Source organism: Urocitellus parryii, chromosome 4 (assembly GCF_045843805.1).
Source record: "Urocitellus parryii isolate mUroPar1 chromosome 4, mUroPar1.hap1, whole genome shotgun sequence".
Lineage (NCBI taxonomy): Eukaryota > Metazoa > Chordata > Mammalia > Rodentia > Sciuridae > Urocitellus > Urocitellus parryii.
In genome coordinates this window covers 61,637,750-61,709,838 of record NC_135534.1, presented here as the reverse complement: position 1 = coordinate 61,709,838, position 72,089 = coordinate 61,637,750, and the positions used below count along the sequence as shown (strand labels likewise).

The 72,089-nt window shown below is 36.0% G+C and overlaps 3 protein-coding genes and 1 pseudogene across 3 annotated transcripts; 3 read left to right on the top strand and 1 right to left on the bottom strand.

The window, feature by feature from the left end:
• Window positions 1-10,397: 10,397 nt before the first annotated feature.
• LOC144254282 (olfactory receptor 52D1-like) lies at window positions 10,398-20,934 on the bottom strand. Its single transcript, XM_077797290.1, has 3 exons — window positions 20,925-20,934; window positions 17,650-18,595; window positions 10,398-10,449 (listed from the first exon to the last, which is right to left on the bottom strand). The coding sequence occupies exons 1-3, from the start codon at window positions 20,932-20,934 to the stop codon at window positions 10,398-10,400; spliced, it is 1,008 nt and encodes a 335-aa protein (XP_077653416.1).
• A 10,731-nt stretch (window positions 20,935-31,665) lies between these two features.
• Window positions 31,666-32,649, top strand: LOC113191265 (olfactory receptor 52D1-like). Its single transcript, XM_026400938.2, has one exon. It carries the CDS (start codon window positions 31,666-31,668, stop codon window positions 32,647-32,649), a length of 984 nt encoding a protein of 327 aa, XP_026256723.1.
• A 12,512-nt stretch (window positions 32,650-45,161) lies between these two features.
• LOC144254281 (olfactory receptor 52D1-like) lies at window positions 45,162-48,427 on the top strand. The gene is made up of 2 exons (XM_077797289.1): window positions 45,162-45,171; window positions 47,469-48,427. The coding sequence occupies exons 1-2, from the start codon at window positions 45,162-45,164 to the stop codon at window positions 48,425-48,427; spliced, it is 969 nt and encodes a 322-aa protein (XP_077653415.1).
• Window positions 48,428-57,484: 9,057 nt separating this feature from the next.
• Window positions 57,485-71,825, top strand: LOC113191236 (olfactory receptor 52E2-like; annotated as a pseudogene).
• Window positions 71,826-72,089: the final 264 nt, after the last annotated feature.

The following is a 72,089-nucleotide window of genomic DNA, read 5'->3' as shown; positions in this document are numbered from 1 at the left end:
CTTTAACAAATGGTTCTGGGAAACCTGGAAATCCATATGCAACAAAATGAAATTGAACCCCTATCTCTCACCATGCACAAAATTTATCTCAAAATGGATCAAGGACCTAGGAATTAAACAAGAGACTCTGTGTCTAATAGAAGAAAAAGTAGGCCCTAATCTTCATCATGTGGGATTAGGCTCCAACTTCCTTAATAAGACTCCTATAGCACAAGAATTAAAACCAAGAATCAATGAATGGGATGGAACCAAACTAAATTTTTTTTTCTCAGCAAAAAAAAAAATAATCTGTGAGGTGAACAGAGAGCCTACATCCTGGGAGCAAATTTTTACCCCTCACACATATCAGATAGAGCACTAATCTCTAGGGTATATAAAGAATTCAAAAAGATAAACACTGAAAAAACAAATAACCCAATCAACAAATAGACCAAGGACCTGAACAGACACTTCTCAGAAGAGGATATACAATCAATCAACAAATATATGAAAAAAATGTTCATCATCTCTAGCAATCAGAGCAAATAAAAACTACTCTAAGATAACATCTCACTCAAGTCAGAATGACAGCTATTATGAAGACAAACAACAATAAGTGTTGGCAAGGATGTGGGGAAAAAAGGTACATTCATTCATTGCTGGTGGAACTGCAAATTGGTGCAGCCAGTATGGAAAGCAGTATGAAGATTCCTTGGAGATCTGGGAATGGAACCACCATTTGACCCAGCTATTCCTCTCCTCAGACTATACCCAAGGAACTTAAAAACAGCATACTACAGGGACACAGCCACATCAATGTTTATAACAGCACAATTCACAATAGCTAAACTGTGGAGCCAACCTAGATGCCCTTCAGTGGATGAATGGATTAAAATAATGTGGCATATATGCACAATGGAATTTTACTCAGCATTAAAAAAGAACAAAATCATGGCATTTTCAGGTGAATGGATGACATTGGAGAAGATAATGCTAAGTGAAGTTAGCCAATCCCCCCCAAAACAAATGCCAAATGTTTTCTCTGATATAAGGGGGATGACTCATAGTGGGGTAGGAAGGGAGCGCATGGTAGGATTAGATTGATTCTAGATAGGTTGAGGACTGAGATGTGTTGTACCCAGGAATATAATAACTAGACCTATTTCCACAATTACACTGTGTGTCAGAATAGTTGAGTGTCTTAATAGGTTAAAAATGTCTATGTAATGATCAAAAGCCATGGCCAGGAAGAACCAGACTCCACGTTGGAACAAGAGTGAATCAGAAACATTTGAGTGAGACTGGTTTCAAAGGGAATCTTTCCATCATGGAACCAAAAGAGTCTGAGAAGTTTAGGGACAACTGTAGTGCACACAACAAGGTAATTAATTTACAGCCAGCATGCAGAGGAAGAGGTACATTGGCTCATGGAGGCTGGGATCTGTCTTGATGATAAACAGAAGTGAAGAGTTTCCCAGTAGATCCTAAAGTAAATCAAACAAGAAAAAATGGAGATCCAGATGTGAGTGGCCTCCAACCCAGGAATGCCAATGAGAATGAAGTTTGATGGATGGACATCAGTCTTATTGTATGGTGACATCATAAGGTTCAGATATTTCAGTTTACTCTTCATGGATGTTTCCTCTAAACTGACAAAATAATAATATATATAAATTTACAGACTGTCAAAGAAGCCAAATTGTAAGACAATGTGAGTCACAGAGTAATTACAATACCTGTGAATTTTAAATAGAAATTTTTTCATTAGAATCAGATATTATTACCACTTAAATATAGATAAAAATGGGGTATGTGTGTGTGTGTGTGTGTTTGTGTGTGTGTAGTCAGATCTTCTAGAAGTATTTCTTTTTTCTTACTAAGGTATACTTACTTCATTATTCTTACCAAGAATACTGTGAATCTCCTAAAGCATGCATGGAATAGTTTTAATAATTTCACCAATACATTGACATTGATATAAGAATTTTTAATGTGTAATATGAGTGATGTATGGATAATAAATGAGGAAAAGTTATAAAGATGAAAATTCAAATTTAAATATGTCAAAATCATATCATGTGGCTTACAATGGAGAATTAAAGAATGTTTTAGAGTTTGTGATTGGAGGAATAAGAAATAGGGCAGTTATAAATGTGAGCAGAAGGAAGGTTTTAAAAAGATAAATCTTTTTTTTTTTTTTAGTATTTAGCCATAGTAATTTATACATATGCCAAGCAACAGAGATTGGCTTTGAAATAGTGCTGAAAAACCAGCATACAACAGATGTGCCATTTATGGAATGATGACAAAGAGGTTTACTCACACCTGCATGAGATGAAAACAGGAGAAGGCTGACACAGTGTGTTGGGAAATGAACAAATGATTGTACTTTCATGACTCTCCTCAGGCCACATAGCTGTGGCTGTGTGTTACTCTTCACCTTAGCAGAATATTATTAACAACATGATTATAACCTGAAGTCTGAGTTTTCATGACTTACTTTTATTTCTGTAAATAGTCAAAGAACTTGCTCTTGGGTGAGTTCATTCTCCATGCATCTGCTACTCTAAGCCTTAGTTTACAATTTTCCCTTTCCTCTTAATACTTCTATATTTTGTAACCCCGCCTCTAACTCCATACTGCAATTTGCTTATTGTACTTGTTCCTTTTCTCATGAATGATTGTTAGAACAGCATCTTTAAAATGATACAGGTTCCTTAGAAGGCATTCTCTTCTGACTTTCCTTTTTAGAAATATGATTGGCACGATGACAGAATCTCTTTTTTATTATTATAGATATTCATAGTTATGGAGTACTAGTGATTATAAAATGCAATCCTTAAGCCAGTCTTCAAAAATTTCCAACCAAACTTTCTTCTTGCTCTCACTATTTGACCTTCAAATTCTATAGGAATAGAGAATCTCTTTCACCTGTGGAACAGCTGTATATTGCATCAGGGGAGCTTTGGGGAGTCTGGAAATGTTGTTTCTGACCCAGGGTATAAATTGTACAGAACAAGAACATAGGAAACTAGATTATTGGAATGTTGTTTAATAATTCAATATTTATATAAAAAAATCAAATAATAATTTAATCATTCAAATTATTAATAGTAGCCATTCTTCATAAACATAATAGTTGAATTGAAAAATTTGTGACACATTTAAATTATGGTATACTCAATATCCTGAAAATAAAAAGGCATATTGCTATGGGTTGATATTAAATATTTTCAAATAAAATGAATATTGATTTGCTATTTTCCACTATTATTTGGAATATACATATAAAACATATATATATGTATGGATATAATATAAATCCACTTAAGTTGAAATAATTTTAGACACAGAAAGAAACCTAAGTGAATGCACACCCAACTTAGAAGTAGTCTAAAGGAAGCTAAATGAATGCACACCCAATTTAGGAGTAGTCTAAAGTGTGTGATGAACACAATGGAGCACAGACAGAAAATAATTTACCTTTGTCACTATGGTGTGATTTTTTTTTAAAGAATTTAACCTTTATTTTATTTATTTATTTTTGTGTGGTCCTGAGAATTGAATATAAGGCCTTACCTGTGCTAGGCAAGTGCTTTACCCCTGAGCTACAATCCCAGCCCAAATATAGTGTGCTTTTTTTATAATAACCACAATGTATTCAACATATTTGTGGTCCCCTGTAGTGTTAAAGGTAATAAAATAAATAATGCAGAGCTGAAATTATATTAATTGCATAAAAATGCAAACCAGGGACATACATAAGATATGTCTTGTATTACTGATTTTTCTTACCATTGAAATACATTTTGCCACATTTATCTCCATTGGAAACTCATCACTTTCTCCATCAATAATAGCAATTGTGCTGTGTTATTATTCAATGTGGTTTTTTTTCAAAGATAAAAACCATTTAATAGCTTCTGACTAAAAGTAAAGCCTCTATTCACATAGCAACTGCTCTAAGGTAATTTTTCTAGACACTTGAACAATCATGAACAACTTCCTTTGTGTCCCTATGGTGTGCACTTGACTCTTAATCATATTTTTTCATATTAAATTTTATATTGCAGATGCTTGCTAGGTAGAAATGATATATTTTCATATATTTTCTTTTCACTCTATTGAGTTAATATAGAATAAAAGGGGTTGGTGGGTAGTAGTTTCATTTTTCTGGAAAGTAATTTCAGTATAATTTTAAGATAAGCAATAATAAATCACTATAAATTCATCAGCATTAATATAGTATAGTCTATAAAAATCCTCAAACCCTGAGCTACACTAACAATATCTTGATTATAATATTAAATTTCGAGACATATTCAGAGATAAATTTCAAGCAATATAAATCTAGTCAACATTTTTTTTCCTGACTACATGATAATGAAATCGGGAGGGAATGTAAGAGAAAAAAAGCATATGCATACTTTTGGAGAAGAATAAATGTATGTCTGTAATGACTTTTGGGGAACTCCTGTGCCCCATATCCATCTCTTCACAAAAATAAAATAGTATAAACTGACATTAATTGAGCATCTGTTAGATACCATATTAGTTGTACTGTTGGCTTTTCCCCATTTTGTACTCAAGGGAGTTTTAGGGTAGGTGATTCTACTATGACATGGATAAGAAAAGCAGCTAAGACCAAACAATTGGTTTCCTAGAGATATTCTACTGTCACTAATGTATCTGACATTTGAACCCCAATTATTATGACATTTTTATGCTTCCATTAAATACTGAAACATATGTACCCATTTTACATTTATAAATGTAAAATGGCACGATGCATTTCTGACTACTTTGAGTAGGATGAAGCATTGCTAAAAATGCATAGATTTCAAGATTTGCTCAGCATTTCCTCTGATACATATCCCCAAATCATTTCATTAATCAGTCTTACACTGATGTACTGAATTATATAGTAAAACACACATACACATGTATTTTTAAGGAAAGTTGCAGCCCAGTCCCAAGATATAAAAGAGTAGAGATGGCATTGATGCACAACAAATGCAGCCTGTTCAGGGTACCTCCCCAACCAATGGCATCTGTTTTCCCTAGAAATATTACACACATCACTTTTTCAGTGCATGGCTATTCTCAGTAGAGCCCTGGAAACTACCTATTGTCCAACTAGTTTGGGATGTAGTGAGAGTAACTGTTATTGTAGTAGGGCTCTGTGTGGATCAAAAAGAGCAACCAGCTGGCTTGAGCACATCTTGGGTTCTCCCTTTCTGAATGAGCTCGGTCATAGACAGATTCCAGGTTCCTAAGTTCCCATGAACAGGGAGGTGGATGTTTTCCCACTGTGTCGAGGAAAGAAGCCATTGGGAGTTGCAGATTTGAGTTCAGAATGAAGTTTCTATATGTTTCAAGTCAACATCTAGTGAATGGATAATCCAAGAAGTGGGAGGAAGGGAGTCTTCACCATCTGCCTAGGGAGCTTTCATCTCAGCATCTCAGCTTGATTCTGGAAACTCAGCATTGTGTGTGTGTGTGTGTGTGTGTGTGTGTGTGTGTGTGTGTGTGTATGATATATATAAGATGCAGGTATAAAATAAGAAAATTCTGACTCATAGTTTTGTTTAAAAAGTCTTGATACACCGCCACTCTCCTTCAGAGTGCGACATCAAAACAGGTCGGTGTCATTCAGCTCACCCCCCAGACAGCGGGAATTCGCATAAAATCTCTCCTAGGCTTGCCGGGAGAGGGAGTATCAAGCTGAGCCTCCATACAGGCTAGGGGGAAACCAGAAGACACCTGACCTCCAACCCCTCCTCCCAGTAGCAGCCAAAAGGAAACCTGGCTAGCCAGCGCTGGGGGAGGGGCAAGCAGAAAAAATCAAAGTGATAGAGTGCCAGGGATCCCAGCAGCCTGCAGCAGGGCTCCGGAGATCCAGGCCAACTGATTCGCGTGGCCTGCCCTGCGGCTACAGAAGGCGTGGCGCCTCAGTGAAGCCATTAATTGGCAAGCAGGGAGGTTAGGGAAGGCCATTAGGTGGAATCCCACCAGCCAAGCCCACACGGACCCTTGGGCCGAGCACGGGTTCTCAGAAGGGGAAGGAAGCGGTACAGTCCCATCCCCCACAGCGGACACTCCGCCGAGGCAGTCAGCGGCCACCATCCGGGAAAGCTGAAGGATACACCGCCACTCTCCTTCAGAGTGCAACATCAAAACAGGTCGGTGTCATTCAGCTGACCCCCCAGACAGTGGGAATTCGCATAAAATCTCTCCTAGGCTTGCCGGGAGAGGGAGTATCAAGCTGAGCCTCCATACAGGCTAGGGGGAAACCAGAGACACCTGACCTCCAACCCCTCCTCCCAGTAGCAGCCAAAAGGAAACCTGGCTAGCCAGCGCTGGGGGAGGGGCAAGCAGAAAAAATCAAAGTGATAGAGTGCCAGGGATCCCAGCAGCCTGCAGCAGGGCCCGGAGATCCAGGCCAACTGATTCCCGTGGCCTGCCCTGCGGCTACAGAAGGCGTGGCGCCTCAGTGAAGCCATTAATTGGCAAGCAGGGAGGTTAGGGAAGGCCATTAGGTGGAATCCCACCAGCCAAGCCCACACGGACCCTTGGGCCGAGCACGGGTTCTCAGAAGGGGAAGGAAGCGGTACAGTCCCATCCCCCACAGCGGACACTCCGCCGAGGCAGTCAGCGGCCACCATCTGGGAAAGCTGAAGGATACACCGCCACTCTCCTTCAGAGTGCGACATCAAAACAGGTCGGTGTCATTCAGCTCACCCCCCAGACAGCGGGAATTCGCATAAAATCTCTCCTAGGCTTGCCGGGAGAGGGAGTATCAAGCTGAGCCTCCATACAGGCTAGGGGGAAACCAGAGACACCTGACCTCCAACCCCTCCTCCCAGTAGCAGCCAAAAGGAAACCTGGCTAGCCAGCGCTGGGGGAGGGGCAAGCAGAAAAAATCAAAGTGATAGAGTGCCAGGGATCCCAGCAGCCTGCAGCAGGGCTCCGGAGATCCAGGCCAACTGATTCGCGTGGCCTGCCCTGCGGCTACAGAAGGCGTGGCGCCTCAGTGAAGCCATTAATTGGCAAGCAGGGAGGTTAGGGAAGGCCATTAGGTGGAATCCCACCAGCCAAGCCCACACGGACCCTTGGGCCGAGCACGGGTTCTCAGAAGGGGAAGGAAGCGGTACAGTCCCATCCCCCACAGCGGACACTCCACCGAGGCAGTCAGCGGCCACCATCCGGGAAAGCTGAAGGATACACCGCCACTCTCCTTCAGAGTGCAACATCAAAACAGCGGACACTCCATCCAGGCAGTCAGTGGCCACCATCCGGGAAAGCTGAAGAATACACCACCACTCTCCAACAGCTTGCAACATCAAAACAGCCAGCAGCAGGACCCCGGAGATCCAGGCCAACTGATTCGCGCGGCCTGCCCCGCAGCTACAGAAGGCGTGGCGCCTCAGAGAAGCCATTAATTAGCAAGCAGGGAGGTTAGGGACTGCCATTAGGTGGAATCCCTCCAGCCAAGCCCACCGCCCACGCCCGGAACAGGCCCAGCGATCTGCCAGCATTGTAGTCACGACACCCCAATTGGAATAGGGACAGAGCAGAGCCGCCTTCCACTCCCGGAACAGGCCCAGAGAGCCGCCAGCGTGGTAGACACGTCACCCCAATTGGAGTAGGGGCACAGCCGCCGCCCACACCTGCAAGGGAGACTTTTCCAGTATACAAGAGCAACATAAATAAATAGGGGGTAAATTTCAAAACACAACAGTTGCACCAAGCAGAAAGAAATGCGAGCAGTATGAAAAGACAAGGAAAGAAAGGACCACAAGCAATGCAGGTCAACTCAACTTTAGAAGAGGTAATAGCTGCAACAGATGGAATATCAGATAAAGAGTTCAGGATATATATGCTTCAGATGATCTGGAGTCTCAAGGAAGACATGAGACAGCAAAATCAGACAATGAAAGATCACATTGACAAACAAATCCAGGAAGTAAAAGATCAATTTCACAGGGAGATAGAGGTAATAAAAAACAAACAAATTGAAATTCTAGAAATGCAGGAAACAATAAACCAACTTAAAAACTCAATTGAGAATACTACCAGCAGAGTAGATCACTTAGAAGAGAGAACATCAGACAATGAAGACAAAGTATTTCAACTGGAAAAGAACATAGACAGCTCAGCAAGTCTGCTAAGAAACCATGAGCAGAACATCCAAGAATTATGGGACAATATCAAAAGACCAAATTTAAGAGTCATTGGGATACAGGAAGGCACAGAGCTCCATTCCAAAGGAATAAACAGTCTATTCAGTGAAATAATACGAGAAAACTTCCCAGAATTGAAGATTGAGACAGAATCCCAAATCCTAGAAGCCTACAGGACGCCGAATGTGCAAAATCATAAGAGATCCACACCTAGACACATTATAATGAAGATGTCCAACATACAGAATAAGGAGAGAATTTTAAAAGCTGCAAGAGAAAGAAAGCAGATTACATTTAGGGGTAAACCAATCAGGATAACAGCTGATCTCTCAACACAGACTCTGAAAGCTAGAAGATCCTGGAATAACATATTTCAAACACTGAAAGACAATGGGCTCCAACCAAGAATCGTGTATCCGGCGAAATTAAGCTTCAGGTTAGAAGATGAAATTAAAACTTTCCACAATAAACAAAAGTTAAAAGAATTCGCAGCTAGAAAACCATCTCTTCAAAAAATCCTTGGCAAAACATTACAGGAAGAGGAAATGGAAAACAACATTGAAAACCAACAATGGGAGGTAGGACAGTAAAGGGGGGAAAGTAGTCAAAGAGGATAACAAATCAGGTTTAGTAACATCAATAAACAAATATGGATAGAAGAACAAACCATATCTCAATAATAACCCTAAATGTTAATGGCTTAAACTCACCAATTAAGAGACACAGGCTAGTAGAATGGATCAAAAAACAAGACCCAACAATATGCTGTCTACAGGAGACGCATTTGATAGGAAAAGATATACATAGACTGAAGGTGAAAGGTTGGGAAAAATCATATCACTCATATGGACCGCGGAAACAAGCAGGAGTGTCCATACTCATATCTAATAAAATAGATTTCAAGCCAAAGCTAATCAAAAGGGATATAGAAGGACACTTCATACTGCTCAAGGGAACCATACACCAACAAGACATAACAATCATAAATATATATGCCCCAAATAATGGTGCAGCTGTATTCATCAAGCAAACTCTTCTCAAGTTCAAGAGTCTAATAGACCAACATACAATAATCATGGGAGACTTCAACACACCTCTCTCACCACTAGACAGATCTTCCAAACAAAAGTTAAATAAGGAAACTATAGAACTCAATAACACAATTAACAACCTAGACTTAATTGACATATATAGACTATACCACCCAACATCAAGTAGCTACACTTTTTTCTCAGCAGCACATGGAACCTTCTCAAAAATAGACCATATACTATGTCACAGGGCAACTCTTAGACAATACAAAGGGGTAGAGATAATACCATGCATCTTATCTGATCATAATGGAATGAAACTGAAAATCAATGATAAAAGAAGAAAGGAAAAAGCAAGCATCACCTGGAGAATGAACAATAGGTTGCTGAGTGATCAATGGGTTTTAGAAGACATCAAGGAGGAAATTAAAAAATTCCTAGAGTTAAATGAAAACACAGACACAACATATCGGAATCTATGGGACACATTGAAAGCAGTTCTAAGAGGAAAATTCATTGCTTGGAGTTCATTCCTCAAAAAAAGAAAAAACCAACAAATAAATGATCTCATACTTCATCTCAAAATCCTAGAAAAAGAAGAGCAAAACAACAGCAAAAGAAGTAGAAGGCAAGAAATAATTAAAATCAGAGCTGAAATTAATGAAATTGAAACAAAAGAAACAATTGAAAAAATTGACAAAACTAAAAGCTGGTTCTTTGAAAAAATAAATAAAATTGACAGACCCTTAGCCATGCTAACGAAGAGAAGAAGAGAGAGAACCCAAATTACTAGCATACGGGATGAAAAAGGCAATATCACAACAGACACTTCAGAAATACAGAAGATAATCAGAAATTACTTTGAATCCTTATACTCCAATAAAATAGAAGATAGTGAAGGCATAGATAAATTCCTTGAGTCCTATGATCTGCCCAGATTGAGCCAGGAGGATATAGACAACCTAAACAGACCAATAACAATAGAGGAAATAGAAGAAACCATCAAAAGACTACCAACTAAGAAAAGCCCAGGACCGGATGGGTATACAGCAGAGTTTTACAAAACCTTTAAAGAGGAACTAACACCAATACTTTTCAAGCTATTTCAGGAAATAGAAAAAGAGGGAGAACTTCCAAATTCATTCTACGAGGCCAACATCACCCTGATTCCGAAACCAGACAAAGACACATCAAAGAAGGAAAACTACAGACCAATATCTCTAATGAACCTTGACGCAAAAATCCTCAATAAAATTCTGGCGAATCGGATTCAAATACATATCAAAAAAATTATACATCATGATCAAGTAGGATTCATCCCTGGGATGCAAGGCTGGTTTAATATACGGAAATCAATAAATGTTATTCACCACATCAATAGACTTAAAAATAAGAACCATATGATCATCTCAATAGATGCAGAAAAAGCATTCGACAAAGTACAGCATCCCTTTATGTTCAAAACGCTAGAAAAATTAGGGATAACAAGATCATACCTCAACATTGTAAAAGCAATCTATGATAAGCCACAGGCCAGCATCATTCTGAACGGAGAAAAATTGAAGGCATTCCCTCTAAGATCTGGTACAAGACAGGGATGCCCTCTCTCACCACTTCTGTTCAACATAGTCCTCGAAACACTGGCCAGAGCAATTAGACAGTCAAAAGAAATTAAAGGCATAAAAATAGGAAAAGAAGAACTTAAATTATCACTATTTGCAGATGATATGATTCTATACCTAGCAGACCCAAAAGGGTCTACAAAGAAGCTATTAGAGCTAATAAATGAATTCAGCAAAGTGGCAGGATATAAGATCAACACGCATAAATCAAAGGCATTCCTGTATATGAGCGACAAATCCTCTGAAACGGAAATGAGGACAACTACTCCATTCACAATATCCCCCCAAAAAATAAAATACTTGGGAATCAACCTAACAAAAGAGGTGAAAGATTTATACAATGAAAATTACAGAACCCTAAAGAAAGACATAGAAGAAGACCTTAGAAGATGGAAAAACATACCCTGCTCATGGATAGGCAGAACTAACATCATCAAAATGGCGATATTACCAAAAGTTCTCTATAAGTTCAATGCAATGCCAATCAAAATCCCAACAGCATATCTTGTAGAAATAGATAAAAGAATCATGAAATTCATATGGAATAATAAAAGACCCAGAATAGCAAAAACAATACTAAGCAGGAAGTGTGAATCAGGAGGTATAGCGATACCAGACTTCAAACTATACTACAGAGCAATAGTAACAAAAACAGCATGGTACTGGTACCAAAACAGGCGGGTGGACCAATGGTACAGAATAGAGGACACAGTAACCAATCCACAAAACTACAACTATCTTATTTTTGATAAAGGGGCTAAAAGCATGCAATGGAGGAAGGATAGCATCTTCAACAAATGGTGCTGGGAAAACTGGAAATCCATTTGCACCAAAATGAATCTGAATCCCTATCTCTCGCCGTGCACAAAAGTTAACTCAAAATGGATCAAGGAGCTTGATATTAAATCAGAGACACGGCATCTGATAGAAGAAAAAGTTGGTTATGATCTACACGCTGTGGGATCGGGCTCCAAATTCCTCAATAGGACACCCATAGCGCTAGAGTTAACAAGTAGAATCAACAAATGGGACTTACTCAAACTAAAAAGTTTTTTCTCAGCAAAAGAAACAATAAGAGAGATAAATAGGGAGCCTACATCCTGGGAACAAATCTTTACTCCACACACTTCAGATAGAGCCCTAATAACCAGAATATACAAAGAACTCAAAAAATTAGACAATAAGATAACAAATAACCCAATCAATAAATGGGCCAAGGACCTGAACAGACACTTCTCAGAGGAGGACATACAATCAATCAACAAGTACATGAAAAAATGCTCACCATCGCTAGCAGTCAGAGAAATGCAAATCAAAACTACCCTAAGATACCATCTCACTCCAGTAAGACTGGCAGCCATTAGGAAGTCAAGCAACAGTAAGTGCTGGAGAGGATGCGGGGAAAAGGGCACTCTTGTTCATTGCTGGTGGGACTGCAAATTGGTGCAGCCAATTTGGAAAGCAGTATGGAGATTTCTCGGAAAGCTGGGAATGGAACCACCATTTGACCCAGCTATTCCCCTTCTCGGTCTATTCCCTAAAGCCCTAACAAGAGCATGCTACAGGGACACTGCTACATCGATGTTCATAGCAGCTCAATTCACGATAGCAAGACTGTGGAACCAGCCTAGATGCCCTTCAATAGATGAATGGATAAAAAAAATGTGGCATTTATACACTATGGAGTATTACTCTGCATTAAAAAATGACAAAATTATAGAATTTGGAGGGAAATGGATGGCATTAGAGCAGATTATGCTAAGTGAAGCTAGTCAATCTTTAAAAAACAAATACCAAATGACTCCTTTGATATAAGGGGTGTAAACAAGGACAGGGTAGGGACGAAGAGCTTGAGAAGGATATTTACAGTAAACAGGGATGAGAGGTGGGAGGGAAAGGGAGTGAGAAGGGAAATTGCATGGAAATGGAAGGCGATCCTCAGGGTTATACAAAATGTCATATAAGAGGTAAGGAGGGGTAAGTCAAGAGAATACAAATGGAAGACATGATTTACAGTAGAAGGGGTAGAGAGAGAAAAGGGGAGGGGAGGGGAGAGGAGGGGAGGGGGGATAGTAGACAATAGGACAGACAGCAGAATACATCAGACACTAGAAAGGCAATATGTCAATCAATGGAAGGGTAACTGATGTGATACAGCAATTTGTATACGGGGTAAAAGCGGGAGTTCATAATCCACTTGAATCAAACCGTGTAATATGATGTATTAAGAACTATGTAATGTTATGAACGACCAATAAAAAAAAAAATAAAAAAAAAAATAAAAAGTCTTTATTTTTAGTAGGAAGGTATAAAAAAATACTAATATAGTCTATGCAATCTGGCAATCAGGGATAATTTTATATCATAGCTTTCTGTTTATGTAATTTTGAATATTTGTATCACATTAGATTTCATAACTTTTATATCATACTCCAAGTTCTGTGTTGTGATATTAAACATATTGATTTCATAAACAATCAGAATAAATCTCATGTAAAATAATTTAATCATTTTAAATAACAAAATGATGAGAATTAAATTTTACCTAAACATTAATATGGAAAATTTGACCCCAATTTTGTTAATTGTAAAACTTGAGATTTTTGTCATTTTATATTGATTCTTTTTATTCTTCATGTACATCTTAAGCATGTATTTAATATAAATTACAGATATATATTGAGACTGAGAATTAAAAATTTGTCTAGTCCTTAAATGCATTTGAAATTCTAAGTAAATGTTGATGGCCAAAGTCATTTTCAACATGCAAATATCTGTCATACTTTCAATTCCAGACATGGATGGTCCAAGCTGAGGATGACCAAGGATTTGAGATTTAGTTTAGCTCATAATATGAATGAATGTCATTTATGCTATCTGTCATAATCATACATTCAATATCTTTTTCCTATTTTTTTAAGAATTTTAATCTTTAAAGTAGGCTGCAAGTACAGTGCTGAAGTTCTATGCATTGGTCCTAGGTGCCAGAAATTTCTCATGTGCCTTATGGAGAAAATAAGTTTGTTAGATAATTTTCATCCTGAAATGGGTTACAGTTCTTTAGAATATAATTTCAAAGGTAATCCAATTTGTTATCCCAGAAAAGAAAGGAGGAGTTCACTTACTTGTATATGAGGCCTATCTGGGACATATTAAAGCAACATTTATCATGTGTGATAGAGATATGGGAAAGCTATGTTACATAAAATTTGCTGGAGGTCATTGTTTCAGACTGAGGCCTTGCACAAGGCAAGAGTCTCCCAGAAAAAATAGCAAGGTGTCACTTGTGCTAAGTGTAGTATAATTAAGTGAAATGCTAATAGGAAATCTTCAAGCAGGTCAGTTTCTCCCACAAATTAGACATTCATAGCAACCAATAAGAAAAGGACCAGTTGACCTGACCCATCAGCATAAAGAAGTCCCTTTCTTTGGACCCTTACAAGGAAAGTAAAATGATCTTAACCAACTCAGTTCTTTGTCTTATTCCGTATTCTTGTTCCTGCTCAATCTGCTCTACAAACCCAACAGTTCCATTCTGCCCAACAGAGTTCCTTCTGTTTTGAGACAGGATGATGCCCAATTATTGGATCACTAATGAAAGTCAATTATATTTAAACTAAATTTGTTGAAATTTGCATTCCTATTGGATGAATAATATGGCACATTTGTGTATTCTTGAGATATCAACCACTAAAAATCGGTGTAGAGTACCGCTTTGTTGTGAGGTCGGAAGACAAAGTCATTTATATTCAAGTTAACCAGGGTTGTAATGTGGCTAATTATTATTATTATTATTATTTTGGCTGATGTATGTGACTGCAGGTTTGAAGAGGTCATAAGGCATGAAAAATGACAACGTTCTAACAGAGGCAGCTTCTGCCTATAAGAACACAGCAGAAGGATTTATAAAATGACTGCTAATTTTTTCACAGGCTAATTCTTCCACTTTTGTGGAAGAGCAAGTTTTCAATAACGAGAAGATTGGTGGATCATACCAGAATGTTAGCTAAGTTCGTATAGAATACAAGTGCTCCCTTGAGTGCCTGGCAAAAAATCAGATTGTGTGATTTGTTTGTAAGAATAATATACTAAATGAGATATTCTTCATAAAACATACACCTAATATAAAGTTATACTTTGATCACTAGCGAAAATACTATGATCGGAGGCTCATATGAATCGAAAACTGTAATGAATAGTTCCATATATTTGCTAATGAAGGATTCAAGTGATTTTATAGAGCATAATTACTATAAGCAATGAGAATCGACTTTGAAATTGTAAATATACAAGTAGGTATATGTCTATGGGCAGAATTGCTCATACTTTTAATTTCTAAGAAAAATTGTGCATAGTTACAGGGTACAATATGATGTGTTGACCTGTGTATACATTTTAGAATAGCCAATTCAAGCTATTTAATATGTAAATTGCATTGTACTTATTACTTTTGGAAGTTGAAACACTTCTGATCAGTTCCCTTAACTATATTCTAGTATCAATATATTGTGGCTAACGATCCTCCTCATGGGGTACACAGGATTTCTTCAGTTCATTCCTCCCACTTAAATATTGCATTTATTTCATCATGTAGGCTTGGCCCCAGGTCTCTAGTCTCTTGTTATCCTATTTTCCTGTTTCTATGATCTATGCTTCTCCAGATTTGTTATATGAGAACAAGCACTATAGTCTTTCTGTGCCTTGATTAATTAACATAATATCCTTTAGGTTTATGCATGTTTTTGTAATGACAGTATTTATTTATTTTAGTCTGCTTATAAAAATTGCATGGAGAACCTTAAAGCATGAGTGACAGGACACTATTCCCACTGCAGTTTTGTCTTTTCTTTAGTTCCATTTGAACACATTCATGTAGCATGTGGTTTTTATGTGTCTGAGTTTCATCACTTAACATAATGCCTGTGAGATTTATCCATGTGAAACAACAGAAAACAAAGAAATGCACAAGACTTAATAGAAATCAGTGAGAAAGAATAGTTATCTATTAATTAATGACAATTTGGCCAATAGATATTTTACAGTAATAACATTTAAAGAGGAGTAGGGTAGTGAATTTAATAGATTAACAGAATATTATAACTGGAAAAACAAATTGGGAAGCTACAAAAGCATAGTTCAAGAAGGAGGGTGAAATAATGAAATCTTTAGAGGAACTGATAAAAGAAAAGATCATCTTTATTTAGTAACAGTATATGTTGAATATCAAATTACATACTGAAGAAAGGAGGTTAGTTAAAAGGTGAAGAAAAAGAAGTGTGTAAATATGGCAGTATGTCACAAAGGTCTAACAATGACCTACTGTCCTGTGTGATGTTGATTTAGTTCTAATCCTTCCTATCTCTCTCTCTCTCTCTCTCTCTCTCTCTCTCTCTCTCTCTCTCTCTCTCTCTCGTTTCTGATATTTCCCACACAATTTTTTTGTTTAGTTTTGTTTTTGAGAAAAGAACAGTTTGATAAAGAGTTGTACTTGGAATACACCTGTCTCAGCACAATGTTTGCTACAACTTTCATGCACATTAGCTAAAGAGGAACTTGAAGTAAAAATGACCTGCAAAAATCCTAAAGAGAATAGCAGACAACATATCAAAATACTTTCTTTGTTTTAGTAATTTTTGATATATCACTCCCCAGAATGCTGAATAGATTTCAAAAAGTTTAGGTATCCAGGAAAACCATGAGAATATAAAATATTCAGAGTCATATAATTAAAATAGTCAAATATCATTCCATATATGCTCCTATTAAATAATTTACATTGCAGAAAAATAAATATGATCATCTCAAAATTTAAAATTTCAGAGAGAGACACTGAAATTTTATTATCACTGAAGAATTTAGCATATTTTCCTGGACATATGAAACATAAATGGGTCAATTGCAATTGGTCTTCAAATATAGAACAAAATTGATGACTAAGTAAGATCTCTAAAAATAGTTAGAGAAGAATAACATAGGAATAAGCAGAAATCTAAACATAACATCCTAGTAAGTACTAAGAGGATTGTCAGAATGGTTCACGAGCTAAGAATGGTGATATATACCAGCAGCGTCAATTACTGGGGAGGATTGCAGACCAGGCTAGGCATCATAGGGAGACCATATCTTCAAAAAATAAAACAAAATTAAATTAAAATTTAAAAACATTGAGAAAAAGACAATGATATATTCTGGCAGACTCCTGTTTTTAATTTTTCTGAACTTAATCCCTAAATATGTTCAGACAATGATTTCTATAATTAGAGTAAATAAGTATTAATGTTAATTCATAATATCATATACACTGCATGTCAGCCAAAGTTATTATATTAAAATAATTATTATTGAGAAGAATGATGTGATTCTCATTTTAGATTAAGGCCACGATTTACTTAAGAACATTACTGGTATGCTTCCATAATTGACACATCTGTGACAAAACACATTGTCTTTGGATAAATCATTTCCTACAGAAAATCCTTAGTCATCTGATAATGAAAAGAGCAGCTTAAGGAATAACCACACATTCTAAGACAGATAACACAGCGTTTTGTTTTTGTTTTTGTTTTGTTTTGGGGTACCAGGGATGGAACTCGGTGACACACAAACACTGAGCCACATCCCCAGCCTATTTTGTATTTTATTTAGAGACAGGGTCTCACTGAGCTGCTTAGTGTCTTATTTTGCTGAGCATGACTTTGTGCTCACAATCCTCCTGTCTCACCTCCCAAGTCACTGGGTTTATAGGCATGCACCACCGCACCCAGCTAACAGTGTTTTATTCAGATATTAATCAAAATTAAAATTCTTCAATACAGAGGCTTTCAAAAACTGAACATTTTAAGAAATCTGTCTCGTATTCTCTTAGTCCTTACTCCATAAATAATGGGGTTCACCATGGGTGGGACAAGAAGATAGATGTTAGCCACAAATATGTGGACATGAGGAGCTACTTGGTGCCCAAATCTGTGGGTGAGAAAAGAGAAGAAGGCTGGGGTATAGAACACCAAGATGACACACACATGGGAGACACAGGTGCCCAGGGTCTTGAGTCTGGCATCCTTGGATGGGAGGCGGAAGACAGTGTGGAGGATGAGCACATAAGAACAAATGATCAGTATGAAGTCCACTCCTCCAGTAAGGAAGGCAACAATGAGGCTGTAGGCTCTGCGGATTCGTGTCTCAGCACAGGCAATCTTGATGAGGGCCATGAACTCACAGTAGGTGTGGGAAATTATGTTGGTTCTGCAGTAGGGAAGCCAACGAAGCAGGAAAGGGTGAGGACTGAGAAGTGTTGTACCCCAGAGGACAATAGCTAGACCTATTCCTCCTATTACACTGTGTCTCAGAATAGCTGAGTGTCTTAATGGATTACAAATGGCTACATAGCGGTCAAAAGCCATGGCCAGGAAGAAGCCAGACTCCATGGTGGAGCAAGAGTGAATCAGGAATACTTGAGTGAGACAGGCTTCAAAGGGAATCTCTCCATCATGGAACCAAAAGAGGCTGAGAAGTTTGGGGACAGCTGTAGTGCACACAACAAGGTCAGCGGCAGCCAACATGCAGAGGAAGAGGTACATTGGCTTATGGAGGCTGGGATCTGTCTTGATGATGAACAGAAGTGAAGAGTTTCCCAGGAGGGTCAAAGGGTAAACCAAACAAAAAGGAATGGAGATCCAGATGTGAGCAGCCTCCAACCCAGGAATGCCAATGAGAACGAAGGTCGATGGATGGATATTGGTTTTATTGTATGCTGACATCACAAGGATCAGACATTCCAGTTCTTCTCATGGATGTTTTCTCTAAACTGAAAAAATAACAATTTATATATTTCTCAATAATTTATAAATTTTACAGACTGTCAAAGAAAGCAAATTGTAAAGCAATGTGGGTCATGGAGTAATTACCATACCTGTGAATATTGAGATAGAAATTGTTCTATTACCTGTAGAGTCAGGTTCAATTACAGTCAATCTGCCTTGAAAAGAAAGTAACAGGAAAGGATGAAAATAGTGCCTGAAGGTGCTGTCTACACTGAGGATGAGGATGGAAGAACCACTTGTTCTTATTGACATGTACCAAATCATGGGAATCTTTTTTACCTTTCCCAGATTAACTTTAATCATTTTTACAAATACATAAATGTTGATATTTTCACTGATATATGAATTTGGAATTTGATATATGAAATTGGGAATTTATAAGTACTGATATACAAATGCTAAACACGGAAAAAATCTTTATGTACCAAAAACTATAGAAAAATACATATATTAGAATTTTACCATGATCCAGGAGAATTAAATTATCATGTTCCATGATACCAATTGAGAATTAAAGAATGTTTAAGAGTCTTACATTTTTAGGAGTAAGAGAGAGTGTAGTTATAATAGTGAGACAGGAGGAAAGTTGCAAATAAAGAATTTATTTTTGGGGGGAGGGCGGGGGTGGTGGTAAAATGGTAGTTTACATACATTCCAAGCAACAGTGTATGGCTTTGAGACAGGACAACCAACACTGAGCAGATGTGTCATTTGTAGAATGATCACCAGGGAGGTTTACTCACAACTGCATGAGACTCATCAGGATGTTAACAGGAGAAGGCTGACACAGTTTTTCAGGAAATAAACAAATCATTGTACATTAATGACTCTCCTCAGGCCACACAGTTGTTGGTTACTCTTGACATGAGTTTCTATCACTTCCTTAATTTATGTAATTAGTTAAAAATCTTGCTCTTGGGTAAGTGCACTCTGCACCTAAGCACCTACTAAACTTAAGCATGTACCTAAGCATCCACCTAAGCTTCAGTTCACAATTTTCCCTTCTCCACACACTTCTGCATTTCGTGACAACATTTCAGCTCCATACTGCAATTTGCTTATTGCACTAGTTCCATTTCTGAGAAATGACTTTTAGAACTACATTTTTTTTTGAATCATGTAGGCCCCTTAGTAGATTGTCTTTTTTTTAACTTTTATTTTCAAGAAATATGATCAGTGCTGTTCCAGACACTCTTTAATTGCTATTATAGATATTTATAATTATGGAGTACTGATGATCATGAAAAGCAACTCTTTTAAGTCATTGTCCAAGGAAGTCAGTGTTGGAATATGTACAGCACACTGGGATGTATTGAATTGCAATGATTTGATAATTTTAGCTACTGTTTTTGAAGTTTCACAAAGAAAGTTTTGGCTTACTCTCACTATTTGAGTGTCAGAGTCTCTTTCACCCATGGAAACAGTGTCCACGGAGCTTTGGAAGTTCTGGGGATGCCGTTACTTATCCAGGGCTATATTAGAGAGAACAAGAATATAAGTAAATCAGATTACTGGAATTTTGTAATGATACAATAATTATGATCAAATAGTATTTTTCAGAGTAAATTTATTCTTTTACTTTTAGTTTTTTCATCAAAGAATTACAGGAATAATTGAAAACTGGAATGATTTTGGAACATTTATAACAACAGCAACAAAATCTCTTCCCTCATGTTTGTTTACTATTTTTTTGGGACAAAGAATTTTAACTCTTAGTTATTAAAATGCTCTTACTTTTATCAAACTATAATTTAATCATTCAAAATGACTAAGAGCCAACATCCTTCATAAAAGTAGCAGTTAAGTTAAAAATTTGTGCTACCTTTATGTTATGGTGCACTAAGTATAACTGAAAATAAAAAGGTATATTTATCTGAACTGATATGAAGGATACTAAATAAAAGTAAAAATTAATTTGGTCTGTTTAATTATCAGAATATACATATAAATATATATTTATGGATAATATAATTACAATTAAACACAAATTTTTAGACACAAAAAGAAATCTAAATGAATACACACACAACATAGGAAAAGTCTAAAATGTGTGATAGGTAGAAAAATCATAGACAACATATAATCAACCTTTATCATGATTAGGCTTTTCTTAATTGTCAGCATGTATTCATGATTACCCCTGGTGTTTAAGATAACAAAATAAATAATGCAGAAATACAATTGGATAAATTAAAAAATGCAAACCAAAGCATTAGGACAAGATGTGGCCTCTCATGCTTTTGTAAAATATTACTAAATTTAAATAAACATTGAAACACATTCCTCCACTTCTCTCCATAGCAAACTGGTCACTTTCTGACTAATTGTATTAGTAACCTTGTGTCTTTGTTCTGCCTGGTACTTTCAAACATAAAAACATATAATAATTATTTACTAGAAATGAAGATTCTATTCACATATCAAATTCCTCTGGATTATTTTCCTAGATACTTTGGATGATCATGGAAACCCTCCTTGATGTCCCTATAGTAGGTGTACTTACCTGTCAATTATTTTTTCTCATATTGTATTTTATATCTCTTCATGTCTATCTCCTTTTTATATTATATATTCTTGCTGAATACAAATGATGTTTTTCCATACTTTTTTTTATTCCAATGAGTTAATAAATAATAAAGGGGAAAATAATAAAACATTTTATCATTGTAAAAAATAATTTTAGAATGAATTTAAGGTAATCATTCTATGATCACTATACAATTTTTGGTATAAATATTATATAGTCTGCAAAAATCCTCAAACACTGTATGTGCTAATAGTTTTCTGATACTAATGTTAAATCTGAGATATATCCGGGATCCTCTCCAACAATATAAAATTCATTTAGCACTTATTTTTTGCTGACTCCATCTTGGAGAAATTAGTAGGGAATGAAGGAGAAGAAACTTACTTATGATTTTGGAGATTAATAAAACAAATTGTCTATAATGTTTTTTATCCATCCTGCATCCCTTACCCATGTCTTTAAGAAAACAAAATAATATAAACCAATATGCATTGAGCATCTATTAGATATTATGTTATTTGTACTGTTGGCTGTTCCCCATTTTGTCTTCAAGAAGATAATCCTACTTATGGCATAGATAAGAAAAGTAGCTAAAATTATCCAGTTGGTTTCCCATAGCTGTTCTACTATCAATTAGTGGCTCTGACATTTAAATCCAAGTAATTATGAAGTTTTAATGCTTTCATTAAACCCTCAAATATATGTACCCCAGAAGGTTTTGTAAATGTAAATGATATAAAGCATTGTTCACTGCTTTCAGAAGAATGAATTTTGAAGAAAATGTATGGATTTTTAAGGTTTGCTCAGCACATTCTCTTATATATCCCCTTCCCATCATTTCCCACATCAGTCTTTCTCTAGTATACTAAAGTATAGAAAAACCCATGTACAAATTTATTCTTAAAGAAAGTTGCAGCCCAGTCTCAACCTATAACAGACACCATTGACTGTATGATAGAGGCAGTCTATTCAGGGTACCCCCAAATCAATGGTATTTTCTATTCCTAGAAATCTTACATATATCTGCTTTTCAGAGCTGGCTGCTTTCCAACTACCTGACTATTGTCCAACTAGCTCAGACTGCAATGAAGAGCACTGTGCCCTGCCTTACCTCACTAGGGATCTTTGTGGATCAAAAGACCTCCCACGTGATTTGAGCAAATCTTATGTTCTCCCAGGACATACAGTTTTTTCTGAATGAGCTCAGTCATAGATAGTTTCCAGGTGCCTAAGGCTCCCAAGGGCCAGGAAGTGAAAGGCTTCCCCAAGGTGTCAGAGAAAACCCCATTGAGAGTTGCAGATCTGAGTTCTGAATGCAGCTTTTATGTTTCAAGTCAACATCTAATAACTAGAGAATCTAGGAAGGGGGAGAGAGTGAGTCTTCCCCATTTGTCTCTGGAATCTTGCCAGGAGGATTGCATAGATTCAGAATTGTTGGTTCTTAAAATTACATATATATATATATATATATATATATATATATATATATATATATATATATAAAGAAAAGTCTGGCTCAAACTTTTGTTTAAATGTCTTTTTATTTTTAATAGAAAAATATAAAGAATTTATTAAAATAATTCATACAATCTTTGTATTCACATACTTTTGAATATTTAAATAACAATTTTTATAACATTATCCAAGGGTTGTATTGTGATCATTTTTAATTTTTTAAAAAAATTTTATTCTAATTTGTTATATGACAGCAGAATGCATTGCAATTCATATTACACATAGAGAGCACAATTTTCCATATCTCTGGTTGTATACAAAATATATTCACATCATTCATGTCTTCATAAATGTACTAGGGTAAAGATGTCCATCTTATTCCACTGTCTTTCTTACACCCATGCAGGCCCTCTCTTCCCCTTCCATCCTTTTGCCATATCTAGAGTTCATCTAATCCTCTCATGCTCCCCCTCCTTATCCCACTATGAATCAGCCTCCTTTATCAAACATTCAGCATTTGGTTTTATGCTATTAGCTAACTTCACCTAGCATTATATTCTCCAACTCCATCCATTTACCTGCAAATGACATGATTTTATTCTCTTTTATTGTTGAGTGATATTCCATTGTGTATATATACCATATTTTCTTTATCCATTCTTCTACTGAAGGGCATCTAGGTTGGCTCCACAGTTTAGCTATTATGAATTGTGTTGCTATAAACTTTGATGTGGCTGTGTCCCTGTAGTATGATGTTTTTAAGTCCTTTGAGTATAGACTGCAGAGTGGGATAGCTGGGTCAAATGGTGGTTCCATTCCCAGTTTTCCAAGGATTCTCCATACTGCTTTCCATATTGGCTGCACCTATTTGCAGTCCCACCAGCAATATATGAGTGTACCTTTTCTCCCATATCCTTGCCAACACTTATTATTGTTTGCATTCATAATAGCTGCCATTCTGGAGAGTTTTAAAGTAATATCTATCATGAGTAATAAAGATGTGGAAAACATGGGTTATATAAAATTTGTTGGAAGTCATTGCTTTGGACTGAGTTTCTACACTAGGCACCAGTATCTCCGAACAAAATAGCCAGGAGTCACTTGTGCAAGTGTCATGGAATCAAATGAAATTATAATTAGAAATCCCCAACAGGTCAGTCAGTTTCTCCCCAAAAAAGGGCATTCATAGCAATCAATAAGAAAGGGACTAGTTGACCTGACCTGCACCACAAAGAATTCCCCTTAGTTTGACCTTTACAAGGAAAGTTGATCTTAATCAACTTATTTTATTTTCTTTCTTTTTTTAAATTTTTTTTTAAAGATAGAGTGAGAGAGGAGAGAGAGAGAGAGAGAGAGAGAATTTTTAATATTTATTTTTTAGTTCTCGGCGGACACAACATCTTTGTTGGTATGTGGTGCTGAGGATCGAACCCAGCTGCAATCATGCCAGGCGAGCGCGCTACCGCTTGAGCCACACCCCCAGCCCCTTATTTTATTTTCTTGCTCCTACTCAATCTGTTGTACAAACCCCACTGTTGAACCCTTCCCAACAGAAATCCTTTTGTTTTGAGATGGGAAGATGTCCCGTTATTGGATCATTAATAAAAAACAATTAGACCTTTAAATTTATTGTCTTGAAAATTTCCTTTCTTAATGGATGAAGATGAGAGCACATTTCTTAACTCTTGATATTTAAGCTATTGAACCCAAGGGTAGAGGACAGTCTTGAGGTTAGAAGACACAACTATTTTCATTCAAGTTAACCAAGGTTGAAAAATATCCAAGTATTCTTGGTGGTGCAGCTGGCTGCAGTATTCAAGAGGTAAGAATGCATCAAAAAATGAATAATGAAAACCTTCCAATAGAGGCAAGTTCTGCCTCTCAGGACACTGCAGAAGAATTTTTAAAAATGTCTGCTAGGATCACAAGTTCAAAGCCAGCTTTAGCAACAGTGAGGCACTAAGCAACTCAGTGAGACCCTGTCTCTAAATAAAGTTCAAAATAGGGCTGGGGATGTGGCTTAGTGGTTGAGTGCCCTGAGTTCAATCCCTAGTAAAGCCCCAAAGAAATGCCTGCTAGGTTTAAAAAAAGAAAAGAGATATGTGGATGAGTATATTTTCAATGTTGATGAAATTGGTTCATGGCATCAGGTTCTTGACATAAGAATTTTTGTAACAGAAGTGATGACCAATGCTGCTGGTATTAAGTCCAAGAGTGTGTGATTCTTTGGTAAGAACTGAATATGAAATGAGATTTCTTGAATAAGAAATACCTATAAAATAAGGTTATATGGTGTATTTTGATCACTTGAGAGAAATATGTCCAGAAGCTTATGTGAACCTAACTCTGTAATGAGTATATGCTAATTAGGTGTTCAAATGAGTTAATAGAACAAACCAACTGAGAGCAATGAGAATTGACTGTGTATGTGTGAATATACAAATAGGTATATGACTTTAGGCAGAATTGCTTACTCCTTTAAAATAAGAATGGTACATATTTATGGTGTTCTACACAATGTTTTGACCTAGGTATACATTTCATGATGTCTATGTCAAGTTATTTAATATGTCACTTATATTAAACTTAACATTTTTTGGAAGTTGAGAAACTTAAAATCTATTCTCTTATCTAGTTTCAAGTATACTAACAATAAAAATAATGATAGCTTAGCATCTTTGAATATTTCAAGACACATTGCCTTAAAGATAAAGCATCTCAGAATAATTGTGTTTAAATTACTGACATATTTTGGGTCATTTGTGCATATTATTTCTATTTTGTTGATGAAAACAAGAGGGGTAGATGTTAAAGTAGTTGTCCTACATCACACAGCTGATAAGTACTGCCTACTAATGTTGTTCCTTCTATAATAATAAAGTGGGGTTTCAGCCCAAGAGTATGGCTGAGAGCTCATGCTTTTAAGCACTGTAAAATAATGTGCTGTAATTAACAAAGGAATGATCAGGGTTCATATTTCATTAGGACTGAAGAAAATGAAATGAATTTAATGATATTAGAGAAGTGTAAATAGTGTTTAATTTGTGCAGACAGGGAAGGAGATTTAGATTTCTGGCTAATCAGTGCACTGAATGACAGTGTCATAAGATAAGACAGATATCCAATTTCACTGTGTTGTATATGCCCTTCTTTATTTCTACTTGGTATTCATATATAATCATGCACTGAATAATTATTTGAGCTAAAATGCACAATTTCCGCCAACATCTTATTTGCAAACACTAAATGTAATTTCATTTTTTCCTTTTACACAATTAAAAGAAACTATGTCATTTTCTTTTTTCTTTAATGATCATATGGTCACATTTTACCTGAAAAATGTCCTCATGTATGGACTATCTGTTGTATATGAATGTGCTGAACAAGGGTGGTACTGAGTGTCATTGGGAAGGAATAGCCTGCTGAGAATCATTAAGTCTTTGGTATTTGTATGCCCATCAGTCTGCAGGGCACTGGAAAAGCTCTGCAGTGTTGAAAAATAAGAGCCTCATGCAATAATATGTACTCCCTTCTGCAATTGATTCCCACAATCACAAAATAAAGAAAAAATTTAAGAAGTAGATACTGAATGAGAAGGATGTGAAAGAAGTGCTACGCTGGACAGTAATAAAAAAAAACCTACAGGATATATTTTTCATCATTATTGCCTTTCTTTCCTATTAATTTGCAATGGTTTCCTCCTTCATATCATGCTCAGCTTTTGCCTAAAACCAACACCATTAATTATGTAATCAGTACTAACACAATTTACTTTCAACCTTCACATACAGAAGGATCTGCCAGACACATATGGTGAGATGTATTGATTTCTTAAGGCTAAACATTAACATAGATGCATAGATGTTTCACCAGGCAAATGTAGGGGGTTTTACTTCCCTTGTATATGCATGGAGTTCTCTGAGATCCTCAGAAATTGCCCTCTGTGAGTACACATATCTGAATGAGAAGTAAGTTAATTTCCAACTCTGGGACTCCTAGCTGCAGATCCTCCCATAGTTGGTGAGACACAGGAGCTACTTCCCTTGTTGTTATGGATTTCCAATCAGCTGTGTGATAACACAAGATATAGGACACAGGACTATCACTGACATCTGTGAGGCAATGTGTGCCTGCTCCCCTCCACATGGGCTTCTTTAAAGTGGCACAGAGTTTGGTGGTTGTCTGCAAGTATGGGACCTATGAAATCTGGTTCTCTGTGTCTATTCTGTGGTGTAGAAACCTCTACCCTGATTGATCTGGGTGCCATCCCTGTGACTGGGGTGGGATATCAGTTGGGCCCCCTGTGTCTGAATTCTTACTGTCGGTGGTTGTGAATTTCCGGGTGCACACGCCCCTCTACTGGGACTTTCACTGATTGATGCTAAGTGCTTGGTGCTGTCAGTAACTGTGGGGCCTGTGAGTACAGGATCTCTATGGGTGCTCTGGGGCACAGAAGCTTCCACCTTGGCATTCTTAGATAATGGCATGATTTCAAGTATTAAATTTCCCACATTAATATTTAATTACAGTGCAGTTCTCATCAAAATTGCATTTTGATTATTTCATATAAATAAATAATTCTCTGTGTCTATTTTGATTAATTATGGAAAGAATAACTTAAATCTTGAATTATGGTATAAATTTTTAAGGCATAATAAAATTTACATATTCAAAGTCACATGAACACAAAAGTTATAAAATAAAATTAACTCTGATCCAGATGACATGAATTATGTAGGTGTTTCTTTATATTTTTCTTTATTATTAAAGATAAAGACCATTTAAAACAAAGGTTGAGTTAACATTTTCCTTTATATAGCTACATGTGATATTTTTAAGAAACATCAATTCTGTATTAGAGAAAGGGGTATAAAGGGAAAGAAGGGGGAATGGAAATAAGAAAGACAGTGGAATGACTCAGACATAACTTTTCTTTGTACATATATGAACACATGACCAGAGAAACTCCACATCTTGTACAACTGCAAGAAGGGGATCCTAATTAGAATAAGGTATACTTCATATATGTACAATATGTCAAAATACACTCTACTGTCATATACGTCTAAAAGGAACAAAAAAAATCCATACAAAATCTGATTTTGTCAAAATAAACCCAACTACTATTGTATGACTATACTGCTCTAAAAACAAAACAAAGAAACAAAAACTTTATTAAAAAAAAGAAACAAGAATTCTGAGATACTGCAATTCTGTTGAGAAGAAGCCTCCAGAGACAGAGAAGACTCCCTCCTTCCCTTTTCTCCTCCCCATTTTCCTCCTGGATTCTTCTTTAATTAGATGTTGACTTGAAACATACAGAAGTTGCATTCTGAACTCAAGTGTCCAGCTCCCAGTAGATTCTTCCCTGACACCTCTGGGAAGCCATCCCACCTCCCTGATCATGGGAACTTTAGGCACCTGGAAGTTGTTTATGACTAAGCTCATTCAGAAAATTTATAAGTCCTGAGAGAACAGAAGCCTTGCTCAAGCCAGGTGGGTGCTCTTTCTGATCTACACAGAGCCATAGTGAAGTAACAGTAATTCTCATTGCATCCTAAGCTTGGTAAAGAGTAGTGAGAGAGTTTTCAGAATTCCACCGTTAGTAGCTGGACTCTAAAAATGAGGTTTATGTAAGATTTCTTGAGACAACAGATATATTTGGGTTTGGGGAACCCTGAAAAGACTCATCTTTCTTCCAAGCAATGGCATCTCTATTTTGTTATGGGTTGGGACATGGCAACTGTCTTTAAGATAAATATGTACATGGGCTTTTCTGCATACGTGAGTACATTAGGGAAAGATTGATAAAGGAAAGAATGAGGAGATATACTAACAGATATTCTGAGCAAACCATAGAAATCAATACTTTTTGAGCAATGTTTTATTCTGCTAAGAGCAGTTCGATGTGGTATGTGATATTACATTTACAAAATCCTATGGGCTACACATTGTTTAAGATTTAATGGAAGCATTAAATTTTGTAACAATTTGGCTTCAAATACCTTATATATTAATCCATAGTAGAATAGCTCTGAGAAACCAACTGGAGGTCTTAGTTACTTTTCTTATCTATTTCATGAGCAGGATCACTTACTCTAAAATTACCGTGAAAATAAAATAGGTTTGAGCCAATAGTATAACTAACATGGTATCTAATAGATGTTCAATGCATGTTGGTTTATATTTTTTTTCTAAAGAAATGGATAATGGATACATGATTGATGTAAAAACATTACAGACCATTTGTTTTATTAATATTCAAAAGTATATACATTTCTTCTCCTCCATTCCCTACCAATTTCTCCATGATGGAGCTAAACAAAAAATAAATGCTGATTGAATTTCCTATTGTCGGAAACTGATCTTTGAATAACATAAGAATCAAGAAACTGTTAGTGCAATAAAGGATTTGAGGATTTGTGCAGATTGTACAATATTTATACTGACAAGTGTGTAGTGATTTATAGTGGCTAAGTTTATACTAAAGTTACTGAAATACTTTCCAGAAAAACAAAACTACCACCTCATCTTCCCCCTTTTAGTTCTTCATTAATTCTTTGGAACAGATAGCAAATAAATGGTAAGACATCATTTCTTTCTAGTAAGATTCTGCAATATAATAAAGGAGAAAGATATGATAAAATATAAAATACAATAGGACAAAAGATGATTGACAGGTAAGTATACATACCATAGGGACACCAGGGAGGGTGTCAATGATTATTCAAGAGATCAAAGAAAATCATCTCAAAAGACTTGATATGTGAATAGAGACTTCACTTCTAGTCAAAGGTATTAAATATTTCTATGTGTGAAGAATACCAGGTAGAAGTAAGACACAGGGTCATTGCTATCACTGATGGAGAATGTGATCAGTTTTTGATGGCAAGAGATATAAAACCATGTATTTCAATGGTTAGAAACATTTGCCAGTTTTTTAGCAAACATAGAAAGCTATATCTTATCATAATACATTGCTTTGTATTTTTTTCAGATTAATAAAATTTCAGCTCTGCATTATTTACTTATCTTAAAAACTACAGGCAAACAATGAATAAATGGAATACATCATCGCTGTTTTAAAAAAGACAAACTATGTGATAAAGGTAAATCATACACTGTCTATGCTCTTTTCCATCTAGCTCACATTTTATACTTCTTGTAAGTTGTGTGTATATTCATTTATATTGCTTTCTGTGTTCATAAAAATGTCAGAATGAATGTATTTACATTATGTGCTATACATGTGTTTGGTATATATATATAATATATATATTATTAATATCTATATAGATATAATATATATTTATTCCAAAATAGTGCAAAAATATTTATTTTATTTGCATGCGCCCAATGTTAGTTTGTACAAAAATTTTTCATTTTCTGAAATTTTTTATGGTACTGAGTGTACCATAGTACAATTTTTTTATCTTGTGACTTTTATTAAGGACAATTATTTTAATCATCTTAAATGATTAAATTTTTATTTGAATACAGACATTACATTATAACATAGTTTTCTAATAATCTGGATTCATGTATTCTCTTTCTGTCCAATGTACATGCAGAATCAGAAATGGCATTCCCAGACTTTCCAAAGCTCTCTTGACACACATACCCAGTTGTATCCATGAGCAAAAGAGAATATCTATCCTTAGATATTCTCAAGTTCAAATAGTGAGAGTAAGAAGAAAATTTGGTTGTGAAACCTCAGAAAGAGTTCAGAGGCTAAAATTACTACATCATAGCAATTGAATATAGAAGCCCAGTCTGCAATACATATTCCAACAACGATTTCTTGGACACTGGCTTTTGGCTTGCTTTTAATGATCACTTTTATTCCATAGGAATATCTATAACAGTAAAGAAAGAGTTTTTGGAACTGTGTCAATCATATTTCTATAAAAGTAAAAGACTACTAAAGTACCTGTATGGCTTTAGAAATGCTGCTCTAACAGTATTCATAAAAAATGGACCAAATATAATAAGCAAATTGTATTATGGGGCTATAGATGGGGTCTCAAAATGCAGAAGTAAACAGAGGAAAGGAAAAAATGTGAACTGAAGCTTAGGTAGAGTAGATGTATGGAGAGTGAACTTACCCAAGAGCAAATTTTTTGATAAATTACATAAATGGAAGGAAGTGATAGAATCTCACTTCAGGTTATAATCAGGTTGCTTTGATGATATTCTGCTAAGGTCAATATTACCAATTGTGTGGACTGAGGAGAGTCATGAAATACAATGATTTGTTAATTTCCTGGAATATTGTGTCAACTTACTCTTTTTATCATTCTTAATAAGTCTCATGAGGTTGCCAGTAAACCTCCTTGTGATCATTCCACAAATGACAAATTTCCTATATGCTGATTGTCTTGTTTCAAAGACACACCCTGTTAATTGGCATGTCCCTAAACTACCATGACTAAAACCTAAACATAATAGTAAGGCATCATCTTTTTCCAATAAGAAAACTTTTAAATCTCTGGTTAAATCTCCTCCCTCACTCTTACATTACAATTGTACTATATCTTATCCTTCCAAATGCAAAACTGTTAAACATTATCTAATTCTCAATTGGAATCATTTTTTAATAGAAATGATAGATTTTTTCATTTATTTAACTGTGAAATTTGGTACTTCAATATTTTACCTCATTTACACTTGTACATCAGTTGTATAACAAATGAAAATTTCATGTATCAATGAAAACATCAATAACAACATATTGGTAAAAACTCTAAAGCTACTTTGTGAATGGTTAGGAAGATTCATAGGATCCAGTTTATCTCATTAAGAAGAATTAAATATTTCTTGCAGTTCTCAGTATAGATATCACATGTATTGTTATTTAGGTGGTATACTTTTCAAGGCAGAGTAACTTTATAATAATGCCTGACTCTGAAGATGATGAAATAATTTATATCTAGAAATTCACAAGTATGGTAGTTACAACATGGCCTAAAGTTATTTGCAATTTGGCTTTCTTTGTGGAGATTGGAAACTTTAAAAATTATTATTTTCCTTGTTTAGAGGAACTAAACCATGAAGAGCAAGCTAAAACGTCCAACCCTTGTGATGTCAATATACAATAAGACTAATGTCCATCCATCAACCTTTGTTCTCATTGGCATTCCTGGGTTGGAGGCTGCTCACATCTGGATCTCCATTCCTTTTTGTTTGGTTTATCTTTTGGCCCTCCTGGGAAACTCTTCACTTCTGTTTATCATCAAGACAGATCCCAGCCTCCATGAGCCAATGTACCTCTTCCTCTGCATGTTGGCTGCCGCTGACCTTGTTGTGTGCACTACAGCTGTCCCCAAACTTCTCAGTCTCTTTTGGTTCCATGATGGAGAGATTCCCTTTGAAGCCTGTCTCACTCAAGTATTCCTGATTCACTCTTGTTCCACCATGGAATCTGGCTTCTTCCTGGCCATGGCTTTTGACCGCTATGTAGCCATTTGTAATCCACTAAGACACTCAGCTATTCTGACACACAGTGTAATAGGAGGAATAGGTCTAGCTATTGTCCTCCGGGGTACAACACTTCTCAGTCCTCACCCTTTCCTGCTTCGTTGGCTTCCCTACTGCAGAACCAACATAATTTCCCACACCTACTGTGAGTTCATGGCCCTCATCAAGATTGCCTGTGCTGAGACACGAATCCGCAGAGCCTACAGCCTCATTGTTGCCTTCCTTACTGGAGGAGTGGACTTCATACTGATCATTTGTTCTTATGTGCTCATCCTCCACACTGTCTTCCGCCTCCCATCCAAGGATGCCAGACTCAAGACCCTGGGCACCTGTGTCTCCCATGTCTGTGTCATCTTAGTATCCTATACTCCAGCCTTCTTCTCTTTTCTCACCCACAGGTTTGGGCACCAGGTGGCTCCACATGTCCACATATTTGTGGCTAATATCTATCTTCTCATCCCACCCATGGTGAACCCCATTATTTATGGAGTAAGGACCAAGAGAATACGAGACAGGTTCCTTAAATTGTTCAGTTTTCGAAAACAACTGAATTGAATCACTTTTGTTGGTGGGAAAAATCTGAATAAAACATATTGTCTAACTTGCAATGTGTGGTTTCTTCATTGAGATCCTATTTTTATGACCAGATGATTTTCTGTGGGAAATAACTTATTCAAAGACAACTAATGTTTAACAAATAAAATTGCTGGTTTATATTCATTGCAGTAAAATTTTTCAAACTATTATTGACTTTACTTTAAATTGAGAAGCTTATTATTCTACTCAAAGTTGTCATTTGAATCTTTTCACTGTGACTGTCTTATATGTACACAATAGTCTTTATTATCATAAATACCTGAATATGGTCATTATGGAAAACATGAATTTTAACATGTTTGAAAATCAGATTTATAAAAAAGCAGGAAGCCATGAGAAAATATCACTTTGAACTGTCTTTTTCTAAGGCATTTAAACAATACTGTGTAGTTCTTTATAGGGTACTATGATTATTTTTCTGTTTATCTACATTATTATCCCCTCCCACTTTAAAAAAATCTTTATGAAATTTTATTGGTATTAATTAGTTATAAATGACAGTGGAATGCATTTATATACTTTGATATACATAAACGGAATAAAATTTCTCATTTTTTTCTGATTGTACATGTTATAGAATCACCTCAGTCATGCAGTCATATATGTTCATAAGGTAATAATGTCTGTTTCATTCTACTATCCTTGCTATCCCCATATTCCCTCCCTTCCTTTCACTCCCCTCTACCAAATCTAACGTAACTCTATTCTTCCCTAGAGTCCCCCCTCTTATTGTGAATTAGCATCCACATATCAGAGCCTCCCACTTTTTTGAGAGAATCTTAATTATCATTTATTCTTTCTGATATATGAAGACAAACCAAATTTGCTTTATTTAGCTTTCATGTGAAAAAGCAAATGTTGTAATTTTTAACTGGTAATAAATAATACAGTATGCATCTCTAAAAACCTCATGTTTGTGAAACATTTGAGGTCATTCAACTTTCCTGTAATGAAAAATATTCAAACGGATCTTATGTCCAATTGTATTTGTCCATTTGAGTCCTGGTGTTTTCTTGAGATTTTCAAAAATGCATGCAGTATTTTGAGTACAGATGAATAAGAGATTATCAAAGTAAGAAATACTTTAACATATCTCCAGTTGTCATTTATGCTGTTCATAATGTTCATTTCAATTTTCACAGCCACTTTAGCTAAGGTGCATAAAAGCTGTTACAATCATTGCATTGAGACAGAAATATTACCAAGCAAAACTCTTTATCAAATGATATTTCCTTAAAAACAAAGTAAACCAAACAAACAAACAGCTTATGGAAAATCACCTGAAACATAAAAAGAAAAAAAATATTCTAAAACAACATGATACGTAGTAGCAGCTCTTTGCTGACCATTTAGAGTGTACCACCATATTTACAAATTTCCTTTTGTTCACCACAGTCCTTCCTTCTTGAGTAAATATCCTTTATCCTCAGGTTTATAATTTATCACTTAATGAGAATTTATAAGTTTAACTTCTCTTTATTAATTCCTCTTAAGTTTTCTTTATTTTATCCTTATCCTTTAACAATAAATTTGTAGCTAAAAAACTCAATTTTCTAGTTATCACATCCCTTTAGATTTTGAAGTCATTATATTCCTTCTCTGTAATATATGATTTCTTTGAAGAAATCTGTTGTTAGGCAAATTGTCATTAATTTTTAGGTGATTTTTTTTCCCCTGCTTTTTATTAAACCCTTTGCTTCTCTCTGGTGTTCTGTTGTGTCAGGTGGATAAACCTCATAGGTATTGTGTTAATGGATGAATGACACACACAAAAATCTACATGCTCCTTGATTTTGTACAAATTTTAACTCTGGAGAAGACACAGTAGTGAAAATAGGCGTCTGTCACTCATGTTGTCAAATTTCCCAGGAGATTATAATAAACAGATATAAATTGAGCTGCAGCTGTGAAAGTTGTGGACATTGTGAAAGCTAAACTAAAAGATTCCAAGCGTCTTAGGGATGGTCACTGTGGAGAGCCCCAAGTCAATGGTGGTCAATATAGTCAGGAAGTAGAACATGGGCTGGTGAAGGCTGCTCTCAGCCCTGATCCCCAACAGGATGGGGAAGTTCTCTATGAGTGCACTCAGTTACACAGCACAGAAAGGAAAGCTGACGCAGATGTGAAGAGCACATAGGACTGAGATCACCAGAAAAAGGAAGGAGGAGTGGGACTGGCTGTCACTGGGAAGGAACAGCCTGCCTGAGAATCATTAAGTCTTTGGTATTTGTATGCCCATCAGTCTGCAGGGCACTGAAAAAGGTCTGCAGTGTTGAAAAATAAGAGCATCATACAATAATATGTACTCCCTTCTGCAGTTGATTCCCACAATCACAACATAAAGAAAAAATTTAAGAAGTAGATACTGAATGAGAAGGATGTGAAAGAAGTGCTACGCTGGACAGTAATAAAAAAACCTACAGGATATATTTTTCATCATTATTGCCTTTCTTCCCTATTAATTTGCAATGGTTTCCTCCTTCATATCATGCTCAGCTTTTGCCTGAACACCAACACCATTAATTATGTAATCAGAACTAACACAATTTACTTTCAACTTTCACATACAGAGGGATCTGCCAGGACACATATGGTGAGATCTATTATTTCTTAAGGCTAAACATTAACATAGATGCATAGATGTTTCACCAAGCAGAAATTAAGTTGCCCAAGACCTCTATTTAGTGAAATATAACCTATAATATGAAAGCAGTATTATAGGACCTAAATTGACTCATTTATTAATAATTCATCATGGTAACTACAAAATAATTTGACAAATGTAGGGAAAAATAGCATCAATGAAAATTGATTTGGGTTCTGCCTACTGATTGAAAAGCTATATCAGAATCTGCAAATCATGTGTAATCTGTATAAACATCTGCTGGAGGACATAGTTAACTTTACAAATTAAATGAAACTCAAGTACTTTCAAAAGCCTCATCAGATTTTTAAAACACATATAGTTATCAACATAAAAACCATGTAGAAAGAAAAGTAATAAAGTATAGAGATAATGCAAATAAGGAAAAGATAATTTATATCTTAATTATAATATGTATACAAGGTCCTCTTCCCAAGCACAATATTCAAATACATAATCTCTTTAAAACTTGCCTCTATATGATTACAAGAATGCACCATCTCTATTTTAATTAAGAGGCAAGTATGTTTTTAAGAGTATAAGAAGCATGGCAAATAAGTTGAAGAAAATATCAGGAAAAAAAAACATTTTGTATGTGCTTAATTCCTAGATGCCAAAAGAAATTGATCATTTGCAAAATCAACACTTCTAATAACATTTCTTGCACCATATTTACAGCATTGTTAAGGGAGAATTTTAAAAGCACTCATTCATTTATTATGCACAGTTGCTTCATGGTAAAAGAGGTCTCTTAATTATGCTGGGTCATTAGAGGATTCATAAGGAGCAACACTAATCATGACTATCTTTTCAGAAAGGCAGTAGGGTGCTATCTTGGCAATAAGCTGAGATAGAAGAAATGTCAAGGAAAGGAGATCCATGGAAAACATGTAGAATCTCCTAGGAGGAAATGGCAAGCACTTAAAAAGAAGCAGAGCCAAGAGCAAGAGAGATTATATATAGAATGTGCACTGTGAATTGCCCATAAGAATACATTTCATCTTATAAAATATCTTTGCTTTATAATGGAACAGTGACTATTTTTAAAAAGTGTCGTGAGATAGGCAACGTAAGAAGTGAAAATATGATTAAATCAGAGATACAAGAATTTTGGGATGTATCAGTGGAAGTGCCAATGGTGAGTTTATTATTAAATAAAATATTATGTGCTTCAGAGTAACACCAGTGAGGTACAGAAACATAGGAAAAATTCTCTGAAAGCCATTGAATATTGTTTATCCTTGTTCAGCACATTCATATACAACAGATAGTCCATACATGAGTACATTTTTCAGGTGAAATATGACCATATGATTGTTAAAGAAAAAAGAAAATAGACATAGTTTCTTTTATTCATGTGAGAAGGAAATATGCATTTATATTTAGTGTTTGCAAATAAGATGTTGCGGGAAATTGTGCATTTTAGCTCAAATAATTATTCAGTGCATGAATAGATATGAATACCAAGTAGAAATAAAGAAGGACATATACCACACAGTGAAACTAGATATGTCTATCTTATGACACTGTCATTCAGTGCACTGAATAGCCAGAAATCTAAATCTCCTTCCCTGTCAGCAGCAATTAAATACTACTTACACTTCTCCAATATCATTAAATTCATTTCATTTTCTTCCATCCAAATGAAATATGAATCCTGATCATTCCTTTGTTAATAACAGCACAATATTAGACAGTACTTAAAAGCATGAGCTCTTCAGTCATACTCATGTGCTGAAACCCCACTTCATTATTACAGGTGGAAAAACATTAGTAGGCAGTACTTATCAGCTGTGTGATGTAGGAAACTACTTTAACATCTACCCCTCTTGTTTTCATCAACAAAATAGAAATAATATGCACAAATGACCCAAAATATGTCAGTAATTTAAACACAATTATTCTGAGATGCTTTATCTTTAAGGCAATGTGTCTTGAAATATTCAAAGATGCTAAGCTATCATTATTTTTAGATGTCAGGAGACTGGGTTTTCTTAAAGATATACAAAATGGTGCAGATTGAATTACAAATGTCTTCAGTATTATCATGTGACCCTTCTGAGATGTGATCCTATTCATTCTCTGAGCTTCAGCCTTAGATTCATTTCTCCATTTTTTTTTGTCTCCTCCTCTCTGTCTACCTTCTATCACTTGGTGCATCACTGTGTTGTGAGGATTCACCTGTGAGCTTGCAGACAGAGAAGACTCATCAGGCTGAGCACCAGGGTAGAATCCTATCTCTGCTTTTCTCAACTTGTCAGTCTTTATGAGGGCACTGCTCTTTGCCTGAAAGGCCCTTGCAGTAGAAAGTGCCCTAAAGATGGCTTAGTAAAGGACATAAAGTCTCTGAGGAATCTCCTTTCTAATACAACCTTCAGGGAAGTAGTCACTAGGGAGCCTTAGATACTAAGAAAAGAACAGCCAAAAAATGATGAGCATCAATGAGATGGCAGAGCAGAAGAATCCAACCTTCCTCTCCCAACAGAAATAATGACTTACCAATGATCCATGGATATCTATTCCTTTAGGAGAGCTCTAGAATCCACGCAATATGGTAGAGAAAGCTGATAAAATTCAGAATGAGGGGTCAGATACATAAAGAAGAAAGAGAAGAAAAAAAATGTTTCATTTATGCCTCAGACCAAAATCGGGCCCAACACATCACCAACAGAGAATAGAAATCCCTCTAATATGAGAAGGAGACAGCAAAGAGCATATGACATATGTTTCAATGAAATAGCATTCAGACTTATAAAATAAATAAATTTTGTCATTTATGATATAATGCTTAACCATAAATAATACAATATTAAATTAATCCAGGCACAGAAAGACAAATATTGTTTGTTCTCATATGTTGAATCTAAAAAACCTCCAGTTACCAAAACAGAGAAAAATAAATCTTCCTCATAAGAGACAAGACACATAGGGCAAGGGGCACATGCTGACTTAGGTTGCAACTAGAGAGATAGAAGGAAAAAGCTCAAGAGTCTCTCATACATCATGAAGACTATTGTTAGTATACTTGAAACTAGATAAGAGAATAGATTTTAAGTTTCTCAACTTCCAAAAAATGTTAAGTTTAATATAAGTGACATATTAAATAACTTGACATAGACATCATGAAATGTATACCTAGGTCAAAACATTGTGTAGAACACCATAAATATGTACCATTCTTATTTTAAAGGAGTAAGCAATTCTGCCTAAAGTCATATACCTATTTGTATATTCACACATACACAGTCAATTCTCATTGCTCTCAGTTGGTTTGTTCTATTAACTCATTTGAACACCTAATTAGCATATACTCATTACAGAGTTAGGTTCATATAAGCTTCTGGACATATTTCTCTCAAGTGATCAAAATATACCATATAACCTTGTTTTATAGGTATTTATTATTTAGGAAATCTCATTTCATATACAGTTCTTACCAAAGAATCACACACTCTTGGACTTAATACCAGGGCATTGGTCACCACTTCTGTTACAAAAGTTCTTTGTCAACAACCTGATGCCATGAACCAATTTCATCAGCATTGAAAATCTACTCATCCACATATCGCTTTTATTTTTTTTAAACTTAGCAGGCATTTCTTTGGGGGGTTACCAGGGATTGAACTCAGGGCACTCAACCACTGAGCCACATCCCCAGCCCTATTTTGAACTTTATTTAGAGACAGGGTCTCACTGAGTTGCTTAGTGCCTCACTGTTGCCAAGGGTGGCTTTGAACTTGGGATCCTAGCAGGCATTTTTAAAAAATTCTTCTGCAGTGTCCTGAGAGGCAGAACTTGCCTCTATTGGAAGGTTTTCATTATTCATTTTTGATGCATTCTTACCTCGTGAAACCTGCAACCAGCTGCACCACCAAGAATAGTTGGATATTTTTCAACCTTGGTTAACTTGAGTGTAAATAGCTGTGTCTTCCAACCTCAAGGCTGTCCTCGACCTTCGGTTTTAATAGTTGAAATCTCAAGAATAAACAAAAGTGCTCTTGTCTTCATCCATTAAGAAAGGAAATTTTCAAGACAATAAATTTAAAGATCTAATTGATTTTTATTAGTGATCCAATAATGGGACGTCTTCTCATCTCAAAACAGGGGGCTCTACTGGGAAGGGCACAGCAGTGGGGTTTGTACAACAGATTGAGTAGGAATAATAACACAGAGCAAGAAAATAAGTTGATTAAGATCAACTTTCCTTGTAAAGGTCAAACTAAAATAGGGGAATTCTGTATGGTTATGGGTCAGGTCAACTGGTCCCTTTTTTGTTGATTGCTATGAATGCCCTATTTTGGGGATAAACTGACCCGTTGGGGATTTCTGTTGGGGATTTCAAATCATTTCATTTGATTACATGACACTTGCACAAGTGACTCCTGGCTATTTTGTTCTGGGATAGTGGTGCCTAGTGTAGAACATCAGTCCAAAGCAATGACTTCCCACATTTTTTATATAACCCATGTTTTCCACATCTTTATCACTCATGATAGTTGTTACTTTAAAACTTTCCAGATAGGCCTCATATACAAAGAGGTGAGTTTCTTCCTCTCTTTTCTGGGACAAAATATTTACTCCTTACCTCTGAGTTCATAATTGAAAGCAATATAACTCACTTCTTGATGAAGCTTACTAATAAGGTTCTTTCCTTCATAAGGTACCGGAAAAACTTCTGGCACTTCGGAACAATTCATAGAACCTCAGCAATCTACTTGTCAATCATTTGAATCATTGGGATCAATAACCAAAGAATAGAAAAGAGAGAGAGAACATGTGTCACTGAACAGATAGCATAAATAACACTCATTTACATTGTGAGCACTGAAACTAAGATTCTTTTTTTCAGTCTCGAGTGGGAATATGCATGTCAGGAAGTCATGTTTGGGGCAGTTTTCCATATGTTAAATGGCTATCAGAATTGACTGGGGGCTACAAATACCTTTTAGGGACTAGACAAATATGAAATATTGACTCCCTGAATACTGAGTCTCAATGGCATATTTGTATTTATATTAAATACATACTTAATAAACACATAAAAATATAGAGATATAAAATGATATAACCCAAAATATTGCAATTAACAAAATTGGTGTCAAATTTTACACAGTAATGTTGACATACCACTCAATTCTCATTAAAATCTCATTTTTAATTTTTTTAGTAAAATTAAATAAATTTGTATGAAACTTATTCAGACAAAATATGAAAATATTAAGGTTAAGATCACAATACAAATCTTGGATAATGCTATAAAATTTGTGATTTAAATATTCAAACTTATGTGAATACAAAAATGATATGAATTATTTTAATACAATAGTCTCAAAAAAAAATCCTTGGGAATCAACCTAACAAGAGAGGTGAAAAACCTCTACAATGAAACCACAGAATGCTAAAGATATAAATCAAAGAAGACCTTAGAAGATGGAAAGATATACCTTGTTCTTGGATAGGCAGAATTAATATTGTCAAAATGACCATATTACCAAAAATATTATACATATTTAATGCAATTCCAATCAAAATTCCAATGTTCTTTCTCATAGAAATAGAAAAAGCAATCATAAAATTCATCTGGAAAAATAAGAGACATAAAAAAGCTGAAACAATAATTAACAAGAAGAGTGAAGCAGGTGGTATCATTATACCAGAATTTAATCTATACTACAGAGCAGTAGTTACAAAAAACAGCATGGTATTGGCATCAAAATAGACTTGTAGACCAGTGGTACAGAATAGAGGACACAGAGACTAACACATAGAATTACAGTTCACTTATACTAGACAAAAGTGCCAAAAAATATATTTGAGAAAAGATAGCTTCTTCAATAAATGGTGCTGGGAAAATTGGAAATCCATAAGCAACAAAATGAAATTAAACCCCTATCTCTCACCATGCACAAAACTAAACTCAAAATGGATCAAGGACCTAGGAATTAAACCAGAGACCCTGCATCTAATAGATAAGAATAGTAATGCATTCTGCTGCCGTGTATTTAAAAAATTAAAATCAATTAAATAAAAAAAAAAGAAAAAGTAGGTCCAAATCTTCATCATGTGGGATTAGGCACCAACTTCCTCAATAAGATTCCTATAGTAAAAGAATTAATATGAAGAATCAACAAATGGGATGGACTCAAACTAAAAAGCTTTTTCTCAGCAAAAGAAATAATCGATGAGGTGAATAGGGAGCTTGCATTTTGGTAGAAAATCTTTACCCCTCACACATAAGATAGAGCACTAATCTCTAGGGTATATGAAGATCTCAAAAAGCTAAACAACAACAACAACAACAAAATTACCAAATCAATAAATGGGCCAAGGACCTGAATAGACATTTCTCAGAAGAAGACACACAATCAATCTATAAATATATGAAAAAATGTTCAACATCTTTAGCAATAAGAGAAATATAAATTAAAACCACTCTAAGATTTCATCTCACTCCAGTCAGCATGGCAGCTATTAAGAATATAAACAAAAATAATTGTTGGAAAGGATGTGGAGGAAAAGGTACACTCATACATTGCTGGTGAGATTGCAAATTGTTGAAGACAATATGGAAAGCAGTATGGAGAATTTCTATTTCTCATAGAAATAGAAAACTTGGAAAACTGGGAATGGAACCACCATTTGACCCAGCTATCCCACTCTGCAGTCTATACTCAAAGGACATAAAAACAGCCTACTACAGGGACAAGCCACATCAATGTTTATAACAATACAATTCATAATAGCTAAACTGTGGAACCAACCTAGATGCCCTTCAGTAGAAGAATGGATAAAGAAAATATGGTATATATACACAATGGAATATCACTCAACAATAAAGAGAATAAAATCATGGCATTTGCAGGTAAATGGATGGAGTTGGAGAATATACTGCTAGGTGAAGTTAGTCAATCACATAAAACCAAATGCCGAATGTTTTCTCTGATATAAGGAGTCTGATTCATGTGTAGGGTTGGGAGGGGGAGCATGGGAGGATTCGATGAACTCTAGATAGGGCAAAGGGGTAGGAGGGGAAGAGAGGGCGCATGGGTGTAAGAAAGACAGTGGAATGAGATGGACATTTTACCCTAGGTTCATGTATGAAGACATGAATGGTGTGAATATATTTTCTATACAATTAGAGATATGGGAAATTGTGCTCTCTATGTATAATATGAATTATAATGCATTCTGCTGTCATATATAACAAATTAGAATAAAAAATTTAAAAAAAAATTTGAAAATATCACAATACAACCCTTGGATAATGCTGTAAAATTGTGATTTAAATATTCAAAAATATCTGAATACAAAGATGATATGAATTATTTTATTTTATTTTTTTAATTTTTTTTAATGTTGGTTGTTCAAAACATTACATAGTTCTTGATATATCATATTTCACATTTTGATTCAAGCGGGTTATGAACTCCCATTTTACCCCTTATACAGCTTGCAGAATCACATCAGTTACACTTCATTGCTTTACATATTGATATACTCATGTCTGTTGTATTCTGCTGCCTTTCCTATCCTCTACTATCCCCCCTCCCCTCCCCTCCCCTCCCCTCTTCTCTCTCTACCCCCACTACTGTAATTCATTCCTCCCCCTTGTACTGTTTTTCCCTTTCCCCTCACTTCCTCTTGTGTGTAATTTTGTATAACCCTGAGGGTCTCCTTCCATTTCCATGCAATTTCCCTTCTCTCTCCCTTTCCCTCCCATCTCTCATCCTTGTTTAATGTTGGTCTTCTTCTCGTGCTCTTCTTCCCTAGTCTGTTCTTAGTTACTCTCCTTATATCAAAGAAGACATTTGGCATTTGTTTTTTAGGGCTTGGCTAGCTTCGCTTAGCATAATCTGCTCTAATGCCATCCATTTCCCACCAAATTCTATGATTTTGTCATTTTTTACTGCAGAGTAATACTCCATTGTGTATAAATGCCACATTTTTTTTATCCATTCGTCTATTGAAGGGCATCTAGGTTGATTCCACAGTCTTGCTATTGTGAATTATTTAATATTTAATATTATGAATTATTTTAATAAATTTTTTATATTTTTCCTATTAAAAATAAAAAGACATTTTAAGAAAAATTTTGCGTCAGACTTTTCTTTTTTTATACCTATAAGTAATATTTTTAAGAACTAACAATTCTGAGTCTATGCAATTCTGCTGACAGTAAGTTTTCAGAGACAAATGGGGAAAACTCACTCTCTCCCCCTTCCTGTATTCTCCAGTTATTAGATGTTGACTTGAAACATAAAAGCTGCATTCAGAACTCAGATCTGCAACTCTCAATGGGGTTTTCTCTGACACCTTGGGGAAGCCTTTCACTTCCTGGCCCATGGGAGCCTTAGACACCTGGAAACTGTCCATGACTGAGCTCATTCAGAAAAAACTGTATGTCCTGGGAGAACATAAGATTTGCTCAAATCACGTGGGTTCTCTTTTGATCCACAAAGATCCCTAGTGACGTGAGGCAGGGCACAGTGCTCTTCATTGCAGTCTGAGCTAGTTGGACAATAGTCAGGTAGTTGGAAAGCAGCCAGCTCTGAAAAACAGATATATGTAAGATTTATAGGAATAACAAATACCATTGGTTTGGGGGTACCCTGAATAGGCTGCCTGTATTATACGTCAATGGTGTCTGTTATAGGTTGGGACTGGACTGCACCTTTTTTTAAGAATAAATTTGTACATGGATTTTCTAAATATTTGAGTATACTAGAGAAAGACTGATGAGAGAAATGATGGGAAGGGGATGGATCAGAGAATATGCTGAGCAATCCATAGAAATTCAGGCTTTTTCTTCAATATTTCATTCTGCTGAAAGCAGTGAGCAATGCTTTATATCATTTTACATTTACAAAACCTTATGGGGTACATATATTTGAGGGTTTAATAAAAACATTAAAACTTCATAATTACTTGGATTTAAATGTCAGAGCCACTAGTTGATAGTAGAACAGCTATGGGAAACCAACTGGATAATCTTAGCTACTTTTCTTATCTATGCCATAAGTAGGATTATCTACTCTAAAACTCCTTGAAGACAAAAATGGGTTACAGCCAACAGTACAAATAGCTTAGTATTTAATCGATGCTCAATGCATATTGGTTTATATTATTTTGTTTTCTTAAAGACATGGATAATGGATGCAGGATGGATATAAAAACATTATAGACAATTTGTTTTATTAATCTCCAAAAACATTGGTAAGTTTCTTCTCCTCCATTCCCTACCAATTTCTTCAGGATGGAGTCAGCAAAAAATAAGTGCTAAATGAATTTTATATTGTTGGAGAGGATTCCAGATATATCTCAGATTTTAACATTAGCATCAGGAAACTATTAGTGCATACAGGGTTTGAGGATTTTTGCAGAGTATACAATATTTATACTAAAAGTTGTATAGTGATCATAGAATGATTACCTTAAATTTATTCTAAAATTATTTTTTACAATAATAAAATATTTTAGTATGTTCTCTATTATTTATTAACTCATTGGAATGAAAAACAAGTGTATGGAAAAAACATCATTTGTATTCAGAAGGAATAAACAATATAAAAAGAGATAGACATGAAGAGATATAAAATATAATATGAGAAAAAATGAAAGACAGGTAAGTACACCTACTACAGGGATATCAAGGAGGGTTTCCATGATCATCCAAAGTATCTAGGAAAATGATCCAGAGGAATTTGATATGTGAATAGAATCTTCATTTCTAGTAAACAATTATTATATGTTTTTACGTTTGGAAGTACCAGGGGGAACAAAGACACAAAGTTACTGATACAATTAGTCAGAAAGTGACCAGTTTGCTATGGAGAGAAGTGGAGAAAAGCGTTTCAATGTTTATTTAAATTTAGTAATATTTTATGAAAGCATGAGAGGCCACATCTTATCCTAATGCTTTGGTTTGCATTTTTTAATTTATACAATTGTATTTCTGCATTATTTATTTTGTTATCTTAAACACCACGGGTAATCATGAATACATGTTGACAATTAAGAAAAGCCTAATAATGGTAAAGGTAAATTATATGTTGTCTATGATCTTTTCTACCTATCACATATTTTAGACTTTTTCTTTGTTGGGTGTGTATTCATTTATATTTCTTTTTGTGTCTAAAAAAATTCAGTTTAACTGTATTTATATTTTCCTAAATATACATTTTTATGTTTTATATGTATATTCTGAGAATGAAAAATATCAAATTAATATTTACTTTTATTTTGCTATCTTCCATATCAGTTCAGATAAATATGCCGTTTATTTTCAGTATACTTAGTGTACCATAACATAAAGGTAGCACAAATTTTTAGCTTAACTACTACTTTTATGAAGGATGGTATCTCTTAATCATTTTGAATGATTAAATTATGGTTTGATAAAAGTAAGAGCATTTTAATAACTAAGAGTTAAAATTCTTTGTCCCTTAAAAAAATAGTAAACAAACATGAGGGAAGAGATTTTGTTGTTGTTGTTATGAATGTTCCAAAAACATTGCCCTTTTCAATTTTTCCTGTAATTCTTTGATGAAAAAACTAAAAGAATAAATTTACTCTGAAAAATACTATTTGATTATAATTATTGTATCATTACAAATTCCAGTAATCTGATTTCCCTGTATTCTTGTTCTCTCTAATATAGCCCTGGATCAGAAATGACATCCCCAGACTTTCTGAAGCTCCATGGACACTGTTTCCATGGGAGAAAGAGCCTCTGAAGTTCAAACAGTGAGAGTAAGCCAAAACTTTGTTTGTGAAACTTTAAAAACAGTAGCTAAAATTATCAAATCATTGCAATTCAATACATCCCAGTGTGCTGTACATATTCCAACACTGACTTCCTTGGACACTGACTTAAAAGAGTTATTTTTCATGATCATCAGTACTCCAAAACTATAAATATCTATAATAGTAATGAAAGAGTTTGTGGAACAGTACTGATCATACTTCTCAAAAATAAAAGTTAAAAATAAAAAGACTATCTACTAAGGGGCCTACATGATTTAAAAAATGTAGTTCTAAAATTCATTTCTGAGAAATGGAATTAGTGCAATAAGCAAATTGCAGTATGGGGCTGAAGTGTTGTCACGAAATGCGGAAATGTGTGGAGGAGAGAAAATTGTGAACTGAAGCTTAAGTGGATGCTTAAGTACATGCTTAAGCTTAGAAGGTGCATAGGTGCAGAGTGCACTTACCCAAGAGCAAGATTTTTAACCAACTACATAAATTAAGGAAGTGATAGAAACTCATGTCAAGAGTAACAGACAACTGTGTGGCCTGAGGAGAGTCATTAAAGTACAATCATTTGTTTATTTCCTGAAAAACTGTGTCAGACTTCTCCTGTTATCATCCTGATGAGTCTCATGCAGTTATGAGTAAACGTCCTGGTGATCATTCTATAAATGACACTTCTGCTCAGTGTTGGTTGTCCTGTCTCAAAGCCACACACTGTTGCTTGGAATGTGTATAAACTATCATTTTACCCCCCTCCAAAAAATAAATAAATAAATAAATTCTTTATTTTCAACTTTCCTCCTGTCTTACTATTTTAAACTGCACTCTCTCTTACTCCTCCAAATGTAAGATTCTTAAACAGTCTTTAATTCTCAATTGGTATCATGGAACATGATAATTTAATTCTCCTGGAACATGGTAAAATTTTTGTATATGTATTTATCTCTGTTTTTTGGTACTTAAAGATTTTTCTGCATTTTGCATTTGTATATCAGTGCTTATAAATTCCAAATTCATATATCAGTGAAAATATCAACATTGATGTATTTGTAAAAAATGATTAAAGTTAATCTGGGAAAGGTTAAAAAGATTCCCATGATTTGGTACATGTCAATAAGAATGAGTGGTTCTTCCATCCTCATCCTCAGTGTAGAAGGCACCTTCAGGCACTATTTTCATCCTTTCAAGGCAGATTGACTGTAATTGAACCTGACTCTACAGGTGATAGAACAATTTCTATCTCAATATTCACAGGTATGGTAATTACTCCATGACCCACATTGCTTTACAATTTGCGTTCTTTGACAGTCTGTAAAATTTATAAATTATTGAAAAATGTATAAATTGTTATTTTTTTCAGTTTAGAGGAAACATCCATGCAAAGAACTGGAATATCTGACCCTTGTTATGATAGCATACAATAAAACCAATGTCCATCCATCGACCTTCGTTCTCATTGGCATTCCTGGGTTGGAGGCTGCTCATGTCTGGACCTCTATTCCTTTTTGTTTGGTTTACCTTTTGGATCTACTGGGAAACTCTTCACTTCTGTTTATCATCAAGACAGATCCCAGCCTCCATGAGCCAATGTACCTCTTCCTCTGCATGTTGGCTGCCGCTGACCTTGTTGTGTGCACTACAGTTGTCCCCAAACTTCTCAGCCTCTTTTGGTTCCATGATGGAGGGATTCCCTTTGAAGCCTGTCTCACTCAAATGTTTCTGATTCACTCTTGCTCCACTATGGAGTCTGGCTTCCTCCTGGCCATGGCTTTTGACCGCTATGTAGCCATTTGTAATCCACTAAGACACTCAGCTATTCTGACACACAGTGTAATAGGAGGAATAGGTCTAGCTATTGTCCTCCGGGGTACAACACTTCTCAGTCCTCACCCTTTCCTGCTTCGTTGGCTTCCCTACTGCAGAACCAACATAATTTCCCACACCTACTGTGAGTTCATGGCCCTCATCAAGATTGCCTGTGCTGAGACACGAATCCGCAGAGCCTACAGCCTCATTGTTGCCTTCCTTACTGGAGGAGTGGACTTCATACTGATCATTTGTTCTTATGTGCTCATCCTCCACACTGTCTTCCGCCTCCCATCCAAGGATGCCAGACTCAAGACCCTGGGCACCTGTGTCTCCCATGTCTGTGTCATCTTGGTGTTCTATACCCCAGCCTTCTTCTCTTTTCTCACCCACAGATTTGGGCACCAAGTAGCTCCTCATGTCCACATATTTGTGGCTAACATCTATCTTCTTGTCCCACCCATGGTGAACCCCATTATTTATGGAGTAAGGACTAAGAGAATACGAGACAGATTTCTTAAATTGTTCAGTTTTTGAAAGCCTCTCTATTGAAGAATTTTAATTTTGATCAATATCTGAATAAAACACTCTGTTAGCTGGGCATGGTGGTGCCCACCTATAATCCCAGTGCCTTGGGAGCTGAGACAGGAGGAATGTGAGCTAAAAGTCATGATCAGTAAAATAAGACCTAAGCAGCTCAGTCAGACCCTGTCTCTAAATAAAATATAAAATAGGAATTGGGATGTGGCTCAGTGGTCAATTGCCCCCAAGTTCAATCTCTGGTATCCAAAAACAAACAAAAACAAAAAAAGAAACTCTGTGCTATCTGTCTTAGAATATGTGGTTATTCCTTAAGCTGCTCTTTTCATGTTCAGATGACTATGAATTTACTGTGGGAAATGATTTATCCAAAGACAATGTGTTTTGTCACAGATGTGTCAATTATGGAAGCATACCAGTAATGTTCTCCAATTAAATTGTGGCCTTACTCTAAAATGAGAATTGCATCATTCTCCTCAATCATAATTATTTTAATATAATGACTATGGCTGGCATGCAGTGTTTATGATATTATCAATTAAAATTAATAGCTATGTACTCTAATTGTAGAAACCATTGTCTGAACATATTTAGGGATCAAGTTTTTAGGAAAAAAAAACAGGAGACTGCAAGCATATATCATTGTCTTTTTCTCAGTGTTTTTAAATTTTAATTTAATTTTGTTTTATTTTTTGAAGATATGGTCTCATTATGTTGCCTAGTCTTGTCTGCAATCCTCCCCAGTAATTGACACTGCTGGTGTATATATCACCATTCTTAGCTCCTGAACCATTATGAAAACCCTCTTAGTACTTTCTAGGATGTTATGTTTAGATTTCTACTTATTCCTGTGTTATTTTTCCCTAACTATTTTGAGAGATCTTACTTAATCAATAATTTTTTTCTATATCTGAAGACCAATTGAATTTGACCCATTTTTGTTTCATATATCCAGGAAAATATGCTAATTGCTTCAATGATAATAAAATTCTGGTGTCTCTATCTCTGAAATTTTAAATTTTGAGATGATTATATTTATTTTTCTGTAATGTAAATTATTTAATAGGAACATATGTATAATGATATTTGACTATTTTGAATCATATGACTCTGAATATTTTATATTCTCATGGTTTTCCTGTATATCTAAACTTTTTAAAATCTCTTCAACATTCTGGGGAGTGATATATCAAAAATTACTAAAACAAAGAAAATATTTTGATATGTTGTCTGCTATTCTTTTTAGGATTCTTGCAGGTCATTTTTATTTTAAATTCCTCTTTAGCTAATGTGCATGAAATTTGTAGCAAACATTGTGCTGAGACAGGTGTATTCCAAGTACAACTCATTATAAAACTACTCTTTTCTCAAAAACAAAACTAAACAAAAAAATTGTGTGGGAAATAATCAGAAACGACAAAGAGAGAGAGAAAGAGAGAGAGAGAGAGAGAGAGAGAGAGAGAGAGAGAGAGAGAGAGATTGAGAGAGAAGGGGGAAAGATTAGAACTAAATCAACATCACACAGGACAGTAGGTCATTGTTAGACCTTTGTGACATACTGCCATATTTACAGACTTCTTTTTCTTCACCTTTTAACTAACCTCCTTTCTTCAGTATGTAATTTGACATTCAACATACACTGTTACTAAATAAAGATTACCTTCTCTTTTATCAGCTCCTCTAAAGATATCATTATTCACCCTCCTTCTTGAACTATGCTTTTGTAGCTTCCCAATTTGTTTTTCCAGTTATAACATTCTGTTAATCTTTTCAAGTCACTACCCTACTCCTCTTTAAAATGTTATTAGTGCAAATCATCTATTGGCCAAATTGTCATTAATTAATAGATAATTATTCTTTCTCACTGACTTCTATTAAGTCCTCCATTTCTTTGTTTTCTGTTGTTTCACATGGATAAATCTCACAGGCATTATGTTAAGTGATGAAACTCAGACACATAAAAACCACATGCTACATGAATGTGTTCAAATGGAACTAAAGAAAAGACAAAACTGCAGTGGGAATAGTGTCCTGTCACTCATGCTTTAAGGTTCTCCATGCAATTTTTATAAGCAGACTAAAATAAATAAATACTGTCATTACAAAAACATGCATAAACCTAAAGGATATTATGTTAATTAATCAAGGCACAGAAAGACTATAGTGCTTGTTCTCATATAACAAATCTGGAGAAGCATAGCTCATAGAAACAGGAAAATAGGATAACAAGAGACTAGAGACCTGGGGTCAGGCCTACATGATGAAATAAATGCAATATTTAAGTGGGAGGAATGAGCTGAAGAAATCCTGTGTACCCCATGAGGAGGATCGTTAGCCACAATATATTGATACTAGAATATAGTTAAGGGAACTGATCAGAAGTGTTTCAACTTCCAAAAGTAATAAGTACAATGCAATTTACATATTAAATAGCTTGAATTGGCTATTCTAAAATGTATACACAGGTCAACACATCATATTGTACCCTGTAACTATGCACAATTTTTCTTAGAAATTAAAAGTATGAGCAATTCTGCCCATAGACATATACCTACTTGTATATTTACAATTTCAAAGTCGATTCTCATTGCTTATAGTAATTATGCTCTATAAAATCACTTGAATTCTTCATTAGCAAATATATGGAACTATTCATTACAGTTTTCGGTTCATATGAGCCTCCGATCATAGTATTTTCGCTAGTGATCAAAGTATAACTTTATATTAGGTGTATGTTTTATGAAGAATATCTCATTTAGTATATTATTCTTACAAACAAATCACACAATCTGATTTTTTGCCAGGCACTCAAGGGAGCACTTGTATTCTATACGAACTTAGCTAATATTCTGGTATGATCCACCAATCTTCTCGTTATTGAAAACTTGCTCTTCCACAAAAGTGGAAGAATTAGCCTGTGAAAAAATTAGCAGTCATTTTATAAATCCTTCTGCTGTGTTCTTATAGGCAGAAGCTGCCTCTGTTAGAACGTTGTCATTTTTCATGCCTTATGACCTCTTCAAACCTGCAGTCACATACATCAGCCAAAATAATAATAATAATAATAATTAGCCACATTACAACCCTGGTTAACTTGAATATAAATGACTTTGTCTTCCGACCTCACAACAAAGCTGTACTCTACACCGATTTTTAGTGGTTGATATCTCAAGAATACACAAATGTGCCATATTCTTCATCCACTAGGAATGCAAATTTCACAAATGTAGTTTAAATATAACTGACTTTTATTAGTGATCCAATAATTGGGCATCATCCTGTCTCAAAACAGAAGGAGTTCTGTTGGGCAGAACTGAACTGTTGGGTTTGTAAAGCAGATTGAGCAGGAACAAGAATACAGAATAAGACACAGAACTGAGTTGGTTAAGATCATTTTACTTTCCTTGTAAGGGTCCAAAGAAAGGGACTTCTTTATGCTGATGGGCCAGGTCAACTGGTCCCTTTCTCACTGGTTTCTATGAATGTCCCATTTGTGGGAGAAACTGATCTGCTTGGGGATTTCCTATTAGCATTTCATTTAATTATATTACACTTAACACAATTGATGCCTTGCTATTTTTTTCTGCCTCGTGCTGGGTCTCAGTCCAAAATAATGACTGCCAGAAAATTTTATGTAACATACCTTTCCCACAACTCTACCACACATGATAGATGTTGCTTTAATATGTCCCAGATAGGCCTGATATACAAGTAAGTGAACTCCTTTTTTTTCTGGGATAACAATTTGGATTCATAATTATTTGAATTAATAATATAAAGAACTGTAACCCATTTAAGGATGAAAAATTATCTAACAAAGTTATTTTCTCCATAAGGCACATGAGAAATTTCTGGCACCTAGGAACAATGCATAGAACTTCAGCACTATACTTACAGGCTACTTTAAAGATTAGAATTCATAAAAAAAAAGAAAAGAGAGAGAGAATGTATGATTATGACAGATAGCATAAAGGATATTCATTTATATTATGAGCTGAAACTAGATCTCAGATCCTTGGTCAACTTCAGCTTGGACCATCCATGTCAGCAATTGAAAGTTTGACAGATATTTGTATGTTGAAAATTACTTTGGCCATCAAAGTTTACTTAGAGTTTCAAGTGCATTTTAAGGACTAGACAAATTTTCAATTCTCAGTCTCAATAATATATATGTAATTTATATTAAACACATGCTTAAGATGTACATGAAGAATAAAAATGATCAATATAAAATGACAAAATCTCAAGTTTTACAATTAACAAAATTGGGGTCAAATTTTCCATATTAATGTTTAGATAAAATTTAATTCTCATAATTTTGCTTATTTACTTTAATCAAATTATTTTATATGAGATTTATTCTGATTGTTTATGAAATCAATATGGTTAATATTACAACACACAAATTGGAGTATGGTATAAATTTTTGAAATCTAATGTGATGTAAATATTCAAAATTACATAAACAGAAAGCTATGAAATAAAATTATCCCTGATAGCCAGATTGTATAGCCTATGTATATTTTATACTTTCTTATTAAAAATAAAAAGACATTTTAAACAAAACTTTGAGTCAGAATTTTCTTATTTTATACTTAAATATCAAAATCAATAATGCTGATTTTCTGCTATCCTGCTGAGATGCTGAGATAAAGGCTTCCTAGACAGATGGTGAAGACTCCCTCCCTCCCACTTCTTAGATTATCCATTCTCTAGATGTTGACTTGAAACATATAGAAGCTGCATTCTGAACTCAAATATGCAACTCCCAATGGCTTCTTTCCCTGACACAGTGTGGAAGCCATCCACCTCCCTGTTCATGGGAGTTAGGAACCTGGAAACTGTATTTATGACTGAGCTCGTTCAGAAAGAGAGAACACAAGATGTGCTCAAGCCAGGTGGTTGCTCTTTTTGATCCACACAGAGCCCTACTAAGGTAACAGTTAATCTCACTACATCCCAAACTAGTTGGACAATAGGTAGTTTCCAGGGCTCTACTGAGAATAGGCATGCACTGAAAAAGTGATGTGTGTAATATTTCTAGGGAGAACAGATGCCATTGGTTTGGGGCCACCCCGAACAGGCTGCACCTGTTGTGAATCAATGCCATCTCTACTCTTTTATATCTTGGGACTGGGCTGTAACTTTCTTTAAAAATACATGTGTATGTGGGTTTTACTGTGTAATTCAGTACATCAGTGTAAGAATGATTAATGAAATGATTGGGAGGATATGTATCAGAAGATATGCTGAGAAAATCTTTGAAATCTATGCATTTTCAGCAATGCTTCATCCTACTCAAAGTAGTCAGAAATGCATCATGCCATTTTCCATTTATAAAGACTTATGGGGTACATATATTTGAGTATTTAATGGAAGGATAAAAACTTTATAATACCTGAAGTTCAAATGACAGTAGAATAGCTCTAGGAAACCAATTGGTCAGTCTCAGCTACTTTTCTATGTCATAATAGTATCATGTACCATAAAACACCCTTGAGGACAAAATGGGAAAAAGTCAACAGTACAACTAACATAGTATCTAATAGATGCTCAATTAATGTTATTTTGTATTATTTTATTCCGTGAAGAGATGGATATGGGCCACAGGATTTCCCCAAAAGTCATTATAAATCATTCATTTATTCTTCTCCAAAAGTATCATATGCTTTTTTTTTTCTTACATTCCCTCTCAATTTCCTTATCATGTAGTCAGAAACAAATATATGTTGACTAGATTTAATATTGCTTGAAATTTATCCCTGGATATGTCTCAATATTTAATATTATAATCAGGAGATTGTTAGTACAGCACAGGGTTTGAGGATTTTTATTGACTATACTATGTTAATATTGATAAATTTATAGTGATTTATTATTGCTTATCTTAAAATTATACTGAAATTACTTTCCAGAAAAAGATAAAAATACCACCTCACCTTCCCCCTTTTATTCTGCATTAACTCAATAGAGTGCAAAGAAAATATATAGAAAAATACAATTTCTATCTAGTAATAATCTGCAATATAATAAAAAGAAAGACATGATAAAATTTAAAATGCAATATGAAAAAAATATGATTAAGTGTCAAGTGTTCATACCATAGGGACAAAAAGGAAGTTGTGATTGTTCAAATGTCTAGAAAAATAATCTTAGAGCAGTTGATATGTGAATAGAGACTTCACCTCTAGACAAATCTATTAAATGGTTTTTATCTCTGAAAAAAAAAACACATTGAAGAATGACACAGCAGGATTGCTATAATTGGTGGAGAGAGTTATCCGTTTCCATTGGAGATAGGTGTGGAGAAATGTATTTCAATGGTTATAAAAATCAGTAATACAAGACGTTGGAGAGAACACATCTTATTTTTATGTCCCTAGTTTTTATTTTTATGCAATTAATATAATTTCAGCTTTGAATTATTTATTTTATTACCTTAAACACTAGAGGGGACCATAAATATGTTGAATACATTGTGACTATTAAAAAAAGCACACCATGCTTGGGCTGGTTGTAGTTTAGGGCTAAAGTGCTTGTCTAGCACAGGTGAGGCCCTAGGTTCAATTCTCAGGACCATATAAAAACAAATAAATAACAGAAAAGTTAAATTCTTTTAAAAAAAAGCACACCATAGTGACAAAGGTAAATCATACTCTGTCTGTGCTCCATTTTATTCATCACACATTTGAGACTACTCCTAAGTTGGGTATGCATTCATTTAGGTTTCTTTCTTTGTCTAAAAATTTCAGCTTATGTGGATTTACATTATATCCATGCATATATGTTTTTATGTATATTCCAAATAATAGTGGAAAATATCACATCAATATACATTCTATTTGAAAATCTTTGATATCCATCCATAGCAATATGCCTTTTGGTTTTCAGGATACTGAGTAAACCATAATCTAAATGTGTCGCAAATTTTTTAATTTAACTATTACTTTTATGAAGGATGGCTACTATTAATAATTTGAATTGTGAAATTACTATTGGATTTTAGATATTGTCTTAGTAAATAACTTTCCAATAATCTGGTTTCCTTCATTCTTGTTCTGTCCAATATATACCCTGGGTCAGAAATGGCATTTCCAGGCTTTCCAAAGTGCCCTTGATTCGATATACAGCTGTGATTTTGGGGAAAAGAGAATATCTATTCCTACAGAGTTTGAAGTTCAAAAAGTGAAAGCAAGCAGAAGCTTTGGTAGGAACTTTTTGAAGACTGGCTGAAGGGTTGCATTTTACAATCACTAGTATTCCATAACTGTGAATATCTCTAATAACATAAAAAGAGTTTCTGCCACAGTGACAATCACATTTCTAAAAAGGAAAATAAGAAAATAATGTCTACTAAGGGACTTCTGTGGTTTTCAGAATGCTGTTCTAACAATCATTTATGAGAAAAGGAACAAGCGCAATAAATCAATTGCAGTATGATGTTATAGGCGGGGGTTCCAAAATGCAGAAGTGTGAAGAAGAAAGGGAAAATCATAAACTGAGGCTTAGAGAAAATGCATGGGGAATGAACTTACCCAAGAGCAAGTTTTTCTGTTGTTGTTGTTTGTTGTTGTTGTTTTGTTTGTACTAATTACAGAAATAAAAGTAAGTCATGAAACCTCAGATTTCAGGTTATAATCAAGTTGTTTCAGTGATATTCTGCTAAGGTGAAGAGAAATAACACACAGCTGTGTGGCCTGAAGAGAGTCATGAAAGTACAATGATTTGTTCATTTCCTAACACACTGTGGCAACCTCCTGTTTTCATCTTAATGAGTCTCATGCAGGTGTGAGTAAAACTCCTTGTGATCATTCCATAAATGACACATCTGCTATATTCTGGTTTTTCAGCATTATATCAAAGCTGATCGTTGTTGCTTGGCATATGTATAAACTACCATGACTGTGGAGAGCAGTAACAGAGATTGGGAAAGCAGTGTCTAAAATCGGGGTCCCTGATGACTTCATGGCTGTGGCCTGCTTGGTGTCTGGGAAAGTTTCTGTGCAGAGGTGCAGGAAGCCTAGTTGCTACGGTAATGCCCTCAATAAGGAGGCTCTGTGCTAGAGTCTTATCATCCTGGACCTTGATCTCAAGCACACAGCTCCTGGGAATAAAGAAACTCTTTTGCTAGATAACCACAATGTTTCCCCAGCTTTGCTGCTCCTGAACCTGCTGGCATAATAGTAACTTTGAACAATGGACTTTGTTGAGAGCTACACAAAGCTCCTAACATTGCACATTGCAACTGAAGGAAGTAACTAAGGAATAAACTGCATAATGTTGCTAACTCTATAACTTTCATGAATACAAAGAATAATGCTTGCATAGCCTTTAATCTTATTAAATGAGACATATATAATAAAGATTTCTGGAGTAATTCTTTAGACCTACTTCTCCATCAGAAAGCAGCATGCCACCCAATATCGCTGTTATCTTCAACAATCTGCATAAATGAGTCTTTATTTTTCTAATCTCCCATCACCTCTCACCATAACCTGCTAGTTTGCCTGTGCTGGTCGAGGCATATGCTAGATCCTTTTAAAAAAAAATATTTCTCTATTTAAAACTTTCCTTCTGTCTCACACTTATACTGTCCTATTTCTTACTCCTCCAAATACAAACTTTAAAACATTCTTTAATTCTCAATTGTTAGCCACATGATAGGATTGTGACATATTTAACTCTGAATTTTTACATTTATTTTTCCTCATTTATTATCCATACATCACTCATATTACAAATTAAAATTCATAAATCAATGTCAATATATTGGTAGAATTATTAAAATCATTCCATGCCTGCTTTAGAAGATTCACAGTATTCAATATATCTTAGAAAAATGAAATACTTCTTGAAGATCTCAGTGTACACACACATACACACACACACATACACATACACCACCTGACTCTGTAGATAATGAAAAAATTTCTATCTAAAACTTCAAAGGTATGGTAATTACTCAATGACCCACACAGTTTCTTACAATGTGGCTTTCTTTGTCAGTCTGTAAAATATACAAATTATTATTTTGTCAGTTTAGAGAAAACATCCATGAAGAGTAAACTGGAATAACTGACCCTTGTGATGTCAGCATACAATTGGACTGATGTCCATCCATCAGCCTTCATTCTCTGGGTTGGAGGTTGCTCACATTTGGATCTCCATTGTGTGGTCTACCCTTTGACCCTCCTGGGAAACTCTTTATCATCAAGTCAGATCCCAGCCTCCGTGAGCCAATGTACTTCTTCCTCTTCATGTTGGCTGCCGCTGACCTTGTTGTGTGCACTATAGTTATCCCCAAACTTCTTCCATGATTTGCTTTGAAGCCTGCCTCACTCAAGTATTCCTGATTCATTTTTGCTCTATTGTGGAGTCTAGCTTCCTCCTGGCCATGGTTTTTGACCATTATGTAACACATTGGTAATCCACTGAGACACTCAGCTATTCTGACACACAGTGTAAAAATAGATCTAGCTATTGCACTCTGGAGCACAGTACTTCTCATTTCTCACCCTTCCCTGCTATGTTGGCTTCCCTACTGCAGAACCAACATAATTTTCCACACCTACTGTGAGTTCCTGACCCTCATCAAGATTGCCTGTGCTGAGCATGAATCCGCAGAGCCTACAGCCTCATTGTTGCCTTCCTTACTGGAGGAGTGGACTTTGTACTGATCATTTGTTCTTTTTTTATTTTATTTTGATTTGTTATATACGACAATAGAATGCATTACAATTCATATTACACATATAGAGCACAATTTGTCATATCTCTGGTTGTAAACAAAGTAGAGTAACTTTGTTCATGTCTTTTCACATGAACTTAGAATAATGATGACCATCACATTCCACCAAGTTTCCTACCCTTATGCCCCCTCCCTTCCTTTTTCCCCTTTGCCCTATCTAGAGTTCATTTAATCTTCCCATCCCACCCCCCACAGCATATTATGTATCAGCATCCTTAAATCAGAACAATTATTTGGCATTTGTTTCCTGGGATTGGCTAATTTCACTTAGCATTATATTCTCCAGCTTCACCCTTTTACCTGCAAATGTTATGATTTTATTCTCTTTTAATGCTGAATAATATCCCAGTGTGTGTGTGTGTGTGTGTGTGTCCCACATTTTTTTTTAGATTCAATTCTCTTTATTCTCAGAGCACGTGTGCACACACACACAGTTTAAAACTTATAGTACCATCATATATTATGGCAATGTATTGATTTATATGCCTTTCTGTCTTCCCATTCTTTCAATTCTGTAAGGGCCATGACATATTTATCTCACCAAACTAGGGCCTAACAATGCCTAAGAGAGAATAAATGCTCAGTACCTCATTAATAAATCTTTAACATGAATGAATGTCATAGAAGGGAAATATTCAGCAGTACAACTCAATGAAAGTTAATATAAATGTTGTATTACAATAAGTTTTGGAGTCAGGGCTGAGAGAAAACATGGGTTTGATTAAACAGTGATTGCTAATGGTTTGGGATTTGTAAATATGGTGTTTGATTATACCAGTATTTAGCAGGATGTTTTTGCTATTTGGGAGACACTTTGTTTCAAGTTGGCTTAAATAACAAGAGAATTTGTTATCCTACCCCAAGAAATTATAGAGAAACAGCAGTCTTCATGTAGTAAAATGGGGCCTTCACCTTTTTTAAAAATTGTTTTTATTTTTTAAATACATGACAGTGGAATGCATCACAATTCTTATTACACATATAGAACAATTTTTCATACCTCTGTTTGTATATAAAGTATGTTCACACCAATTCATGTCTTCATACATGTACTTTGGATAATGATGTCTACCACATTCCACCATCCTTGCTAATCCCCTGCCCCCTTGTCTTCCCTCCCACCCCTCTTCCCTATTTAGAATTCATCTATTACTCCTATGCTCCCCCTCCCTACCCCACTATGAGTCAGCCTCCTTATATCAGAAAAAATTTTTGGCATTTGTTTTCTTGGGGGGATTGGCTAACTTCACTTAGCATTATCTTCTCCAATGCCATCCATTTACCTGCAAATGCCATGATTTTATTCTCTTTTATTGCTGAGTAAAATTCCATTGTGTATATATGCCACTTTTTTATCCATTCATTCATTGAAGGACGTATAGGTTGGCTTCACAGTTTAGTTACTGTGAATTGTGCTGCTATAAACATTGATGTGGCTGTGTCCCTATAGTATGCTGTTTTTAAGTCCTTTGGATATAGACAAAGGAGGGGGATAGCTGGGTCAAATGGTGGTTCCATTCCCAGATTTCCAAGGAATCTCCATACTGCTTTCCATATTGACTGTGCCAATTTGCAGTCCCACCAGCAATGTATGAGTGTGCCTTTTTCCTTACATCCTCACCAACACTTATTGTTGTTTGTATTCTTAATAGCTGCCATTTTGACTGGAGATGAAATCTTGGAGTAGTTTGGATTTGCATTTCTCTAATTGCTAGAAATGATGAACATTTTTATATGTTTGTTGATTAATTGTATATTCTCTTCTGAGAAGTGTCTGTTCAGGTCCTTGTCCCATTTATTAATTGGGTTATTTGTTTTTTAGGTGTTAAGATTTTTTTTAGTTCTTTATATATTCTAGAGATTAGTGCTCCATCTGACATACATGCAGAAGAATTTGTTCACAATTAGTAAGCTCTCTATTCACCTCACTGATTGTTTATTTTGCTGAGAAGAAGCTATTTAGTTTGAATCCATTCCATTTATTGATTCTTCGTATCAATTCTTGTGCTATAGGAGTCTTATTAAGGGAGTTGGGGCCAAATCCAACATGATGGAGATTTGGGCCTATTTTTCTTCTATTGGACGCAGATTCTTTGGTTTAATTCCTCAGTCCTTGGTCCATTTTGAGTTGAGTTTTTGCATGGAGAGAAATAGGGGTTTAATTTAATTTTGTTGCATCTGAATTTCCAATTTTCCAGCACCATTTGTTGAAGAGGCTATCTTTTCTCCAATGTAGGTTTTTGGCACCTTTGTCAAATATAAGAGAACTGTAATTATGTGGGTTAGACTCTATATCCTCTCTTCTGTACCATTGCTCTACAAGACCATTTTGGTGCTAATACTATGCTGTTTATGTTACTGTTGTTCTGTAGTGTAGTTTCAGGTCTGGTAGAGTGATGACACCTGCTTCCCTATTCTTGCTAAGGATTATTTTAGTTATTCTGGAACTCATTTTTCCAAATGAATTTCATGACTGCCTTTTCTATTTCTAGGAGGAATGTCATTGGTATTTTGATTAGAATTGTATTAAGTCTGTATAGTGCCTTTGGTATTATGGTAATTTTGATAATATTAATTCTGCAGATTCAATAGCAAGGTAGAGGGAATGCTTTCAATTTTTCTCCATTTAGAATGATGTTGGCCTGGGGCTTCGCATAGATAGCTTTGACAATGTTGAGATAAGCTCCTGCTATCCCTAGTTTTTCTAGTGTTTTGGACATAATAGGGTGCTGTATTTAGTTGAATGCTATTTCTGCATCTATTGAGATGATCATATGATTCTTATCTTTAAGTCTATTGATGTGTTGAATTACATTTATTGATTTCTGTATGTTGAACCAACCTTGCATCCCTGGAATGAACCCAACTTGATAATGGTTTACAATTTTTTTTCATATGTTTTTGTATTCAATTTGCCAGAAATTTATTGAGAAGTTTTGCATCTATGTTCATTAGAGATATTGGTTTGAAGTTTTCTTTCTTTGATGTGTCTTTGCCTGGTTTTGCAATCAGGGTGATATTGGCCTCATAGAAAGAGAGCACTTCCCTCTTTTTCTATTTCCTGAAATTAATTGAAGAGTATTAGTATTAGTTCACTTTAAAGGTCTTGTAGAACTCAGCTGTGTATCCATCTGGTACTGGGCTTTTCTTTGTTGGTAGGCTGCTGATAGTGTCTTCTATTTCATTGCTTGAAATTGATCTGTTTAAATTGGGCATATCATCTTGATTCAATTGGGGCAAATCATATGACTTTATAAATTTGTCAATGCCTTCAATATTTTCTATTTTATTGGAGTACAAGTTTTCAAAATAATTTCTAATTATCTTCTGTATTTCTGTAGTGTCTGTGGTGATATTTCCTTTTTCATCACATATGTTAGTAATTTGAGTTTTCTCTTTTCTACTCTTCATTAGCATGGCTAAGGGTCTGTCAATTTTATTTATTTTTTCAAAGAACCAACTTTTTGTTCTGTCAATTTTTTTCAATTTTGTGTCTTTTGTTTCAATTTCATCTCTGATTTTAATTATTACCTGTCTTCTACTGCTTTTGGTGTTGATTTGTTCTTTTTTTTTCCCTAGGGCTTTGAGATGTAATGTTAAGTCATTTGTTTGTTAACTTTTTTTTTCTTTTAAGGAATGAACTCCATGCCATGAACTTTCCTCTTAGAACTGCCTTCATAGTGTCCCAGAGATTTTGATATGCTTTATCTGTATTCTCATTCACCTCTAAAATTTTTAAATTTCCTCTTTAATGTCTTCTGCAACCCATTGTTTATTCAGTAGCATTTTATTTAGTCTTCAGGTGTTGGAGTAGTTTTATTTCTTATTTTATTGCTAATTTCTAATTTCATTCCATGTTAATATGATAGAATATCATATCTCTACTTTTTTATATTTATGTTTTGTGGCATAATATTCTGTCTATTTTAGAGAAGAATCCATAGGCTGCTGAGAAGAAAGCATATTCTCTTATTGAGAATGAAATATTCTAAATATGTTAGTTAAGTCTAAGTTATTGATTGTGTTATTGAATTCTACAGTTTCTTTGTTCAGCTGTTGTTTGGAAGATCTACCTACTGATGAAAGAGGTGTGTTAAAGTCACCCAAAATTATTGTGTTGTGGTCTATTTGACTCTTTTTTTTTTTTATTGTTGGTCGTTCAAAACATTACATAGTTCTTAATACATCATATTTCACAATTTGATTCAAGTGGGTTATGAACTCCCAATTATACCCCGTATACAGATTGCTGAATCACATCAGTTACACTTCCATTGATTGACAAATTGCCTTTCTAGTGTCTGATGTATTCTGCTGTCTGTCCTATTCTCTACTATCCCCCCTCCCCTCCCCTCCCCTCCCCTCCCCTTTTCTCTCTCTACCCCTTCTACTGTAAATCATTTCTTCGATTTGTATTATCTTGTCTTACCCCTCCTTTCCTCTTATATGTCCTTATGTATAATCCTGAGGATCGCCTTCCATTTCCATGCGATTTCCCTTCTCACTCCCTTTCCCTCCCACCTCTCATCCCTGTTTAATGTAAATCTTCTTCTCAAGCTCTTCGTCCCTACCCTGTCCTTGTTTACTCCCCTTATATCAAAGGGGTCATTTGGTATTTGTTTTTTAAAGATTGGCTAGCTTCACTTAGCATAATCTGCTCTAATGCCATCCATTTCCCTCCAAATTCTATGATTTTGTCATTTTTTAATGCAGAGTAATACTCCATTGTGTATAAATGCCACATTTTTTTATCCATTCATCTATTGAAGGGCATCTAGGCTGATTCCACAATCTTGCTATCGTGAATTGTGCTGCTATGAACATTGATGTAGCAGTGTCCCTGTAGCATGCTCTTATTAGGTCTTTAGGGAATAGACCGAGAAGGGGAATAGCTGGGTCAAATGGTGGTTCCATTCCCAGCTTTCCAAGAAATTTCCATACTGCTTTCCAAATTGGCTGCACCATTTTGCAGTCCCACCAGCAATGAACAAGAGTGCCCTTTTCCCCGCATCCTCTCCAGCACTTATTGTTGTTTGACTTCCTAATGGCTGCCAATCTTACTGGAGTGAGATGGTATCTTAGGGTAGTTTTGATTTGCATTTCTCTGACTGCTAGAGATGGTGAGCATTTTTTCATGTACTTATTGATTGATTGCATGTCCTCCTCTGAGAAGTGTCTGTTCAGGTCCTTGGCCCATTTATTGATTGGGTTATTTGTAATCTTATTGTCTAATTTTTTGAGTTCTTTGTATATTCTGGTTATTAGGGCTCTATCTGAAGTGTGTGGAGTAAAGATTTGTTCCCAGGATGTAGGCTCCCTGTTTATCTCTCTTATTGTTTCTTTTGCTGAGAAGAAACTTTTTAGTTTGAGTAAGTCCCATTTGTTGATTCTAGTTGTTAACTCTTGCGCTATGGGTGTCCTATTGAGGAATTTGGGGCCCGATCCCACAGTATGTAGATCATAACCAACTTTTTTTCCTATCAGATGCCGTGTCTCTGATTTAATATCAAGCTCCTTGATCCATTTTGAGTTAACTTTTGTGCATGGCGAGAGATAGGAATTCAGCTTCTTTTTGATGCAAATGGATTTCCAGTTTTCCCAGCACCATTTGTTGAAGATGCTATCCTTCCTCCATTGCATGCTTTTAGCCCCTTTATCAAATATAAGATAGTTGTAGTTTTGTGGATTGGTTACTGTGTCCTCTATTCTGTACCATTGGTCCACCCGCCTGTTTTGGTACCAGTACCATGCTGTTTTTGTAACTATTGCTCTGTAGTATAGTTTGAAGTCTGGTATCGCTATACCGCCTGATTCACACTTCCTGCTTAGCATTGTTTTTGCTATTCTGGGTCTTTTATTATTCCATATGAATTTCATGATTCTTTTATCTATTTCTACAAGAAATGCTGTTGGGATTTTGATTGGCATTGCATTGAACTTATAGAGAACTTTTGGTAATATCGCCATTTTGATGATGTTGGTTCTGCCTATCCATGAGCAGGGTATATTTTTCCATCTTCTAAGGTCTTCTTCTATATCTTTCTTTAGTGTTCTGTAATTTTCATTGTATAAATCTTTCACCTCTTTTGTTAGGTTGATTCCCAAGTATTTTATTTTTGGGGGGGATATTGTGAACGGAGTAGTTTTCCTCATTTCCGTTTCAGAGGATTTGTCGCTGATATACAGGAATGCCTTTGATTTATGCTTGTTGATCTTATATCCGGCCACTTTGCTGAATTCATTTATTAGCTCTAATAGCTTCTTTGTAGACCCTTTTGGGTCTGCTAGGTATAGAATCATATCATCTGCAAATAGTGATAATTTAAGTTCTTCTTTTCCTATTTTTATGCCTTTAATTTCTTTCGTCTGCCTAATTGCTCTGGCCAGTGTTTCGAGGACTATGTTGAACAGAAGTGGTGAGAGAGGGCATCCCTGTCTTGTACCAGATCTTAGAGGGAATGCCTTCAATTTTTCTCCATTCAGAATGATGCTGGCCTGTGGCTTATCATAGATTGCTTTTACAATGTTGAGGTATGATCCTGTTATCCCTAATTTTTCTAGTGTTTTGAACATAAAGGGATGCTGTACTTTGTCGAATGCTTTTTCTGCATCTATCGAGATGATCATATGGTTTTTATTTTTAAGTCTATTGATGTGGTGAATAACATTTATTGATTTCCGTATATTGAACCAGCCTTGCATCCCAGGGATGAATCCTACTTGATCATGGTGTATAATTTTTTTGATATGTATTTGAATCCGATTCGCCAGAATTTTATTGAGGATTTTTGCGTCAAGGTTCATTAGAGATATTGGTCTGTAGTTTTCTTTCTTTGAAGTGTCTTTGTCTGGTTTCGGAATCAGGGTGATGTTGGCCTCGTAGAATGAATTTGGAAGTTCTCCCTCTTTTTCTATTTCCTGAAATAGCTTGAAAAGTATTGGTGTTAGTTCCTCTTTAAAGGTTTTGTAAAACTCTGCTGTATACCCGTCCGGTCCTGGGCTTTTCTTAGTTGTTAGTCTTTTGATGGTTTCTTCTATTTCCTCTATTGTTATTAGTCTGTTTAGGTTGTCTATATCCTCCTGGCTCAATCTGGGCAGATCATAGGACTCAAGGAATTTATCTATGCCTTCATTATCTTCTATTTTATTGGAGTATAAGGATTCAAAGTAATTTCTGATTATCTTCTGTATTTCTGAAGTGTCTGTTGTGATATTGCCTTTTTCATCCCGTATGCTAGTAATTTGGGTTCTCTCTCTTCTTCTCTTCGTTAGCATGGCTAAGGGTCTGTCAATTTTATTTATTTTTTCAAAGAACCAGCTTTTAGTTTTGTCAATTTTTTCAATTGTTTCTTTTGTTTCAATTTCATTAATTTCAGCTCTGATTTTAATTATTTCTTGCCTTCTACTTCTTTTGCTGTTGTTTTGCTCTTCTTTTTCTAGGATTTTGAGATGAAGTATGAGATCATTTATTTGTTGGTTTTTTCTTTTTTTGAGGAATGAACTCCAAGCAATGAATTTTCCTCTTAGAACTGCTTTCAATGTGTCCCATAGATTCCGATATGTTGTGTCTGTGTTTTCATTTAACTCTAGGAATTTTTTAATTTCCTCCTTGATGTCTTCTAAAACCCATTGATCACTCAGCAACCTATTGTTCATTCTCCAGGTGATGCTTGATTTTTCCTTTCTTCTTTTATCATTGATTTTCAGTTTCATTCCATTATGATCAGATAAGATGCATGGTATTATCTCTACCCCTTTGTATTGTCTAAGAGTTGCCCTGTGACATAGTATATGGTCTATTTTTGAGAAGGTTCCATGTGCTGCTGAGAAAAAAGTGTAGCTACTTGATGTTGGGTGGTATAGTCTATATATGTCAATTAAGTCTAGGTTGTTAATTGTGTTATTGAGATCTATAGTTTCCTTATTTAACTTTTGTTTGGAAGATCTGTCCAGTGGTGAGAGAGGTGTGTTGAAGTCTCCCATGATTATTGTATGGTGGTCTATTAGACTCTTGAACTTGAGAAGAGTTTGCTTGATGAACATAGCAGCCCCGTTGTTTGGGGCATATATATTTATGATTGTTATGTCTTGTTGGTGTATGGTTCCCTTGAGCAGTATGTAGTGTCCCTCTTTATCCCTTTTGATTAACTTTGGCTTGAAATCTATTTTATTTGATATGAGTATGGACACTCCTGCTTGTTTCCGCAGTCCATATGAGTGATATGATTTTTCCCAACCTTTCACCTTCAGTCTATGTATATCTTTTCCTATCAAATGCGTCTCCTGCAGGCAGCATATTGTTGGGTCTTGTTTTGTGATCCATTCAACTAGCCTGTGTCTCTTAATTGGTGAGTTTAAGCCATTAACATTTAGGGTTATTATTGAGATATGGTTTGTTCTTCCAGCCATAATTTGTTTATTGATGTTACTAACCCTGATTTGTTATCCTCTTTGACTACTTTCCCCCCTTTACTGTCCTATCTCCCATTGTTGGTTTTCAATGTTATTTTCCATTTCCTCTTCCTGTAATGTTTTGCCAAGGATTTTTTGAAGAGATGGTTTTCTAGCTGCGAATTCTTTTAACTTTTGTTTATCGTGGAAGGTTTTAATTTCATCTTCTAATCTGAAGCTTAATTTCGCCGGATACATGATTCTTGGTTGGAGCCCATTTTCTTTCAGTGTTTGAAATATGTTATTCCAGGATCTTCTAGCTTTCAGAGTCTGTGTTGAGAGATCAGCTGTTATCCTGATTGGTTTACCCCTAAATGTAATCTGCTTTCTTTCTCTTGCAGCTTTTAAAATTCTCTCCTTATTCTGTATGTTGGACATTTTCATTATAATGTGTCTAGGTGTGGATCTCTTATGATTTTGCACATTCGGCGTCCTGTAGGCTTCTAGGATTTGGGATTCTGTCTCATTCTTCAAGTCTGGGAAGTTTTCTCGTATTATTTCACTGAATAGACTTTTTATTCCTTTGGTTTGGAGCTCTGTGCCTTCCTGTATCCCAATGACTCTTAAATTTGGTCTTTTGATATTATCCCATAATTCTTGGATATTCTGCTCATGGTTTCTTAGCAGACTTGCTGAGCTGTCTATGTTCTTTTCCAGTTGAAATACTTTGTCTTCATTGTCTGATGTTCTCTCTTCTAAGTGATCTACTCTGCTGGTAGTATTCTCAATTGAGTTTTTAAGTTGGTTTATAGATTCCTGCATTTCTAGAATTTCTATTTGTTTGTTTTTTATTACCTCTATCTCCCTGTGAAATTGATCTTTTACTTCCTGGATTTGTTTGTCAATGTGATCTTTCATTGTCTGATTTTGCTGTCTCATGTCTTCCTTGAGACTCCAGATCATCTGAAGCATATAAATCCTGATGTCTTTATCTGACATTCCATCTGTTGCAGCTATTACCTCTTCTAAAGTTGAGTTGACCTGCATTACTTGTGGTCCTTTCTTTCCTTGTCTTTTCATACTGCTGGCGTTTCTTTCTGCTTGGTGCCACTGTTGTGTTTTTGAAATTTACCCCCTATTTATTTATGTTGCTCTTGTATAGTTGGGAAGTCTCCCTTGCTGGGAGGGTATTGGCTGTGCTCCTCCTCTAATTATGGTGGTCTGTCTACCCCGCTGATCGGTCGCAGGTCTGCCCCCGCTGCGGGCACTGGTGGTGGCTTTGCTCTGCCCCCACTCCAATTGTGGTAACGTAACTACCGCGCCCTGGGATCGTTGGTCCTGATCTGGATGTGGGTGGCGGCTCAGCTGGGCCCCCACTCCAATTGGTGTGACGAGTCTACCGCGCTGGCAGACCTCTAGGCCGGTGGGTCGCAGTTCTGCACAGCCCCCACTCCCAATGGGGGTACCTGACTACCTCTCCAATGGGTCGCTGAGCCCCCTCCGGACCCGGGCGGCGACCCTGCTCCACCCCCACTCCAACCAGTGTGACGCGACTGCCTCGGTTTTACGTGTCCACCACGGTGGCAAGCTACCTGGCCTGTCTTGCCAGTTGGCGGCAGGTCTGCCTGCCCTGCTTGCTCGGATGGCAGCTCCGCACAGCCCCTACTCCAAATGAGGTTACTTGGCTACTGCGCCGCGGAATCGCTGGTCCTATTCTAGGCGTGGGCGGCTGCTCTCTTCAGCCCCAGCTGCGTTTGGGGTGTCATGGTACCATGCCGGCGGGTCACTTGGCCTGGTCTGGGCGCAGGAGGAAGCTCCAATCTGCCCCTACAACACCCCGCCGGACCCTGATTGAGAAGCAGTCACCGCAGGTTCCCTAGCCTTGGGCCAAAGCAGCTTAGGTAGCCGGAACCCCACCTCTCCGATCTGATACACTCTCTGCTGGGAGCTGGCTCCAGGGAGCGACCCCCACGGGTTCCCCAGCCCCAGGCCAAAACTGTTCCAGGAGTTAGAACCCAGTCGCCCCAAGCTCAGCGCACGCTCCACTTGGAGCTGGCCTCCGCCGGCAGTCTCCGCAGTTTCCTCAGACCTGGGCCAGGTTAGCCCCGGGGACCAGAATCCAGCTGCTCAGTGCCCGGCGCACGCCTTGCCAGGCACGAGCCTCTAGGAGTATTCTCCACAAGAACCCCCGCCCCGAGCCTGAGCAAGAAATCTGTCTGCTAGACGCAGGCAAATACCAGCCTGATATCACCTGTTCGTAGTTGAATGGGCTGAGATCAGTAGAACACGGGGATGATTACATCATCTCTCCGAAATGGCGGCTGCTGTTCTCCACTGTGGTCCGACCGGTGTCTGGAACCAAACTGGGCCGCTTCTCTCCTCTGTTTCAAAGCTGGAACTCAGCACTAGGGGCTCCGATGTACCACTGGCGGGAGCCCCCCTGGATCCGTATCGCTGTTCCCCCGCTCCGGCACCCTGCCGCTCCCCGGCGCGCGCCACAGACTCCAGCCTCCGGGCGATCGCCTGTCAGGCTATGCGACCCTCCGTGCGGGGAAATGGAGCTCTCAGAGCCCAACTTCGCACGATGGAAATCTGTCCACTAGATTCTGGAGCACCTCAATTTCACTGGAACTTCCCAAAGATATCCTTCAGCCGTTTTGCATCATCATTCTCCCACTTAGCGACGCGGCGCCCTGGGGTGATGCAGTCCCTTCGCCGCCATCTTCTTTCTCTCTCCTCTATTTGACTCTTGAACTTGAGAAGAGTTTGTTTGACGAATGTAGATGCTCCATTGTTTGGAGGATGTGTATGTATATGTGTGTATATATATATATATATATATATATATATATATATATATATATATATTTGTTATATATATATATATTTGTTAAGACTTGGTGTATGGTTCCCTTGAGAAATATGTAGTGTCCTTCTTTATCCCTTTTGATTGACTTTAGCTTGAAGTCTACTTTATTTGATATGAGAATGGAAACCCCTACTTGCTTTTGCAGTTTATGTGAGTGGTATGATTTTTCCCAACCTTCCACCTTTAGTCTGTGCATGTCTTTTCCTATGAAATGAGTCTCTTGGAGGCAACACATTATTTGAGTCTTTTTTTTTATTCCATCTGCTAGTCTACGTCTTTTGTTGGGTAAGTTTAAGCCATTAATATTCAGGGTTATTATTGAGACATAATTTGTATTCCCGGACATTTTTGTTTATTTTTGGTGTTTAATATGACTTGGTTTCTCCTCTGGTTAGTTTTTCCTTTAATGTAATATCTCCCTCTGCTGATTTTCATCATTGTTTTTTATTTCCTCTTCATGGAATATTTTGCCAAGGATGTTCTGACTATAGAAAGCAGGCTTTCTAGTTGTAAATTGTTTTAACTTTTGTTTATCATGGAAGGTTTTTATTTCATCATCAAATATAAAGCTTAATTTTGCTGGACATAAGATTCTTGGTTGGCATCAATTTTTTTGTCTTAAATATTTATTTTTTAGTTGTGATTGGACACAACACCTTTATTTCACTTATTTTTTTTGTGTGTGGTGCTGAGGCTCTAACCCAGGGTCTCGCATGTGTGAGGTGAGTGCTCTACTGCTGAGCCACAATCCCAGCCCAGCATCCAGTTTCTTTCAGAGCTTTCTATAATGTTGTTCCATGATATCCTGGCTTTGAGTGTCTGGGTTGAAAAATCTGCTGAGATACAAGTTGGTCTCCCTTTATACGTGATGTGATTCCTCTCTCTTGTGGCTTTTAAGATTCTATCCTTATTCTGTATGCTAGGTATTTTCATTATAATGTGCCTTGTTGTTTTTATTTTTTACATTTGGTGTCCTGTAAGCCTCTTGTATTTGGTTTCCCAATTTGTTCTTCATGCTTGGGAAATTTTCTGGTATTATCTCATTGAAGAGATTGTGCATTCCTTTGGTTTGAAACTCTGTGCCTTTCTCTATCCCAGTAACTCTTAGACTTGGTCTTTTAATGTTGTCCCATAATTCTTAGATGTTCTGTTCATGGTTTCTTACTATTTTCACTGTGTGGTCAACTTTATTTTCCAGATTATATACTTTGTCTTCATTATCTGACATTCTTTCTTCCAAGTGAATAGTCTGATGGTTATGCTTTCTATTGAGGTTTTTATTCAGTTTATTGTTTCCTTCATTTCAAGGATTTCTGACTTTTTTTTCAGTGTCTCCATATATTTTTTGAAGTAATCTTTTTGCTACCTATATTTGCTCTCTTATCTCTTTGTTTGAGTGATCAATTCTTGCCTGTATTTGCTCATTTAGGTAATTCTTTAAATCACAGATCATTTTATTTATGAACATTCTCTACTCCTTCCTTGACATTTTATCTACTTCACTTTCCTATAGTATCCTGGTTTGTTTGTGGCACTTTCCTCCCTTGTTTTTTCATGTTGTCTATATGTCTTTCTTTCTTGAAGTGTGGATCTGAGATATTACAGTTTCTACCCTATATTCTTGTAGTACTCATGCAGATTATCTGTACCTCCCCTTGATATTGGGCTTCCAGACCCTGCTGATATTGCTCAATGTATGCTCCTGCAACTAAAGGTGGCACGGCAATAGCAGAGGTAACTTGAGATAATAGTGGAGGTGCCCCAAGATGGATGCAATGTCTTACAGAGATGAGTTTGAAAGGGTGGGCCTAACACTGTCTTTGGGATGCCTTCTCTGAGATTCAGTTGCTTCTAGGCCCTGTCATCAAAAAGTTAGGGGCTACTGCATGGGGAAAGCTATGGCGATGTCTGCAGTGTCTCAAGATGAAAATGAGTTTGGCTTGGATTCTCAAATTGGGGGGGGGTAGTGAACTCAGATCTACCCTGCACCTGGGTCCTGTGCATATGTCAGTGTGGATGAATTGGGGACTGGGATTTGGCTCCTGCAGTGGTCTCTTGCCTGAAGAGGTGGTCCTGTGCCAGAGCCTGAGCTTTGGTGGGTGTCTGGTGGTTGAGGGATGGGCCCAGCACTGATCATTTGTTTTTATGTGTTCATACTCCACACTGTTTTCTACCTCCCATCCAAGGATGCCAGACTCAAGACCCTGGGACGTGTGTCCTCCTTCTCCTTTGTCTGTGTCATCTTAGTGTTCTATACCCCAGACTTCTTCTCCTTTCTCACCCACAGGTTTGGGCACCAAGTGGCTTCCCATGTCCACATATTTGTGGCTAACATCTATCTTCTTGTCCCACCCATGGTGAACCTGATTACATACAAGAGGATATGAAACAATTTCCTTAAGTCGTTCAGTTTTTGAAGCCTCTGTATTGAAGTATTTTCATTTTTGATCAATATCTGAATAAAACACAGTGTTGTCTATCTTAAAATGTGTGGTTTCTTCCTTAAGGCCCTCTTTTTCATGATCAGATGGCTAAGAATTGTGTCTGTGAAGTAACCTATCTAAAGACAATATGTTATCACAGATCTAAGTGATGATTATGAAGGCATAGCAGGAGTATTTTCCAAATAAGTGGTGCACTTACTCTAAAAT

Excerpts from the sequence above, each read along its gene's own strand:
- LOC144254282 (XM_077797290.1), bottom strand. Across the intron at positions 10,450-17,649 it reads CGAGACAGATTTCTTAAAAT|AATTTTATTGAGGATTTTTG; the intron begins GTTCAGTTTTTG and ends CCGATTCGCCAG.
- LOC113191265 (XM_026400938.2), top strand. The coding sequence starts at position 31,666 with ATGAAGAGCAAGCTAAAACGTCCAACCCTTGTGATGTCAATATACAAT.